Source organism: Triticum aestivum, chromosome 1D, assembly GCF_018294505.1.
Source record: "Triticum aestivum cultivar Chinese Spring chromosome 1D, IWGSC CS RefSeq v2.1, whole genome shotgun sequence".
NCBI lineage: Eukaryota > Viridiplantae > Streptophyta > Magnoliopsida > Poales > Poaceae > Triticum > Triticum aestivum.
Window position 1 is genome coordinate 469600938 of NC_057796.1, and position 72089 is coordinate 469673026.

Here is a 72089-nt window from a genome sequence, read left to right on the forward strand (position 1 = left end):
GCAAGGCTCACTATCAAAGAATGGAGCAAACTAATGAATGCGGGCACTCAACCGATTGGAGAAAACATGCATGTGTGCAAGCCATAAGTTGGCGACAGGTGGATCTCCATTCTCCATTTTGGAGATGGGCCGGTTTACCTGTTTTATGCTATTTTGCCTAAAAAAGAGGAGCAGGTCCTAGGTAGTAAGAACAATTAGCTAGTGTTGATTATGACCATGATGATGAGGAGGAGTTGTTATTATGATCATGATGATGAGTAATGTGCTATGATGTGTTAGAATGATGAGTTGATATATGACTCATAGATGATGATGAGGAGGAGTTGTTATATGACTATTATGATGATGATGTTGATGACGATGATGATGATGAGTTGTTATTAATGATGATGATGATAATAATGATGAGTTGTTATTATGATGATGAGTCATTATAACATTGGATGAAAGAAACGCGGATCTTTCACCCAATGATATAATAACTCGTCATGATCATAATGATATAACAATCTGTAAATTGCTACTATATGAAAACTTGTATAACGGTGTATAGCGGGAGCTTAACCAGCGCTACTGCTAAATGTTAGCTGTAGCACCGTAGCAGTAGCGCTGGCACCCGCGCTACTACTAGGGTTTTCCCTAGTAGTGACGGTTCCATCGGTCGTGGATTGGACGTGAGCACATAAAGGCGTATGTACTGTATCCGCGATGTGCACAATGGTGGCTGCTCCTCCGCCACTTCAACTGTTTTCTCTTAGCGAACTTGGCTACGCACTGACGACGACATCTCTTCAGTAACATAAGGTACAACTCAGCAAATTTGATAATATGGCAATGATTTAATGAGTAGGAAGATGATTTGAGTAGCATAACTAGTTACTCACACTATGAGTAACATCACACAATTCAAGACAAGATGAGTCTACAAGCTAATAAATGAAGTGTTGCATGACATACACATATGTTACTTCCCACTAACATATGCATGTTACTAGTCTAAATTACTCTCCACTATCACTAGTCTTAGGCCAACTCTAACGCACCGATCCATTTCGCCCGCGGGCGTTTGTTTAAGACCGCGCGGACAAAAACCAGCACCTAAACAATGACCCATTTCTTCTTTATATCTGTTCGAATCCATTTTCTCCCAAACTTGAGACGGATTTGGGTCTGAAGCGGACACAAACCACATGTCCATTCTATCTGTTATGTCCGCCTGTGTCTGCTACTGGCCCACATGGCAGCCAAATAAATAAAGCCGGAGCACACACGTCATCGCCATTCTCTCTGTGGCGTCGCTTGCCTCTGCAGAGTCGCCCCGCCATGGCTGCCCCGGAGCTCGGCCACCACCTCGAGCAGCGCCTCCACTACTAGGAAAAGGCCTGCTAATGGCACACCTGTTTTGGCTACTAATGGCGCACTACAGGTGCGCCACTAGCATCACACCATTAGAATTTTTTACTAATGGCACACCACAGGTACGCCATTAGTATCTGGTATATACTAATGGCGCACCAGGGAGTGCGCCACTAGTATATCCCACGGTGCGCCATTACTATCTGACTTAGTAATGGCGCACCACATAGAAGTGCGCCATTACTAACAATTTGTTTCAAAGAAAATTCAGAAATTTTTTTTCAATTTTTTTTAAAAAAAAATCACAAATTTTTTTTCGTTTTTTTCTTAATCTCAGGTCACTATGGCTTTATCTCAAGTCAACTCACACTCCGTGGTCAAACTTCCCAGAAGGTCGCCCATCCTCACACTACTCCAGCCGGAGCACGCTTAACTTCGCAGTTCTATCCAACCCCAGCACCAGCTCACTTCACAGGCACTTGTTAATATATCAATCCTATTAAACCTTGTTGATGTCTAGGACTTTGTTCATGTTCATGAGTGTGATGAAATTTTGAAAAAATATTTCAAACTTCCCGGTCATATTACGTATCATATTTTGAAAAAAAAAATCCAATTTTTTTCTGTTACTAGTGGCGCACCTAGCAAATGGTGCGCCACTAGTAAGTTTGAATATTTTTTCATTTTCCCCCCTCTAGATCTTAAAAGCCTCGTATCTTTCGTTCTGTTAGGTTTTTGGGGATTTTGAAGATGTTGAACGTTCTGTTAGGTTTTCGAGTAGATGATTTTTCATATAAAAAACTTTTTAATCCGAGTTCGTATGCAAAAGTTATGCCCATTTTACAAATTCCAGAGAGATTTTGCAAATAAAGTCGAAATTCATATTTGTAAATTTTCCCAACAACTAGACCACATATCACATGGGAAACTTATTTTATTTTAATTTTTTGACATTTCCATCATTTTCTTTTATTTTTTCTAAAACTGAAAAGGCGGTCCAGGGGGGTGCATTCGGTGAAATTTTTGGGCAAAGTTAGTAATGGCACACCGTGAGTGTGGTGCGCCATTACTAGTAGCGCACCACACTCACGATGCGCCATTACTAACTTTGAAAAAAAATAAAAAAAAATTGTTAGTAGTGGCGCACCGAGGGTGTGGTGCATCATTACTAGTTAAAACTAGTAATGGCGCACTGTCCCCTCGGTGCGACATTACTAGTTTTGAAAAAAAATGTTAGTAGTGGCGCACCGAGGGTGTGGTGCGCCATTACTAGTTACTATCCCTGGTGCGCCATTACTAGTTTTCAAAAAAAAATTGTTAGTAGTGGCGCACCGTGGATATGGTGCGCCATTAGTATTTGGACACTAATGACGTACCAACACATGGTACGCCATTAGTATATAGTAGTGGCGCATCACATGTGTGGTGCGCCATTAATGTCCATATTATCTATAACCCTTTTCCTAATAGTGCTCGGCGTCCCGCCATATCGGTAGAAGCTCAAAAGGCTCGCTCGTGCAGGACGCGAGATCCTCCTTCACCAGCACGCGGAGGCATTGGAGATCTGGGGCGAACGGGCACGACACCCCAACCAGCACGCGGAGTCGTTGGAGATCGTCGGCGTGTCTCTCCTGCACCTCGCGACTGCGTGTTCCTGCTCGACTGCGAGTAGGCGCGCCCCGAGAGGTGGAGTTGGCCTCTGTTGTGTTCTTCAAAGCGTGAGCGAGTCGTCGACGGGAGCATGAGCGGCGCTCTGCCTTGGCCGTTATATGGGCAACAACGTCTCCCACAAGATCAAGCGGCGTGGTACGCTTGATCTGCGTCATGCAGGTTGTACCCACCGACAAGCCTTCTGTGCTCCGCTTCAACAAGAGCCTCATCTTCGAGCCCGTCGGCAGCCCGTGCCCTCCTCCGCGGTGCTCATGACGTCAACTGCATGTGCACAGTGTTCGTGATGACAGCATCTACATCCTCCGTCGGCAACTACATGCTCGTGACACTAGGTTGCGTGCTCATCGCCGACGTCAGCGGCGGCCGCCCCTACTAGGTGCTTGACGAAATGCCGGAGGCGGACATCTTACCAAATGGGGTAGCACCGTTGGGCGCACCGTCCATGTCCACTTATCCGTCCATTTCCGTCTATCCATTTCGAGACTCAAACGGACAAAAGCCAAACAAAATCCACGTCCGTTTGGATATCTCTGTGTTGTGGTTGGCCTTATTGTTTTGTGCCTGACAATGACACTGGCTAGGTTGAAAGGTGAAGAACAAGAACAGAATATACGATGTCACTTTTAATCTTGAATTTGGCATGAAACAGGACGATTAGTGAGAGCATCTACAACTGGACCCCCTATTTCCTCCCTAAATGTTCGCAATGTCCGCCTAATCAGTGCCAGGTTAAAAAAGTTGACCCAACCGGGCCCCTCACTTAGTCCCTAAACACCCGAACTGACTTGCACCCCTCAAATCGGGATCAAATGTAGGAACAATATGAGGGCGATCGGGCATCCCGCTCTAGGTCATAGCAGTCCCACCTGCAGCCACTCGAAGCTCCTTCCTTTCTCATCTCTGCACAATGTGAAAGATGCAACGGCGTGGCGAGCTGGCCTCGCGTACTTCTGCTCCGGCGCGCGTGTCAGAGAGGAGCTTGCGCCTGCATGGAGATGAGCTCCCTCGAGCTGGTTTTTAGTCCCACCTCGTCGCGCGAGGCGGACGCCGACCTACTTAAATAGCCACCCCGGTGGATGGCAGCAAGCTTGTCTCTTGTTGCATAGGTCAATCAATTATCGCTGTGTGAACGAGGTAGTTTGACACTACAGTGCATTTTATAAACTAATGATTGTTCATCGAGTTCATCTCATTTATATATGTTGATAGGCCTACTACAACGGAAGAGATTTTTAAATTGTTCATACACGTTGATAGCCCGTTCGACACATTATGATCCAAAAAGAGCCATGCAAACATCGATATTCCATTTGTGAAGGAGATAGACCATGACTACTAATCTTCTCTGTGATAAGCTGATAAGATTAATAATAATAGTCCATCTTCTTAACAAAGAGTGCAATGATGACTGGAGTTTAGCGCTTCTGGACAATCCGGCTATTTAAATTGGTCGACTAGCTCCTCATGCGGTGTGGTGAGACTAAATAAACATCCGAAACCTGCCGGCCTAATACACCCGGTTCAAGAATCGTCCGATTAACGAGTTAACTTGCCTATTAATCCCCACTCGTAGGGTCACCGAGTAGCCGATAAACCGATAAATCACCTGATTAATTGATTGATTGCCCGATTAACTTGCCGATTAGACTATTAGTCTCCTACTCGCTAGCCAACTGAGCAGCTATCAGTTAATGATTTCATACATAATAATACACATGTGATAATCTTAAGTATGAGGAATTTATTCGTTTTTTTTTAAGTCCAACACGAACAAAACATCCAAAATGATCGACGCGTATTTGTTTGTACGTATTATATATTTGTAAATACTAGAATTTATGGTTGCAAAATACTTCCTCCGTCCCATAATGTAAGACGTTTTTCATGTAGAGTCAAAAAAGTCTCACATTATGGGACGGAGGGAGTAGCAAATTTAAGATCCGTTCACTCACTGTTCGCTGGCAACGTCCGCGGGCATTCGAATGCCCAAATTTATGGGTTGCGGCTGTAGATGCTGTGAGCGAGCGAGTGGATCCCCAGCTCAAATTACCCAAGGACAAGCGCTGCCGGCTTGCGGCAGCTGCTGCCACGGATCCGCCCACGCCGTGGCCGCCCGTCCGTCCACCCATCCTCTTTTCCGGGCAGGTGGTCACCACGCCACGGCACACCCCCGCAGAGCAGAGGCGACAATTATTGCGCGCCTTCGCACGCGGGCCCACCAGCCCGGACCCCACTCTCACCCGCCGCAAACCGCCCCGAGCACCAGCCCTCACTCCAGCAGTCTTCCCTCCCTTCCAGTTTGAACAAAGTTTTTTCTTCTGATCTGAGGGGAATGCACTCCGCTCCAACGATGACCTTGGGTTTGCGAGTGCATCCCCGGGTTAATGCAAGCCCGAGGTGCCGGCGTGCACCTGGAAGCGATCTGTCGCCGCCGTGGCCGTCCGTCCTCTTTTCCGGGAAGGTGGTCACGGGTCGTCCACCACGCCAGTCTCAGTAGAGGGAACCCTGCGCCGGTACGTGCCCGCCCGGTGCCGGTGGTTCCAAGGTCGGCCAGCCGAGCGCGTCGCAGCGCGAGCTCGGTTCGATGTGGACGGACGGACGGCGGGCGTTTGCTTGGAGCTGGCCGCCGGTCGCACGGGGCAGACGTGAAAGCCGGAGCACGCGGTCGCTCGCTCCGACTGACCTCCACGCACGCACGGCAGCGCGCGACCGGAGTAGAGTAGGTATCCGTATTCTCCCACCCACCGGCGCACGGCTCCGTCGATCGTGGACTCGACGCGAGCACGTAAGCACAGACGTACTGTTTCTGCTCGGTCGTTGCTTGAACGGTCTGTTTCTCGGTGAAATCGCGCGCCGACGGCGACGTTGGAAGACGAACAGATAAGCAGATGACGCTGGAATCCAACAACGAGATGATCCGTGAGTGTGTGGGTCCCCAGATTTAATCGAGCCGTCGGTGCGCCGGCCTGCAGCTGCAAGCGATCCGTGAGCTCACCCTTGTCCGATAGAGGCGGCCCTGCGCCGGTACGTGCGCGCCCGGTGGTTCCGAGGGCCGGCCAGCCCGAGCGCGTGACAGCAACAGCATGACCTCACCTGTGGGCTGCGCGCGCGCGCGCGCTCCGACTCGATGTGGACGGACGGCTCGCGTTTCCTCCCCGCTGGCCACCGGTCGGACGAGGCAGACGGAGAGGACCACGCACTACGTGAAAGCCGGAGCGCGCGGTCGCACTGACTCTGACTGACCTTCATGTGGGGTTTATTACGGTTGCACCCACCGGCGCACGGTTCCCATCGATCGTGGATTGGACGCGAGCACGTAACGGCGTACGTACTGTGTGCACGGTGGTGGCCGCTCCTCCGCCACTTCAACCGTATTTTCTCTCAGCCAACTTGGCTACGCACTGACGACCACGTTCCAATTCCAACGCCCGGACCATTTTGTCCACGTGTGTTGTGGAGAAATGCATGGATGAACTCGGGTACATATGAACCCATTTTGAAAATCACATTTCTAAATGCTAAAAAAATCTAAAAAAGACGGCATGGGTACGTATTTATGTCTATGTGAGTGCATAAAGTTTTACGGAAATATAACTTTTTTTGTGTCCTGTGCAAAAAAGACAAAAAAAATGTGTCGTGAAACGCTATTTAGAAGCATAGAAATTTGTCTAAACAAAAACTTTTTTTGCACAAAATTTTGCGTCGCGCACACACATTTGTGAACATGTATGCATGGAATTTTTTTGAGATTTTAAAGCGTACTTAAATTGCATTTTTTTAAAAGTGGGTGCAGATGCCCCTGGGTTCAGATCATGCCCACTCGTGTGTTGTGTCCGTTTAGATCCGCGCGGACAAAAAAAAGCATCCAACACAGTCCGAGTGTGTTCGTTTAGGTTCGCGCAGACAAAAACCAGCACCAAATGATGTGACCCATTTCGTCTTTTATGTCCGTTCACACTCATTTTTCTCCTAACTTTGAGTTAGATTTGGGTCCGAAGCGGACACAAACTGGACGTCCATTCTATCTGTTCTGTCCGTCCGTGTCCGTCGTTGACCCACATGCAACCAAATAAATCACCCATGTCCAACTTTTCTCTCTCACTATCTCTTCCGTGCACTGTCGTCCTGAGCGACCTCCTCCAACCTCACGCCACCGCCGAAACCGAATGCCTCTAACCTCGCGATGCCGTCCACCGCGCCTCCTCGCCGGAGCACACGCACCGCCACCGTTCTCTCTACGCCGTCACTTGCCTCTGCAGAGTCGCCCTGCCATGTCTGCCCTGGAGATCTGCCGCCACCTCGAGTTTTTCTTTTGAAAGAAAAGAAGGGCTTCCCCCTTCCGATTTCCAGTAAGGGAAACCAATAATATGAGCTACAAGCAGAACCACAACCAAACTCCCAAACATCTCACTCCCCTTGCTCTCAGGCAACACACGCGCACAAGAGTAGCAGAGGGGAGTTAACGTATCACAAGTCTTAGCAAAACAAAACAGGAACATAAACCGAACAAAGGCACTCGACGTAACCTAGACCACTACCACTACTAGTAGAGAAGAAGCACGCCGTCTCCCACAGCTAGCATCAGGCGAGGCCTTCCAGATCCTCACCCTCCCAACCTTGGCGCGTTGTACCTCCACCCATGTGAAGCTTTATACACATCACTTGCTACATGCTCTAGTAGCCTTGTTCCCGACCCCAACACCATTTTGTTTTGTTTCTTTGTCTGCAAAATAGACCAAGCCATCATCTGATAGTTCATCAGTTTAATCAATGTCATTGGATCATTTTACACTTTGTTATAAAAAATAATCCCATTTCTACATTTTCAAATAGTTCAAAACATAGCAGCCACCCTAATCAGGACTAACTTTTTGTGCACCTTTCTAAAGGTTTTAATCCATCTCCCAAAGCAATCTTTAATGGAAGAGGGGATAGATCTTAAACCAAAGGTACATTTAAGTAATCTCTAGATCCGTGAAGCAGCAGAACAGGAGAAAAACAAATGATCGACAGTTTCATCTTTGCACATGACACACATTCCTTGTGACCTTTCCAGCCCCTTTTCATCAGTGAATCTTTGGTTAGGATACTTTTCCTTAACCAATCACAAAAGCACTTTGATTTTGGCAGGTATTTTCATCTTCCAAAGGAACTTTTGTGGGAAATTTGTAGTCATCGGTGATCATTTTCCTATATAATGATTTTACTGGAAAATTTTCCATCTCCAGTTAAAACCCACACCACCTTATCCTTACCACTTCCCATTTCAATCTCTTCACATATGTTTTTTGGACTATTCCACAACTCCAGGTTTCCCCCTGCAAAGTTCTTCTAAATCATAAACCTAGCCACCCTTTCTGGATAGCCTCAGCTACTATAATGTCATGATGAAAACAGAAATCATATAGCCTAGGATACTTATCTTTCAATGTCTTATCATCCACCCTGACATCTTCCCAAAATCTAGTGTTTTTCCATCGCCCAGGTTTTTCTTAGCATTCAATAAACTAGACCAAAACTGTGAATCTCCAGTCCTTCTTTAACTCTAGAAATGCAGCCATCGGGTACATATTTCCCTAATAATATTGATTACAAAGCCCTTCCTCAGTTTCCATTTTCCAATACCATTAACTAACAAAGCTTTGGTCATAATATCTAGATTAAGAATTCCCAAACCCCTAAAATCTTTAGGAAGGCAACATTGCTTCCAATTAACTAAATGGTATTTCTTCTTATCTTCATATTCTTGCCAAACCAGCCTAGACCTAAAAAAATCTGTTTTTTTTTCATTATACCCACTGGCATGGGATAGAAAGACATTATAAAGAGAGGTATGTTGGTCAAGCAAGCTTGCACCAAAGTTATCCTCCCATTAATGGATCCCAAAAGTCTCCCCTGCCAGCAGCTACATCTTTTCTCAGTTTTCTCCACCACCCCTTTCTAGTGCTTATTTGTGATCCAAATGTCAGAAACAGGCATACCCAAATCTTTCATGGGCACCTCTCGCATCTTACATGTGAAAATTTTCTAACATATATCCTTTTTCTTAGTAGCCCTCCCAAAAAGACGTAGCTCACTTTTATGAAAATTGATTTTCAGCCCTGACATTTGTTCAAAAGCACATAAAACGAATTTAAGGTTTTTTGCACTCTCACATCATCTTGCAACAAAAACGGTGTCTTCAGCATAATGCAAACATATTAATCCCTTTAGTACTATTGTTTCCCAACATTCCTTTAACTATGTCATTTTCTCTGGAATTGTTCATAATAACAGCAAGAACATCAACTGCCAAATCAAATAGTATGAGGGCATAGCATCTCCAAGTATAATTCCATTATAGGTTTTAAAGTAGGGAAATTTTAACATTCTCCCTCTTATCCCCTCTTTTTACTTATGAGATAAGAAGGTAAGAGTTAATCCGACCACTAATTAATGTGATCAGCAGCTCAAATCTACTTACATACTCTTACCTCTCATGTGAAAAGAGGGGGTAAGAGAGAGCATGCTAAAACTGCTCTTTAAAGTAAGGCCCAATCATATCATTTACTTTGACCCCTACTTGTCAACCTCTCATGGTCATCATCACCCAGTCACACCATTTGTCAGGGAATCCCTTCAGTTTTAACATTTTGATTAGAAAAGGCCACTTAACTTTGTCACATGCCTTCTCAAAGTCTACTTTAAAGATGAGAGCACTATGTTTTTTAACCGAATAGAATTTAAAGCTTCATGCAAAATAACCAATCCCTCCATGATATATCCTCCCTTCACAAAAGCTGTTTGGGTGGGAGAAATCACTAGGGACACACAATTGCTTAATCTATTCATGAGCACCTTAGAAATAATTTTAAGACTAACATTCAGCGAACAAATGAGCCTGAATTTATGTATTTGTTTAGCATCAGTAGTTTTTGGAACCAAAGTAATAATCCCGTAGTTTAATGTAGAACTATCTAGGGTTTCTTTGGCAAAATCATCAATCAAAGACTTCAGGTACCATTTGACCAGATCCCGGAAATCTTGATAAAAATCAATAGGGAAACCATCTAGGCCTGGGCTCTTATTTCTTCTCATTCCTAATACCACTTCCTTAATTTCTTGAAGAGAAAAAGGCTTAGTGAGTTTTTTAACATCCTCTTCAGAAATTTTAGTAAGACTCTACTCAGTCAAAGAAATGTTTGTCACATCAGGAGGACCAAAGAGATTTTTGTAAAAATCAGTGTTGTAGTAATTCATTAATTGTTCCACTCCCTATATAGTCCCATCTTCTTGTTCCAAAGAGGTAATTATATTTTTCTTCTTCTCCTATTTACTTTAGTATGATAATATCTAGTATTCCCATCCCCGTCAGTAATTTCTTTGTCTTTATATCTCTGAAGCCATTTAACTTCTCCTTGTTTCAGGAGCCTATACAATTTTTCTCCAAGATCTTTTTGATCCTGTCTATCACAAGCAGTGAGCCCTTCTCTTTCTGCCATCTTATCAATCCCATCAAGTTTTCAATAATCTCAATCTTAATTTTCTATACCAAGCATCTACATTCTTGTTCCACCCTTTAGTCTTCTTCCTCAAATTGCTAAATCTAAGTTGCCATCTCTCCAAATGACCCCCATTTGTATTGTGCATTCCAAATTTTATAAACAAAATCACTGAAACCTTCTCTCATATTCCAATAGTTTTCATATCTAAAAAAGGGCTCACTTCTACTATGTTCCCCAGAATCAATGAATAGAGGGGTATGATTAGAATTTTCCCTAGCAAAAGCCTGTACAATAATAAGAGGATATTTTTCTTCCCAACCGGGATAACACAACAATCTATCTAATTTCGCATATGTAGGGCCAAGCAAGTTATTTGCCAAAGTAAATTTTCTCCCACTTAGAGGGAATTCCCTAAGCCCAACATTTTCTATAATAGCATTGAACACAAAACTTCAATGTTCATTACTCACATGTTTGTTTTTTCAATCTCTTTTCGAATTATGTTGAAATCACCCCCACCAAAAAAGGATATTATTATCATTATAAACTCTAGCCAATTCTGCTAGCAAACCAGCTTTTCTATCAGATTGGGCATCTCCATGTTCAGCAATCAAATTCCAATGGAACTTAGAATTTTTATCATTGTTGAGGAAATCGTTAACTGGTAGCTACTCGGTTGGCTAGCGAGTAGGGGATTAATCGGCTAAGCGGCAAGTTAATCGGCCATCTAATCAATTAATCAGACGATTTTTCGCTTTATAGGCTACTCGGTGACCCTATGAGTAGGGATTAATCGGCAAGTTAACTGGTTAATCGGATGAATTCTTGAACATGGATTTTTATCAAAAACAACTATTCTATTAAAGTATTACCCATGTTCATTATGTAACACATCAAAATAGTCTTTATTAACCCCAACCAGAATCCCACCAAAGTGACCTCTTGGAAGGTTCCAATACAAAATCAAAATTCTTACCATTACACAAATTGTACAACTCATTCTTAGTGAAATTTTGTTTAATAGACTCCAAAATCCCAATATGATCCATGACCATTTCTCTATTGTATCTTTTCTTGGGATCTTTTCCCATACCTCTAGCATTCCAGAAAACTCCTTTCATTTTGTCACAAAAAACAAAAGAAGTTTTTAGCAGATAAAATAGAAACAAAGAGGGAAGTCTCACTAATTAGGAGATTTTTTTTTCTTTCTCCCCCTTCTTTTCAAAGGACCAAGAGACACAGAGTGCTTCATACAGTTCGGAACTTGTGAGCAATCTCTATCCCCCCCCAAATTCCCCCCTTAATTGCTCAAATTCATCCTCTTCTAATTCAACATCTGAATGCTCCAAATCAGAGCACAGTTCCTCTAAAGTAGCATCTCTAGTATCAATATACGTTGGTGTGCTGGGAACTGTATCAGAAGCTTTAGTTTGTCTGGCTAATTTTTTTAGATAAAACTCTTTTCAGGAAAATCCCATTTCCTGAATAACTTCCAAATTCTTATCGAACATCTAAATAGAACATCCTAAATCAATCCCCACCGGAGAAGTCATGTGAAGCAAAGAACTATTAACTGCATAAGGGTCAACATTCTTATCATAATTATCTCTTTCTTCAGCTCTAGTCCTAGCAAGGTCTTCAACCTTTTGGTATTATTTTCCTTTGTATCAAAAGATTCTTCTAAGTTCTTCCTCTCTGTCTTCTCGTTCCCTTCAATCATTTTCTCTCCATGGATAGTTGTCATCCTTTCTGCAAAGTTTTCTAACTATTGACTAGCATTGTAATCAGTAGGTTCAATGTAGCGTCCTGTCTCAGATCCACTCTTTTTGCTCTCTTTCCTTTTTTTCAATCTCCTCCAACTACATATTAGCCAACTCCAGTTCACACTGTTCTCTATTGGCAACCTACCGAACTAACTGGTGTAATGCACCATATTGTTTGGCTAATTCTTCTTTCAACTGCAACTTATCAGCCTCAATCTCAGCAACCCTTTTTTCTTCTCTGGCCCATAAAGCAGTATGACTACTTTTTTTCCTCCTCAATAGTTTGGTTTTTTCCTGTACATGGATATCCTTCTACATCTTGGGCCTCTCAGTTGTTGCCTCCTTTGCCATAGCTCCCATTGTGTTTTCAACAAAAAATTTAACCAACTCATTTCTCATTGATTTTCAATTTGAGCCAGAGACAAGCTTACCACATATATCTGATTTCTATTATTCTCATCCATTCTACTCCCTCCTTCCATCTATATAGGGCCTAATGCATTTTTCGAGGCTAACTTTGACCAAATATTAGAGCAATAATATATGACATGCAACTTACACAAAGCACACCGTTAAATTCGTGTGTGAAATGAGCTTTCAATGATATAATTTTCACATTGTGCATGTCATGTACTATTAATCTTGTCAATAGTCAAAGGAGGTCTTAAAAAACGCATTAGGCCCTATATAGATGGAAGGAGGGAGTAGCTTTTTTCCTAGCTTCACTCACTTCTTCCTTGTCTTCCAGCTCATTGTTGCTCAACTCCTTTCTTTTATCTTTTTTATACCACCCTAGTTCCACCAGCAGCTCTAACTCAAACTCAATTCTAAACATTTCCCCACATCTATCGCCCGCATCGGTAGAAACTCACGAGGCTTGCGGGTCAGGATGCGAGGTCCTCCTCGACCAGCACGTGGAGCCGTTGGAGATTCGGGGTGGACGCGCACGACAACTCAACCAGCACATGGGGCCGGTGGAGATAATTGACGCATCTCTCGTGCACCTTGCAACTGCTTGTTCCCGCTCGATTGCGAGTAGGTGCGACCAGGAGGTGGAGTTGGCCTCTGTCGTGTTCTTCATAGCATGACTAGGCCGTCACCGGGAGCATGAGCGGCGTTCTGCCTTGGCCACCACATGGGCAGCGTCATCTTCTAAAAGAGAGGACAACAACATGGTACGATCAGTCTGCATTGTGCAGGTCGTGCTCGCCGACAAGTCTTCTGTGCTCCGCTTCAAGAGAGCCTCGCCTTCGAGCCAATGAGCAGGTAGTGCCCTCCTCTGCGGTGCTCATGACGGCAGCTACATGTGCACGGTGCTCATGACGACGTCATCTACATCCGCCCACGGTAACTACATACTCGTGACACCAGGTTGCGTGCTTGTCGTCGACGTCGGCGGCCGCCGCCCCTGCAAGGTGTTTGACGAAATGATGGAGGCAGACATCTCACCAAATGGGCAGCACCGCCCGTGTATACCTATCTGTCCGCGTCCGTCTGTCCGTTCGGAGACCCAAACGGACAAATTTGGGTCTCATCGTAGTTGGCCTCATTGTTTTGAGCCTGACGGCGATGTTGAATGAGTTGAAAGGTGAAGAACAAGAAGAGAACAGACGCCCTGTGTCACTTTTAATCTTGGATTTGGCATGGAACAAGACGATTAGCGAGCGAGTGGATCCCCAGCTCAAATCACCCAAGGACAAGCGTGCCGGCCTGCAGCAGCTGCCGCCGCCGATCCGCCCATGCCGTGGCCGTCCGTCTGTCCATCCGTCCTCTTTTCCGGGCAGGTGGTCATCACGTCACGGCACGCCCCAGCAGAGGCGACAATTACTCCCTTCGTTTCAAAATGCGGTGTGTATAGATTTTTTTAAAAGTCATACTTTACAAATTTTAATCAAGTTTATAGATAAAACTATTAATATGTACATTAAATATATAAAAGATAAAACTACATCTTACTGTGAATCTAATGATATATGTTTGGCATTCTAGATATAAATATATTTATCCACAAACTTGATCAAAGTATCTAATGTTTGATTTGATTTTTCAAAAAATGTACTCCCTCTATTTCTAGACATAAGTCTTAAAGATTTCAATATGAACTACAAATGGATGTATCTAAATATAGTTTAGAGTGTAGATTCACTCATTTTACTTTGTATATATCTCCTCCGTAAATAAATATAAGAGTGTTTAGATCACTAACGCTCTTATATTTATTTACAGAGTGAGTAGTTCATAATAAAATCTCTAAAAAAACTAATATTTAGGATCGGAGGAAGTACTATGCACAACATTATAAAATGGCGGGAGTATTGCGCGCCTCCCATCCCGGGCCCACCACCCCGCACCCCATTTTCACCCACCGCAAACCCGCCCTCATCACTCCAGCAGCGCAGTCTCCCCTCCCCTCCTCGGCGCTCTCAGACAAGCAAGCACGCACCCACTCTCTCCTCCTCACCTCAAAACGCAAGCCGAGCCGACCAACGGCGACCACCTCACCTCACCTCAGATCCCCCTCCCACGCCTGCCGCCCGCCCGCCGCCCCCTCCTGAAATCCCGCCCCTGCCCCTGCCGCCGGGCGCGCTGCCCGAGGGCATCCCGGTAATTTCCCGCCGCCACCGTACCCCGTCCGGTCTCCGGACCGACCCCGGCTGGCTGGCTGGCTGTCGGTCGCCGCGCCTGCCTGGCTGTCATTGTCCACGCAACCTCTCCCCGTCCGTCCGGAACACGGAAGTAATCGCCGGTTACCCGGTCAAACCCATCACGCGGCGGCTCCGATCCGGCCCGGCCATGCCTGCCTATCCCACCTCGCCGTCTGTCACGTGCCGCGCGCGTGGCCCCCCCTCGGCCGGCGCCCCACCCCCGCCCCCGGCGTGCCCTTTTATTCCAACCCCCCGACCCGACCCTCACCGCCCGTTCCCAATTCACCCCACCGTCCGTCCGTCACGCGCACCCCGCGACTTTCTTGTTCCCCTAGGGTTAGGGTTCGTCGCCAGATCTGAGGGGAGGCGATGGAGCTGAGGGAGATGGCCGCGGCGGCGGCGGCGGCTGCGTCGGCGGGAGGAGGAGGAGGAGGCGGCGGTGGGGGAGGGGGCGGGGGCGGCAGGCTGCCGCCGCCCAACCCCAACCTGCCCTACCGCGAGGACTGCTGGAGCGAGGGCGAGACGGCGGCGCTCGTAGGCGCCTGGGGCAGCCGCTACGTCGACCTCAACCGCGGCAACCTGCGCCAGAAGCAGTGGCAGGAGGTCGCCGGCGCCGTCAACTCGCGCCGCGGGGCCGCCGCGCGCCGCCGCCCGCCGCGCACCGACGTCCAGTGCAAGAACCGCGTCGACACGCTCAAGAAGAAGTACAAGGCCGAGCGCGCCCGCGGCGGGCCCTCCGCCTGGAACTTCTACGGCGAGCTCGACCGCCTCGTCGGCCCCACCCTCTCCGCCGCCGCCGCCACCAAGAAGCACCCCTCCTCCGGGCTGCCGGCCCCTCACTTCGCCCTGCCCCTCCACCCTTCCGCCGCCAGGAGGCACCCGTCGCCCTCCTCTTCGCCGTCCCCGCCTCCGCCCATGGCTCTGCCGCTGCCCAACTACCGCCGCGGGGCGCCGCTCCCTGCCGCCGCGTTTATCCAGCAGGCCGCCGCCGCCGCTGCCGCGATTTCTGATTCAGACGACTCCGGTGATCTCGGTGACAACAACAGCAACAACTCGCGGCGGTCACCATCCCGCTCCATTTCATCGCACTCCGGTGGTAACAACAAGCGCCGCCGCCGCAGCGAAAGCAGCAGTGGTGGCGATGGTGGTGTCGGCGAGCTGGCGAGGGCGATCGAGGCATTTGCAGAGATGTACGAGCGCGTCGAGAGTGCCAAGCAGAAGCAGTTCCTGGAGATGGAGCGAGAGCGGATCAACTTCATGAAGCAGCTGGAGGTGAAGCGCATGGAGAACTTCGTCGATGCACATGTGAAGCTCGCAAGAATGAAGCATGCCAAGAAGAACGGAGGTTCTGCAGCCAATGGTACCATTGGAGTGGAGTTGGCTTCCTCCGTCGCTGCGCTGCCTTTCCTCTCCAACCCTGCATACCTCTGATGTTGAGGAAGCCTCTAGGTAAAGTTGATTGGTCATTTCAGTTTAGATGAACATTGCTCTAGGTTATTGTTCGTTTCCTTGATCTGTGGCTACTGCAAAGTTTGTAATATCAGTGTTGGTGTGCTAATCTTAACCAATATGTGGCATGAGGATGCTGTTCGTTAATGTTTAGGAATTTGTATCCTTGAAGTATGTAGAGGCATAATTTTAAATGTGAAACCCATATACAATGATAATTTGGTTTACTCCTGAGTTTTGGCCTTAAGAGTGAGAAAGTTGGTACTTTATTTGTCTTGTGTTCTGAATCTGTTACTTCGTGCTTATATTGTTGTGGATTAGGGGAACTTTCAGTTTGCTTGGAAGTGCTGATGTCCTTATAATGTATTGTGATATACTACCTCTGTTTTCTAGATACAAGACGTTTTAACAGTTAAGATTGAACTGCCAAAACATCTTATATTTAGGAACAGAGTGTACTAGTTTGTCTCACATTTTTCTGTTGGGATACTGATGTCCTGATAATGGCATTGTGATGTACTCCCTCTGTAAAGAAATATAAAAGTGTTTAGAACACTAAAACACTCTTATATTTCTTTACAGAGGGAGTAGTTTTTTCACATTTTTCTGCTGGGATACTGATGCATTAGGTGGTGTAGTGAATCGATTTCTGTTTCTTTTGTCACTAGTCATTGTCTCCCCTGCATTGTACATTTTTTTCTTCGAATTGAAGAGCATAGCTCCCAATTTTCATTCATCATGAAAGCTGATGATACAGCTGCTGCGAGATCGACCTCCAAGGTTCGAAAGTTCCTTACATAGCAAACACTGCATCACTGGTACCGCCTTTGTCTTTATATACCAAAAGCACAACTAACCACGCCCCATGCAATGTCAACGAGCAAAGTGTAAACAAATGTTCAATCGTTCCATCATGATCATAGAACCTGCATTTAACCCCCCCACCCCCCTAACAAGTTGTCCTTGGTTAGATTACTGTTCTTAAACATGAGCCAGAGAAAAAAAATTATTATCCAAAGGAGCTTTTACAAACCATAAGTTCATAAAGGGTCATTTCACCTGAATACAGGGACTTAGCAGAAAACATACTAAAAGATGTTAAAGTCCATATACATCTACCTCTATCATAGTATCATCAGTTAAAACTATCCCAACACACAAATTTGTAATTGTTGACAAGCCACAGCTAAATCTCCTCTCAAGCTCCTTCCGAAATGAATACTGCCCAATCCCTCCTCAAACACTCTTGCTACAGTAATATTAAAACTTACATTTACACTATATAATCTATGGAATTTAATGCACAGAGCAGTACCTCCTAACTTTTGTCCTATCAGAATCTACAATTACCCACTTTTATCTTTATGAACTTGTAAAAAATATTCCAACTCAAAACTCCATGAATGGGACCCCACTGGATTACTTTTAACATGAACCAACATATTTACTACAATATTTTTTTCTAACTAAATCCTGCCATAATCCATACTCAATTTTCAGCTTCCACAACCACTTGCTAATTAAGCAGATATTCATTTACTTTGTGCAAAGGCCCTTTTGGAATAATAAACATAGGCATCATGAGATATAAGGTACATTACTTAAGCAAAAACGTATTCCCATAAGCAATCATCCTTCCTGCCAAGTCCCCAATTTACCTCCATCTTATCCTCTACCTTCTTCTAGTCAACTCGGGCCGCGGGGCCACCGTGCGCCGCCGGCCGCCGCGCACCGACGACTAGTCCAAGAACCGCGTCGACATGCTCAAGAAGAAGTACAAGGCCGAGCGCGCCCGCGGCGAGCCCTCCGCCTGGAACTTCTACGGCGAGCTCGACCGCCTCGTCGGGCCCCACCCTCTCCGCCTCCGCCGCCACCAAGAAGCACCCCTCCTCCGGGCCGCTGGCACCTCACTTCGCCCTGCCCCTCCACCCTTCCGCCGCCAGGAGGCACCCGTCGCCCTCGTCTTCGCCGTCCCCGCCTCCGCCCATGGCTGTGCCGCTGCCCAACTACCGTCGCGGGGTGCCTCTCCCTGCCGCCGCGTTTATCCAGTAGGCCGCCGCTGCCGCGGTTTCTGATTCAGATGACTCTGGTGATCTCGGTGTAACGCCTCGAGACCGACGCTCCAGACGCCTTCCATGTTTTTCGAGTTTCGTCATGTGTATTTATTTGTTTGTTGCATTCATCATCGCATTGCATCTGCAAGTTTTCATAAAACTTGCATCCGCTCGTAGTTGCCGCGTCCCTCCTTGCTTTTGTTGACCGTTCCGAGACCAACCGTGTTTTCGGTTCCCTCTTGTCAAACCAACTAACCTCTCTCGTCAGCCCGCGATCCCCTCGCGCGTGTCCGAAAATTGTCCTGAACCCGACCCGGGTTGTTGTTATCGATGGGTCCGGATCATCCCCAAACATCTATAAAACATCATCGTTTCTTATATAGACTCTTCTAGCCTATTTTCTCGACCGCCCGATTACGATCGGACGGACCGAATACCCCTAATCTAATCCACCCGCATATATAAATGGGGGCAACCCTAAATTTTGGGAGAGTTGTCCCATCCTTCCTCCTCGCCGCCGCCACCCGGTCTCGATCCACCTCGGGATCCCCCTTCTCCTCGTTTTCCTCCACCCACCAACCAGCGCTCTCCACTGCCCCTCCCCGATTTGCTCGCCCGGCCAACCAGAGCAGCTCCTCGATCCACTCCACACCGACCCCCATCGCCCTCCTCCCGTGCTTCCCGCGCGCCGCCGCAAGCAGCAGCACCACCGGAGCTCCCTTCGCCGTCGGGCACCACCAGCAGGTCGCCGTCTCCTCGCGCCCCTTCTTCCCTTTCTCTGGTTCCCCCCTGCTTCTGTTTCTCTCTCTCTCACGCTGCTCTCTCTCTGTTTGTCTTCGCAGCGCCGCCATGGATGGCCTCCCATAGCTCCCGCTCGTTGCGTCGCCGTGAGTTCCGCCCGATCCGCGTCGGAGAGCCTCGGACCTGTCCATCCCCTTCGTCCCTCGACGCCGAGTCCCTCTGCTCGCCCGCGCCAAGACCAGCGAGCAGCTGCCTGCGTTCCACGCCCGATGCCTCCTCTTCGACCCCCTGTGAACCCCGACGCCACCTCATGCTGCCGCCGCCGGTGACCAGCAGGTCATGTCGCCGTGCCCTGCCTCCTCTTCTTCGCGTTCTGCTTCTTCCCGCCGTCTTCTCTCTGCGTCTCTTGCTCAGTTCATCTCTCTCACTTTGTTATTCTGCAGAGACCTCGCCATGGATCCTCGTGGCCGGGCTCTCCCCGTCGCTGGATGCCTCGCCGACCCGCCGGATCCACGCCCGCCGGCCTCCACCGCAAGTTCTAGGCCGCCGCTGCTCTGCTTTCTGTCGGGCAAAGGAACACGCCCTGCTTTCCCTGCCTCGCTCGATCTCCTGGAGGAGAGGACGAGCGCGTTGACCGCGCCTCCAGCGTCCTCCAAGGCCCAGCCCGCACTGCCTCAGCCGCCTCCACCGACTTGGGCCTTGGCCCAGGGTGAGCAGCACCCGCCCCTCTCCTGCGCACTGTTGGCCTAGCCAGATTCGGCCCGAGTCACGTTTTTTTTCGCGGAACGTTTTTCTAAATAACCAGTGCACTGCATATTTACATATTGGACCCTAAACTTCATGCATATAATAACTCATGAACCATGCATCATATTAGAATGATGTAAACATATAAAGTGCTTAGAATTTTATCTAGTTTCATAATATGCTTCTCTCATCCATGTTTAAAATGTTCAAAATGCTGTTTGATTAAATTTACTCAATTGCCATGCTAAAATGTTTTATTTCATAACTAAATAACCGTAGCTCCATTTTAAATAAACTTTATATGTAAATGGGGTAGGAAAATGCATAGATTAACATGGTGCACTTTATTTTGCTGTTTAACAACAATACAATATGGTTTTAGGCAGAACAGTACCAAATCTAAAATATGGACATGAGGATTTTCCGGAATTGTTGTTGATTGTTTCCGGCCTCATTTAACTTGCTTAAATAGTTAGTTTACTTATGCTTCACCCCTTGCCATGTTTAACAACATTTAATATTGTTGGGTACATAAACGAGAGAGAACTAAATAATTGATGTGGTGTTTCGTCAATATGCAACTCGTTGCATATCGAGCTCCATTTAATTAATTTGTAGTATTGTTTGTTGCACTTTGCCATGCCATGCCTCATTAAATCGGACATGCATCATACTTGGTTGTGCATCATGCCATGTTTATGTGATGATTGTTTACTATGTTTTTGTTTCTTTCCGGGTTGCTTCTCTCGTTAGCTTCGGTTTCGTTCCGGAGTTGTGAGGATTCGTTCGACTACGTCCGCTTGTCATCTTCATGGACTCGTTCTTCTTCCTTGCGGGATTTCAGGCAAGATGACCATACCCTCGAAATCACTTCTATCTTTGCTTGCTAGTTGTTCGCTCTATTGCTATGCTGCGCTACCTACCACTTGCTATATCATGCCTCCCATGTTGCCATGTCAAGTCTCTAACCATCCTTTCCTAGCAAACCGTTGTTTGGCTAAGTTACCGCTTTTGCTCAGCCCTTCTTATAGCGTTGATAGTTGCAGGTGAAGTTGAAGGTTGTTCCATGTTGGAACATGGATATGTTGGGATATCACAATATCTCTTATTTAATTAATGCATCTATATACTTGGTAAAGGGTGGAAGGCTCGGCCTTATGCCTGGTGTTTTGTTCCACTCTTGCCGCCCTAGTTTCCGTCATACCGGTGTTATGTTCCTTGATTTTGCGTTCCTTACGCGGTTGGGTGATTTATGGGACCCCCTTGACAACTCGCTTTGAATAAAACTCCTCCAGCAAGGCCCAACCTTGGTTTTACCATTTGCTACCACCTATCCCCTTTTCTCTTGGGTTCTGCAGACTCAAGGGTCATCTTTATTTTAAACCCCCGGGCCAGTGCTCCTCTGAGTGTTGGTCCAACCTATCAGTCGCCGGTGGCCACCAGGGGCAACTCTGGGCTCGCCTATCGGAAGCTTGGACAATCCGGTGTGCCCTGAGAACGAGATATGTGCAGCTCCTATCGGGATTTGTCGGCACATTCGGGCGGTTTTGCTGGTCTTGTTTTACCATTGTCGAAATGTCTTGTAACTAGGATTCCGAGACTGATTGGGTCTTCCCGGGAGAAGGAATATCCTTCGTTGACCGTGAGAGCTTATAATGGGCTAAGTTGGGACACCCCTGCAGGGTATAAACTTTCGAGAGCCGTGCCCGCGGTTATGTGGCAGATGGGAATTTGTTAATATCCGGTTGTAGAGAACTTGACACTTGACTTAATTAAAATGCATCAACCGCGTGTGTAGCCGTGATGGTCTCTTCTTGGCGGAGTCCGGGAAGTGAACACGGTTTTGGGTTATGTTTGACGTAAGTAGGAGTTCAGGATCACTTCTTGATCATTACTAGTTGACGACCGTTCCGTTGCTCCTCTTCTCGCTCTTATTTGCGTATGTTAGCCACCATATATGCTTAGTGCTTGCTGCAGCTCCACCTCACTACCTTCTCCTACCCATAAGCTTAAATAGTCTTGATCTCGCGGGTGTGAGATTGCTGAGTCCTCGTGACTCACAGATACTTCCAAACAGTTGCAGGTGCCGATGATACCAGTGCAGGCGATGCTACCGAGCTCAAGTGGGAGTTCGACGAGGACCTTGGTCGTTACTATGTTTCGTTTCCTGATGATCAGTAGTGGAGCCCAGTTGGGACGATCGGGGATCTAGCATTTGGGGTTGTCTTCTTTTCTTTTGGTTCCGTAGTCGGACCTATGTGTGTACTCTGATTGATGTATGATTTATTTATGTATTGTGTGAAGTGGCGATTGTAAGCCAACTCTTTATCCCATTCTTGTTCATTACATGGGATTGTGTGAAGATGACCCTTCTTGCGACAAAACCACAATGCGGTTATGCCTCTAAGTCGTGCCTCGACACGTGGGAGATATAGCCGCATCGTGGGTGTTACAAGTTGGTAATCAGAGCCATCCCCGACTTAGGAGCCCCCTGCTTGATCGAATCGCTGGCGTTGTTGAGTCTAGAAAAAAATGTTTTGAGTCTTAGGATTATATATATCGGAGAGTAGGATTCTTTTTACTCCTCAGTCCCTTCGTCGCTCTGGTGAGGCCCCCTGACGTAGAAGTTTTGACTTTCTCTCCTCAAATTTCACTAAAATTTTTTAGGATCACGCGGGTATCTTGGAATCGTTCCGATGGTTTTGTGACGAGAACATTGTTCTTGGTGCCTCCTGACATTTAGGGGTTGTGGCAGTGTCCCGGAGAGTTGAGCTTCGAGGTGTTGTCATCACAATTTTATCGTTGCAGTTCTGGAATACCTGAGTTTCGCCAACTTCGAAAATCTCTTTTATGCAGTTGTTGGTGAGATCACCTCGACGCCACCCAGTACTGGGGCGGGAGTTCGGGAGTATTGCCATAACTCGTATAACGGATGCTTTTCGAAGGTTGAGGTACATGATTTCCGGAGTTTTCTTGGTTATGTGTTGACAGATGGATACAGCTGGATCTAGGTATTGTTAGTTTGGGTGAGATATATTGTGTCCCCTGTATCCCCAACACCTGATTGCATAACCAGAAAGTTTCGGGAGTTTATAAGTGGGAATTCAAGTATCTCGTAGGATATCTTTCCAACACACACATGATACGATATGGGATCTATCATATGTTTGTTTCCGGCTTATTCTGCGAGCCAATCCTTTGTTTTGTTTTGATTTGTGGTATTCGAGTTGCTTCATTGTCAAGTGTTGATTCCCTTCCTTTTCTAAGCGGTGTTCTCATACTTCTATGTGAATACCAATCCTTCTTGATCATCGAGATTGTCATCCCAATTCTTTCCAACCGACGTGTTTCTCTTCAAGTGCATCCGATCATTTCAACATTCACAAGATCACCTCTCAGTTTTTCCCAACGTTGTTTGTTTCATCCGTCCCAAGTTGCCTTTGTTTTCCCGCCCTCCCACCCTTTTCCTTCAAGGAATCAGATGTCTTAACCAAGTATCCATTTTATTCATGTGAAGTCCCTTCATTCTTTTCAATCAATGTTCTTACCCGGTGGTTCTCATGAAGATGTTCTTCAAGTTTATCATTCTTCATTATTTTTCTTCTCCGGTGGATTCAATTCAAGCTTTCTCTCAATCATATATTTTCCTCGTTTCAAATGCTTTCTCATGCCGGTGTACCTCTTAATCTTCCACCTCTTGCTATTCATGTTTATCTGGAGTGCTAAAGATATCCCAGAAGATTCAAGTTTCTATTCGTAATCCTTTCAAGCTATCTCGAGGTTGTTATCTCTTTTGAGCCATTTAATTCTACCGGCGCAATCTTTCTTTTAAATCATTCCAACGTTGTTTCTTTTGAGTGGGCCCTAACCCACAGGTCTTTTCCCAGGATCTTACCTGACTCTTCTAATTTTTTTTTGGAGTTATTTTCAAATTCATTTCAAAGTTTGACGTAAGAATGAGTCATCATCAGTCAAATGTCTTTCTCCAAGATCTTTCAAATTCTTTCATCGTTGGTTCATCATTTCTATTATCCATTGTTCCGGAGTGTCTCAATAATTTTGGTGGTATTTCTCGTCATCATTCTCAACATTTGAATACCGAAGAAGAGTTCCTCTTCAATCTTGTCCGTTCTCTTGAAGATTCATGGTTCTAACTTGTTGCCATCCTCTCAACTTGTTGCCAATCGCGCTATTTTTTTCTTACCCATCCGGAGCATTTCAGAGTTGTTTTCATTTTTTGATCATCCAAAGGCCATCTTTTCAGAAGATTTCTTCGTTCTAAGTTTTCAGCCTCGTTCTCCAGTTATTCTAAATTGATGTCTCTTCGTTCATCTCCATATTCTCCCGGTGCATCGTTCAAGTATCCTCTAGTCAGCTCGTGATCTATTCGTTCTCATGTATCTAAATTCCCTCGAGTATTTTCACGCGTTCTTTAATTCTTACGGTGTTTCGTCCTCTTTTCTTCAATTGTTTTCAATTCTCGTGGTGGTTCGTTCAAGATTTCTCTTCCTTCGTTATCATATCAATTTATTCGTTGTTTCAATCCTACCGGTGGTTCGATGAAGACCTTCCCAAGTTTGCGCAATATCTATCTTAATCCTTTCTACGAGAATAAGTAGTATGCCAAATCCGTTGCTTGTCATCAATTTAAATTGGTGAAGGATATGCATAACGTAATTCTTATTATGGTTTCATCCAAGTGATCTAGTTTCTTCTTTCCAGAGTTGTTCATCATGTCACATTTCTCGGTTCGAGAGGCTTCATCCTTTTCTTTTCCGGAGTTCCAAGTTTTCCGCATTATCTCGTCGCGAAGCTACATCTAAATCATCGCAAGGCTTCACCTTATGTTTTCAACTTTCGTTTCGTTTGGTCATTCTTTTATTACCGGAGTTCTTCATGGAGGCTCTACATGGTGGTTCGTCAAGGGTTCCTTTCATTCTTCAAGTGTTCTTCAAGAATTCTCTCGAAGCTAAGATCCGCCAAGCTATACTCTAAAATAAACATGGTGCTCAACCCATGGTTGTCTTGAGGAGTTCAAGCATTCTTCATCTCGCATTCCGAAGTGCAATTCTTTCTCTCTTATCTTTTGAGGTGGTGTTATGTCATTCTTCATAATTTTCTTCATGTTTCATGATTCACAAGTTGTCAAGATTGAGATATTTAAACCCATCATATTTTCTTCGTCCATGAGTTGTTTCAACCCATAATAATCTCTTTGTTGGAATTATCTTGGTATGGATTTCACTTAAAGCCTTCTCGAAGGAATGTTGCTAATTGTGGTGTCTATCAATGATCCAAGTTTTCTCCTATCCTCTCGGCGAGAGAAGTTTTCATCTCTTCGTTGATCTCAAGCAAGCAATTGTTTTTCGTTAGTGGCAGAATTTCACCTCAAGTTTTGAGATGTCTCCATAAGCCCACGAAGATCATATCCTTTCTTTGTTGATTTTTCGACAACTCCGTTCTATCCTTCTTTTAAGGATGCTCTCTCAAATTCACTTAAGGTAGAACATGTTGTTTTCTTCTCCGTTCTTTTCATTGCATTCTTTCATTTCTACCGGAGGCATTGTGATATTGCTCTCTTCGACCCATCATCTTGTTTTGTCAAGATCATGTAATTTTTCCTTTCTTATCCGTTTAGCCGGAGTGTCGTGTTTTCATTCGAGTTCTCTCATCTTATCAAGTTTAGTCTCCTTCCTCAACCGGAGGGCTGTCTGAAATCTTTCTTACCCCTTGTGCCATTCTTTCATTAGTTCCGGAGGCAATGTGTTGCTAATTTCATCGAGTATCCTCTCATCTTGTCAAGATCATGTTCAATTCCTTCCATTTACAGTCGGAGTGCTGTCCAAATTATGTCATTCTTGTTCCTTGTTTCTCTTTTCTACCGGTGTGCTTTCATATTAATTTTGATCCGTTAAGCTCTTGTTTCATGTCCTTCAACCTACAAGGTTCTCGCAATGTCCCTTGTTCCTCTTGCTGAACGGAGTGTTTTAAATTATGTTCACCTCCGTTGTGTCATTTCTTCAAGCTTTGCGACCTCTCAAGGTTCTTTGATTTCACTCGTTTGTCAAATAAGCAACTTTGTTTTACCTCTTCCTCTTCTGTTTCTCTCTGGTGCCATCCTAGATCTCGGGACGAGATCCTCTTGTAGTGGTGGAGTGTTGTAACGCCCCGAGACCGACGCTCCAGACGCCTTCCATGTTTTTCGAGTTTCGTCATGTGTATTTATTTGTTTGTTGCATTCATCATCGCATTGCATCTGCATGTTTTCATAAAACTTGCATCCGCTCGTAGTTGCCGCGTCCCTCCTTGCTTTTGTTGACCGTTCCGAGACCAACCGTGTTTTCGGTTCCCTCTTGTCAAACCAACTAACCTCTCTCGTCAGCCCGCGATCCCCTCGCGCGTGTCCGAAAATTGTCCTGAACCCGACCCGGGTTGTTGTTACCGATGGGTCCGGATCATCCCCAAACATCTATGAAACATCATCGTTTCTTATATAGACTCTTCTAGCCTATTTTCTCGACCGCCCGATTACGATCGGACGGACCGAATACCCCTAATCTAATCCACCCGCATATATAAATGGGGGCAACCCTAAATTCTGGGAGAGTTGTCCCATCCTTCCTCCTCGCCGCCGCCACCCGGTCTCGATCCACCTCGGGATCCCCTTCTCCTCGTTTTCCTCCACCCACCAACCAGCGCTCTCCACTGCCCCTCCCCGATTTGCTCGCCCGGCCAACCAGAGCAGCTCCTCGATCCACTCCACGCCGACCCCCATCGCCCTCCTCCCGTGCTTCCTGCGCGCCGCCGCAAGCAGCAGCACCACCGGAGCTCCCTTCGCCGTCGGGCACCACCAGCAGGTCGCCGTCTCCTCGTGCCCCTTCTTCCCTTTCTATGGTTCCCCCTGCTTCTATTTCTCTCTCTCCCACGCTGCTCTCTCTCTGTTTGTCTTCGCAGCGCCGCCATGGATGGCCTCCCGTAGCTCCCGCTCGTTGCGTCGCCGTGAGTTCCGCCTGATCCGCGTCGAAGAGCCTCGGACCTGTCCATCCCCTTCGTCCCTCGACGCCGAGTCCCTCTGCTCGCCCGCACCAAGACCAGCGAGCAGCCGCCCGTGTTCCACGCCCGATGCCTCCTCTTCGACCCCCGTGTGAACCCCGACGCCACCTCATGCTGCCGCCGCCGGTGACCAGCAGGTCATGTCGCCGTGCCCTGCCTCCTCTTCTTCGCGTTCTGCTTCTTCCCGCCGTCTTCTCTCTGCGTCTCTTGCTCAGTTCATCTCTCTCACTTTGTTATTCTGCAAAGACCTCGCCATGGATCCTCGTGGCCGGGCTCTCCCCGTCGCCGGATGCCTCGCCGACCCGCCGGATCCACGCCCGCCGGCCTCCACCGCAAGTTCTAGGCCGCCGCTGCTCTGCTTTCTGTCGGGCAAAGGAACGCGCCCTGCTTTCCCTGCCTCGCTCAATCTCCTGGAGGAGAGGACGAGCGCGTTGACCGCGCCTCCAGCGTCCTCCAAGGCCCAGCCCGCACTGCCTCAGCCGCCTCCACCGACTTGGGCCTTGGCCCAGGGTGAGCAGCACCTGCCCCTCTCCTGCGCACTGTTGGCCTAGCCAGATTCGGCCCGAGTCACGTTTTTTTTCGCGGAACGTTTTTCTAAATAACCAGTGCACTGCATATTTACATATTGGACCCTAAACTTCATGCATATAATAACTCATGAACCATGCATCATATTAGAATGATGTAAACATATAAAGTGCTTAGAATTTTATCTAGTTTCATAATATGCTTCTCTCATCCATGTTTAAAATGTTCAAAATGCTGTTTGATTAAATTTACTCAAATGCCATGCTAAAATGTTTTATTTCATAACTAAATAACCGTAGCTCCATTTTAAATAAACTTTATATGTAAATGGGGTAGGAAAATGCATAGATTAACATGGTGCACTTTATTTTGCTGTTTAACAACAATAAAATATGGTTTTAGGCAGAACAGTACCAAATCTAAAATATGGACATGAGGATTTTCCGGAATTGTTGTTGATTGTTTCCGGCCTCATTTAACTTGCTTAAATAGTTAGTTTACTTATGCTTCACCCCTTGCCATGTTTAACAACATTTAATATTGTTGGGTACATAAACGAGAGAGAACTAAATAATTGATGTGGTGTTTCGTCAATATGCAACTCGTTGCATATCGAGCTCCATTTAATTTAATTTGTAGTATTGTTTGTTGCACTTTGCCATGCCATGCCTCATTAAATCGGACATGCATCATACTTGGTTGTGCATCATGCCATGTTTATGTGATGATTGTTTACTATGTTTTTTGTTTCTTTCCGGGTTGCTTCTCTTGTTAGCTTCGGTTTTGTTCCGGAGTTGTGAGGATTCGTTCGACTACGTCCGCTTGTCATCTTCATGGACTCGTTCTTCTTCCTTGCGGGATTTCAGGCAAGATGACCATACCCTCGAAATCACTTCTATCTTTGCTTGCTAGTTGTTCGCTCTATTGCTATGCTGCGCTACCTACCACTTGCTATATCATGCCTCCCATGTTGCCATGTCAAGTCTCTAACCATCCTTTCCTAGCAAACCGTTGTTTGGCTAAGTTACCGCTTTTGCTCAGCCCTTCTTATAGCGTTGATAGTTGCAGGTAAAGTTGAAGGTTGTTCCTTGTTGGAACATGGATATGTTGGGATATCACAATATCTCTTATTTAATTAATGCATCTATATACTTGGTAAAGGGTGGAAGGCTCGGCCTTATGCCTGGTGTTTTGTTCCACTCTTGCCGCCCTAGTTTCCGTCATACCGGTGTTATGTTCCTTGATTTTCCGTTCCTTACGCGGTTGGGTGATTTATGGGACCCCCTTGACAACTCGCTTTGAATAAAACTCCTCCAGCAAGGCCCAACCTTGGTTTTACCATTTGCTACCACCTATCCCCTTTTCTCTTGGGTTCTGCAGACTCAAGGGTCATCTTTATTTTAAACCCCCGGGCCAGTGCTCCTCTGAGTGTTGGTCCAACCTATCAGTCGCCGGTGGCCACCAGGGGCAACTCTGGGCTCGCCTATCGGAAGCTTGGACAATCCGGTGTGCCCTGAGAACGAGATATGTGCAGCTCCTATCGGGATTTGTCGGCACATTCGGGCGGTTTTGCTGGTCTTGTTTTACCATTGTCGAAATGTCTTGTAACTAGGATTCCGAGACTGATTGGGTCTTCCCGGGAGAAGGAATATCCTTCGTTGACCGTGAGAGCTTATAATGGGCTAAGTTGGGACACCCCTGCAGGGTATAAACTTTCGAGAGCCGTGCCCGCGGTTATGTGGCAGATGGGAATTTGTTAATATCCGGTTGTAGAGAACTTGACACTTGACTTAATTAAAATGCATCAACCGCGTGTGTAGCCGTGATGGTCTCTTCTTGGCGGAGTCCGGGAAGTGAACACGGTTTTGGGTTATGTTTGACGTAAGTAGGAGTTCAGGATCACTTCTTGATCATTACTAGTTGACGACCGTTCCGTTGCTCCTCTTCTCGCTCTTATTTGCGTATGTTAGCCACCATATATGCTTAGTGCTTGCTGCAGCTCCACCTCACTACCTTCTCCTACCCATAAGCTTAAATAGTCTTGATCTCGCGGGTGTGAGATTGCTGAGTCCTCGTGACTCACAGATACTTCCAAACAGTTGCAGGTGCCGATGATACCAGTGCAGGCGATGCTACCCAGCTCAAGTGGGAGTTCGACGAGGACCTTGGTCGTTACTATGTTTCGTTTCCTGATGATCAGTAGTGGAGCCCAGTTGGGACGATCGGGGATCTAGCATTTGGGGTTGTCTTCTTTTCTTTTGGTTCCGTAGTCGGACCTATGTGTGTACTCTGATTGATGTATGATTTATTTATGTATTGTGTGAAGTGGCGATTGTAAGCCAACTCTTTATCCCATTCTTGTTCATTACATGGGATTGTGTGAAGATGACCTTTTTGCGATAAAACCACAATGCGGTTATGCCTCTAAGTCGTGCCTCGACACATGGGAGATATAGCCGCATCATGGGTGTTACACTCGGTGAGAACAACAGCAACAACTCGCATCGGTCATCGTCCCGCTCCGTTTCATCGCACTCCGGTGGTAACAACAAGCGCCGCCGCCGCAGCGAAAGCAGCGGTGGTGGCGATGGTGGTGTCAGCGAGCTGGCGAGGGCGATCGAGGCATTTGCAGAGATGTACGAGCGCGTCGAGAGTGCTAAGCAGAAGCAATCCCTGGAGATGGAGCGAGAGCGGATCAAGTTCATGAAGCAGCTGGAGGTGAAGCGCATGGAGAACGTCGTCGATGCTCATATGAAGCTCGCAAGAATGAAGCATGCCAGGAAGAACGGAGGTTCTGCAGCCAATGGTACCATTGGAGTGGAGTTGGCTTCCTCCGTGGCTGCGCTGCCTTTCCTCTCCAATCCTGCATACCTCTAATGTTGAGGAAGCCTCTAGGTGAAGTTGATTGGTCATTTCAGTTTAGATGAACATTGCTCTAGGTTATTGTTCGTTCCTTGATCTGTGGCTACTGCAAAGTTTGTAATATCAGTGTTGATGTGCTAATCCTAACCAATATGTGGAATGAGGATGCTGTTCGTTAATGTTTAGGAATTTGTATCCTTGAAGTATGTAGAGGCGTAATTTTAAATGTGAAACCCATATACAATGACATTTTGGTTTACTCCTGAGTTTTGGCCTTAAGAGTGAGAAGGTTGGTACTTTATTTGTCTTGTGTTCTGAATCTGTTACTTAGTGCTTATATTGTTGTGGATTATGGGAATTTTCAATTTTCTTGGAAGTGCTGATGTCCTGATAATGTATTGTGATATACTACCTCTGTTTTGTAAATATAAGACGTTTTGACAATTAAGATTGAACTACCAAAACATCTTATATTTAGGAACATAGGGTGTACTAGTTTGTTTCACATTTTTCTGATTGGATACTAATGTCGTGATAATGCATTGTGATGTACTCCCTCCGTAAAGAAATATAAGAGTGTTTAGAACACTAAATTAAACGCTCTTATATTTTGTGTTCTAAACACTCTTATATTTCTTTACAGAGGGAGTAGTTTTTTTTCACATTTTTCTGCTGGGATACTGATGCATTAGGTGGTGTAGTGAATTGACTTCTGTTTCTTTTGTCACTAGTCATCGTCTCCCCTGCATTATACATTGTTTTCTTTGAATTGAAGAGCATAGTTCCCAATTTTCATTCATCATGAAAGTTGATAATACAGCTGCTGCGAGATCGACCTCCATGGTTCGATCAAGTTCCGTACATAGCAAACAAGAACATAAAACTTCAACTGCAACATCTTCGCTAGACCTCCATCCTATCCTCTACCATCTTCTAGTCACTATTTCTTAGTTTGACATTATCCACTGGTATTCCCTCGTGAGACATAGAAAGAACTCCAGCGGCACAAATAAAAATCTCCCTATAAATTGTTTTTTAGCCGGGACAATGTTCATAATACATAAGACACTCTTAAAGTTTGTAGCATCTTCACCACTAGCTCTTGAATTGAAATTGAAAAGAAATGTAGCCCCGGTTCCTTCGGAAATGATAAGATCTTTTTATCACAAACTTGTGTCATCAACATACTTTCACGTGCGGATTCCACCTTCAACTAAATGTGACACTATGCCTCTAATCAAACCAACTTGTTTAGCTCTTTGTATGAGTTCCTATAGCACATCTACCGCAAAAATGGAAAAGAATGGATAATAATTGAAAAGAATGGGTGAGAGAGGAACCCCTGCCTCAACACCTCCCATGTTTTGGAATATGGACCTATCTGTCCATAAACATTGGTTGCAACATTAACCCCAGAACAATTTTATTAATCCAACATATGTACTTCTCTGGAAAACCTTTCATACTAAGAATAGAGAAAAGAAAATGACAACTTATTTTATCGTGAGGTTTCTCAAAATCTACCTTAAACATCAATGCACTTTATCCCCCCCTATAAACCTCATGTAATGTTTCAAGAACCACTCCATTCAATATGAAAATGTCCTTCAATGAAAGAATTCTGCAATGGAGCTATTATTTTAGATGCCAAGCTAACTGTTCTATTGTTAACCACCCTAGTCAGCCACTTGAACAACACATTAATCAAGCATATGGGCCTCAACATCTGAATTTTGTCAGCTTCTAGGGTTTTACGTAAAAAAGAATCAATAGCATAATTCAACCTACTAACATATAGTCTACCATGAAAAAATGAACTAAACAACTATAAACACAATACTTTGTCAACTCCCATTAATGCTGGTAATTTGCAGGCAACCCATCAGGACCAGAAGCTTTTTTTCAATTGGCACAAAGCACTTTTAATTTCTATGGATTGAAATTATTTATAAGCATCTCTCTATTAGCATCATCTAACGCACTTGGAACCGGCAAATCCCAATAAATTTCAGCAGCTAAAGCAACATGACCAAATAAGTTCTTGTCAAAGTCTGTAGCATGTAACAATAACTCCCTATCACCCTCAGTTACATCTTTATTATGCTTCTGCGAAACAATATAATACGTCTACACCTGACACTAACTTTTTCCATAAAGAATCAAAGCACCTCCAACATCTAATATGTTCTTTTGATCTCTCTATCCATCTAATTTACTCTTCTCTAGGGCTTTTTTGTAGTTTATTATCTATTTTTTATCTATGGAAGAGCTACATTATGTGGGTTTCCACATGGAAAGACATAAACGTTATGGACCTGATGGTTTATTTAGTGAATTCCTAAACTTCTGGGAATTAACTAGATGGGATCTCAAGGCTTTGCTTGATGATTTCCATGAGGGACACATTAGCATTTCAAGAAATAACCATCACATTATCATTTTGGTGCCTAAAACAAAAATGCTAAACAAATACAAAAATGTAGGCCCATCTTTTCTTATAAATGTGAGTTTTAAAATCATTATCAAAGTGTTGATGAATAGGTTGAGCAAGGTGGTTGATCCAATCACTCACCTAGACGAACTTCCTTTATTAGGGTTAGGTATGTTATGGAGGTGGCAGTAGTGCTGCATGTGGTAGTTAATATGATTCATCATACAAAAACAGAATGCTCTCCCTTTCAGGGTAGATTTTGAAAAAAAAGTCTATTGTAAAATATATTGGCCCTTTGTAGACCAAATGTTAAAACTAAAAGGATTCCTTGCTAAATGATATGATTGGGTCATTAGTACTACGAGAGATGGTCATGTAGGGGTGATGGTAAATGATGATATTTTCCCTTATTGCGAAGCTCACAAAGGGTTGAGACAGGGAGACTCCTTGTCTCCTCTCCTTTTTGATTTAGAAAGAAATGCTTTAGCAATTATAATGGATAAAAATCAAAGAAATCCCATCTTTGCTGCTATTGATAGGTTTTTCTCATCCATTGCTTGTGATGCGCACTTTCCTTTGACCACCTTACATGAGTGGGGAGTGATCATGCCCCCCTTTTGTTGGATTCTGGGTGCAATAATAACAAGTTAAATAGACCTTTTGATTTGAAAAGTGGTGGTTGTCCCAATGAGGTTTTAGTGAGTTGGTTGCTCAAATTTCGACAAGTCCCTCCCCTTTTTCTATAGCTACTGATACCTAGATTTTCAAAACCAATCTGTTTAGAAAGAAAGTTAAAGGATGCAGTAGCAATATTGATGCAGCTATCAAGAAAAAGAAAAAAGACTTGCTTACTAAATTTGATATTCTTGATGTGTTTTTTGAACAAAATTTGTCTCAAAAGTCAAAATAGGATCTTAACAGAATGAAAGAAATTCGGGATGAACTAAGGGATATTTGGAGACTGCCATGTGGCAGAGATCTAGTGATAGAAAAATCCTCGAAGGAGATCAAAATACAACCTATTTTCGTGCTGTTCCAAATCAATGACAGAGAAAAAACCATCTTGCCTTGTTAATGGGTGAAGATGGTCCTGTAACAACTGATACTGATATGCTACAAGTAGCTACCAGCTTTTATAAAAAAACTTTTTGATTTTGAACGTAAACGTGGCATACATTCGGGGGAGGCCTTTTGGTCCGAGGAAGATAAAATTAATTCCGAGGAGTTGGAAAAACCTTTTACTAAGGATGAAATTAAAAGTGCTATAATGGGTTCCTATGCTTGTGGGGCACTAGGGCCAGATGGTTTATCTTATTCTACCAAAACTTTTGGATATTATCAACTATGATTTCATGGCTGTTGTGAGGAATTTTGAAAATGGTTGCTTAGACTTGGTTCGCCCGAATTATGTCATTGTCACCTTAATTCCTAAGGAAGTACATGCAAAAGAGATGAATTTTTTAGACCAATTAGCTTGAGTAATTTCTCCATTAAGATTTTAAGCAAAGCTTTGACTAATAGGGTTTTTTCACTAGTAGGGTTTCCCCAATTAGTGATAGAGAACTATCTTCCTGCCAACATTCTTTTGTCAAAGGGAGATATATTCTTGAAAGTGTTGTTACTGCCCATGAAACAATTCATGAACTACAATAGTCTAAACTTTCTGGGATTGTCCTCAAATTATACCATGAAAAAGCCTATGACAGAGTAAATTGGGGCTTCTTAGTAGAGATGCTTTCTTCAAGGGTTTTGGGAACAAAGTGATTAGTTGGGTGACCAGTACTATTTAGAATTGTTCTTGTTGTGTTAGAGTGAATATTCAAGTTGGCTCTCTTTTTGTTAGTGGTATAGGCCTTAAACAAGGTGATCATCTTCCCCCCATTATTTTCAATTTGGTAGCTCATGTTTTTTTCCATAATGTTACTAAAAGCCTATTTGAATAACATTAATTCTAGGGTTATCCCACATGTTGTTTCTAGTGGGATCATTAGCCTACAAGCTGATGAAACCTTGTTATTTTTCGACCCTAGTATTTAAAATGCTAGAAATGTTAAATGGTTGCTATCTTGCTTTGAGGGTTTATCTGGGATGAAGATTAATTTTTAAAAGTGATTTGTTGACTATCAACGTGGAAAAGGAGGTATCCTCTGGTCTAGAGAGGGTGTTGGGTCCCCCTCTTGGAAAGGTTTTTCTTGGGCCTTAGCTGGAGTTAGACCTTTTTATAAATGGAAACTGGGAAATGGGAGTAAAATTTCCTTTTGGCATGATGTATGGGTTGGAGACATTTCCTTGAAAACCCAATTCTAGAATGTTTTTTATTTGTGCCAACAACAAATCTATACTGTGTAACAGGTGTGGGATTGGCATACTTTGAAAATGACTTTTAGGAGTGTGTTAATGTTTTCTTTTTGGAACAGTGGAATGCCTACTTTCCATCCTTCACTATACTCACCTCTCTGGTGAGTTGGATGAACCTGTTTGGAGTCGAGAAGTTTCTGGCAATTATTCTACTAAGTCTTTTTATAAACAAATCAATTGGGATGGATTTACTACTCCCATTTGGGACAAGTTTTGGAAAATCGAAGTGCGTCATAGATATTTGGTCTTTGCATGGTTAGTAATACATAACAAAATTTTAACCAGGGACAACCTGAGTAAAAGGCAAAATGTAGAGGATGCCTCTTGCTTATTTTGTAATGAATCAGAAACTGTTAACCATTTGATATGTGAGTGCATTGTAGCAAAAACATCTGGCAAACTGTATCTGAAGTATTTGATTTTACGGTTCCTATCCATGTTACTGAATTTCCTCCCCTATGGGACTATAATAATAATAAGAGTATTATTGGCATTATAGTTATGACTACCATGTGGAGCTTATGGACAACTCATAGTGATATCTATTTTCAGGGAGCTGTCTGGTGGGGTACCCGGATTATTCTGGGGGAAATCAGCAAGCTACTACTTCGCTGGTTCATTCTGTGCCCGGAGGAACAAACATAGGTGATGAAGCAATGTCTGGACAGAAAAAGAGGTGAGCTCCTAAGGATTGCCTGGCGAGGGGAAATAAATGTGATGCGGGACATGACAAGCTAGGCTTCTATATGAGGGCTCATTCTCACTAGGGGGTGTGCGTCTTATGGTAGTCTTCTAGTCTTGTTGAACCTCCTGCCTAACTATTCCGGCACCTATGCTAGCTCTCTTAGCACTTTCGTTGAACTTGTAGCTATGTTTGGTTCAACTACTCTAGCTGTTGGTTGAGCGCTGTGAACAAGATCTGGTCGTTGTTTTGCCTCGTTTTAATAAAATGATGAGGGGGAAAACCCCTTTTCGTAAAATAAAATAAAATGGATAGAGCCAGCAACATAGGATAGTTGAAGGGGTTCTATAACTAACTGTGGAATATGTTGTAACATTATAATATGTAGATGATAGAATTTTTTTGCCTCGAGATGATGAATTGAATGCAAAAAGATGAAATTTATCTTATGTGCCTTTGAACAAATGACATGGCCTACAATAAGTTTCCAGACAAGTAAGGTTTACCTATTTGCAGAAGCCACTAATAAGTTGAAATCTACCAGGATATATTTACTTGCAAATTGGTTGAGGTGCCTTTGAAATATCCGGGCATTCCTACCTCTGATGTGTGGATAAGCAACAAACACCGGAAAGAGGTAGGAAATAAAATAGAGAAGATATTGTGCCCGTTTGCAAGGGGAAATTGTTCAGTATTGTTGGGAGGCTGGTGTTGGTGCAAGCTAGCTTGAGTAATATACCATTATACATGATGTCCTTCTATCCCATTCTTGTTGGGGTATGAAGAGAGCTTATTTCTTTAGAGATAGATTTGTTTGACAAGGAGATGCGGATAAGAAGAAATATCACCTGGTTAATTGGAAATATGTTTGTAGACCAAAAGAATAGGGAGGTTTGGGGGTTCCGAATTTGGAGTTTATGAGCAAAGCTTTGATGGCAAAGTGGTTTTGGAAGCTAGAGACTGAAGAAGGTTTATAGCAATATGTGAAATACATATGTAAAAATAAGTGCTTGTTTGGAATCAAAGCCAAGGGGGGGATTCTCAATTTTGATCTAATTTGGTGAAATTTTTTGTTGGTATTGCTGCCATCTTATCTGTGAGCCGCCCTCACTGGCATACGATGGCGTCATTAGTGACCTTGTAATGGCTTGAGGTTACCCACCTCGAAGCTGGACGAGACAGAGTAGCGCTGCTCCTAGGATCTTATATTCGGGATTTGGCCATCATCTTTCACGGTTGGACCAGTCTGTGGTGGAGGACAAAGTTGTCATGGGAAAAGTAGGATGGGGATACCACACATACCCAAGTAGCCATTCCCCATGCGAGTCCATTCCCACCCGCCACCCGCAAGAAGGCAAAGATTTGGTGGATGACATATGTAAAGTTAAAAGCTAGAAATGTTTACATCCCAGATTTTGTTTTGCCGTCAAAAGGCCGGAGGGGCTAGGAGTGTCTCGGAAGTGTGTTTAAACATTTTTTTTGCGGTTAAGAAAAGTGCAAACTACATTACGCAAAATGTAGTATGATGTTGTTTCCACTTCCCACTACCAGAATAAAGGGTGGGAAAAAATCATTGTGGCTTGCTTAGAGCATCTACAACCGAACCCCATATCCGCCCAAATGCCCGCCTGCCTAGTCACTGTATAGACGAGAAATTGTCACACAACCAGACGCCCCATATTCGGCCCAAATGTCCGGACTGACGGGCAACCCCATATTCAGCCCATATGGGGGTGGATATAGGGACGCCCGGACGCGTCCACCATGTCGGATTTGACCCACTCTGGCCCACCCGACCCCACATAAATTGGATCCTATCCACACTCCGGATGAACCCTAGCCGCATTCCACTCCCCTCCCCTACCCTCCAATCCACTCCCCTCTGGCCACATGCTCCTGTCCGGTGATCTCCCACCTTCTCTAGCATCGCGGGTAGTGGAGGCGAGTCCTACAACTCCAGATCCGTTGACCCGAAACTCGTCCCACGCGGACCCGAGGAGGAGATTGCCTTCCGCCTTGCTCCGCACCGCTCCCGGGAGGAGGCTTGCCGACGGTAGCAGTCAGACTACTTCGCCAGGAATCCATTGCGTCCACCCAAATGGCGCATGGATCTGGCGCGAGGTGTGCCGCCGCTGCCTCACCGGAGGCAGTGCAGTCCGTCTGGTGTCCAAACGTGGTGGCGGATGCGCAACCGCTTTATTGGCACGCCGAGGCAAGTATGTCACATCGTGGCGCCGTGCAAGGCAGCGGGTGCGGGAGGTGCCGGCAGCCCTCACGGCGGACATTGGCAAGGCGGAGCCGCACTCTTTTTTTTTTGCGGGGCCGCACTCTCTGACGCCACGTATGATGCACAGACTAATAGTATATGTAATCTCAAATAATAAAGTAATAGCATCCTCACTTTGTTTGTGAGGTTAATAGTATCCTCATCTAACACAGACTTAAAAGAAGATCTCTCCAGTTCCACTTCCTTTTAATCGAAGGCCGCTCCGCCTGTCGCACTATCCTTGGGAGATGCGCAGATCCATCGTACTCCCTCCAAATCATATATTAGTCAGACACGTTAGGTCTTTAATTTGACTAATAAAACCTTTATAATATGCCACACAAATTATATGATCCGAAACTATATTTGGCAATGAATCTAAAGATATATTTTATTCATAAAATATAATACATGTTTTCCTAGTTAGATCGAAGAACTCTAAACCTGTGCCCGACTTATAAACCGAACCAGAGGGAGCAGTTGTTTTTAGGTGGATGACATATGTAAGATTAATGACTAGAAATGCTTAATCCCAACTTTCATTTTGCCGCGAAAGGGCCATAGGAGCTAGGAACGTCTCGAAAATGTAGTACACACATTTTTTGCGGTTATGAAAAGTGTTAAGTACATTACCCAAAATGTAGTATAATGTTGTTTCCACTTTACACTACTATAATAAAGGGTGAAAAAAAATCATTGTGGCTTGCTTAGAGCATCTACAACCAGACCCCATATCCGCCCCAAACGCCGGTTCCCTAGTCACTGTCTAGACGAGAGATTGTCACCCAACCGGGCGTCCCATATTCGGCCCAAACTTTCGAACTACCTGGAGCTTGTCCTACACGGCCTCAAAGAGGAGATTGCCTTCCGCCTTACTCTGGCCGCTCCTGGGAGGAGGCTGGCCGACGGTAGCGGTCAGACTACTTCTGCCAGGAATTCATTGCATTCGTCCAAATGGCGCATGGATCTGGCGCGAGGCGTGCCGCCACTGCCTCATCGAAGGCATTGCAGTCCGTCTGTCGTGCAAATGCGGTGGCGAATGCGCAACCGCTTCATTGGCGCGTGTAGGCAAGTATGGCACGTCGTGCCCGCCATGCAAGGCAACGGATGCGGCAGGCGCCGGCAGCCCTCTCGACTTACGTTGGCAAGGCAGAGACACACTCTCCGACTCCGCATATGGTGCACAGACTAATGGTACAAGTAGTCTCAAATAATTAACTAATAGCACCCTCATCTTTTTTCCGAGGTTAATAGTATCCTCATCTAACACGGACTTAAAAGAAGAGGTCTCCAGTTCCACTTCCTTTTAATCGAAGGCCGTTCCGCCTGTCGCACTATCTTTGGGAGTTGCGCGGATCCATCGTATTCCCTACAGATCGTATATTAGTCAGACATGGATTTTTAGGTCTTCAATTTGACTAATAAAACCTGTATACTATGCTACACAGATTATATGATCCGAAACTATGGCCCAGTTCTTTTGAGCAGATTATGAAGAATCTCGGTCCCGAAAATCCCGGGCGAAAGAAGAACTTCCAAAATCGCAACCGGATTCTGCAGAAGCCTAGTGCAATCCAAAATCCCAAAATACCCGGTTTCTCCCACAATCTCAGAATTCTGGCTAGTCCTATAAAAAAAACGTTTCCAAGTATAGCTGTACCCCTATTGTATCACATATCTACGGTCGAAATGCCACCCCGCAGTCCAGCCCAGGACCCCGAAAACGAGCGGACGCACCCGACCGCTCGCTCATCTCCCAGTTCCCGCACCGCATCGGGGCAGCGGACCTTCGAGCCGCCCCCACCCCCACCGGCCAGCCTCCCTTGCCCGGTCCGCCCCGCCCTCCCCGCCCGGCAGTTCGCCCCGCCCCGTCAGCTTCGGGGCAGCGGCTAGGGTTGCCGCGCCGCCGCCGGCCAGGCCAAGCCGTCTCCGCCCCCGCCGGCCAGCTTCCATCCTCAGCTCCTCGCCCCTCAGTCCGCCCTGGCCCTCAGCCCCGTCCCGCAAAGTTCGACGCCGACGCTCACGGTGAGCCCTCCTTTTTGCATCTCTTTGTTTCTTCATGCTTGAATTGATGCTAGCTATTGTTGATAGATAAAATACATTTCATCAAACAAATTCTGTCTAAGGGTAGTACAGACATTTCAACACACAAAACTTTCTAGAATCTCAAACTACAATCTTTGAAAAGAACTCGATGACAGATTCTGAAAGAATTTTCCAGAATCCTGATTCTGTAGAATCTTGCCTGAAAAGAACTGGCCCATTTGACAATGAATCTAAAGATATATTTTCTTCATAAAATATAATACATGTTTTCCTAGTTAGATCGGAGAACTCTAAACCTGTGCTTGACTTATAAACCAAACCGGTGGGAGGAGTAGTTTTTAGGTGGATGACATATGTAAGATTAAAGACCAGAAATGCTTAGATCCCATTTTTGTTTTGGCGTGAAGAGACCGGAGGAGCTAGGAGCGTCTCGGAAATGTAGTTTACGCATTCTTTTGCGGTTAAGAAAAGTGTAAACTACATTACCTAAAATGTAGTATAATACCGTTTCCACTTTCCACTACCATAATAAAGGGTGGGATTTTTTTTATTGTGGCTTGCTTAGAGCATCTACAACCGGACCCCATATCCGCCACAAACGCCCCTGCCTAGTCACTATCTAGACGAGAAATTGTCACCCAACCGCGCCCCATATTCAGTCCAAACGTCCGGACTGACCTACAACCCCATATTCAGCCAATATGTGGGGCGGATATAGGGACGCCCGGACGCACCCATCATGTCGGATCCGACCCACTCTGGCCCATCCGACCTCACATAAATTGGTTCCTATCCGCACTCCGGACGAACCCTAGCCACATTCCACTCCACTCCCCTCCAATCCACTCCCCTCCGGCCACAAATTCTCGTCCGACGATCTCCCACCTTCTTTGGCATGGGGGTCAGCGGATGCGAGTCCTACACCTCCAGATCCGTTGACCCGGAGCTCGTCCCACGTGGCCCCGAGGAGGAGATTGCCTTCTGCCTTGCTCTACCCCGCTCCCGGGAGGAGGCTGGCCGACGGCAGCGGTCGGACTCCTTCCGCCAGGAATCAATTGCGTCCGTCCAAATGGCGCATGGATCTGGCGCGAGGCGTGCCGCCGCTACCTCACCGGAGGCAGTGCAGTCCGTTTAGCGTTCGAACGCGGTGGCGGATCTACAACCACTTCATTGGCGCGCCGAGGCAAGTATGGCACGCCGTGCCCGCCGTGCAAGGCACCAAGCGCGGGAGGCGCTGGCAGCCCTCCCAGCGGACATTGGCGAGGCGGAGTCACACTCTCCGACGCCGCGTATGGTGCACGTCCGCCATAGGCGCCGCAACTGCATTGTGATGGACGTGGTCGGCTCCGACCTCATGGCTCCAGAATAGAACCCGTAAACCACCCCAACCCGTAAACAATTTTAAGGGGCACCGCAAACATCGCGGCCGAACCCGTGAAAATAAGGATTTCGGAGATGACCCGAGGACGACCTGTATACGTGAAAGACCGTTGGTGGGAGTCCAACTGCCAGCGGAAACTTCATGGCTCGCTCCCTTCCGCCCGTCCCCAGCCGCAACGCCGGCCCTCACTGCCGCGCCCGCCAGCCATCCGGCCCGTCCGCCAAGCCCGCCGGCCGTCCGCCGCTCTGGCCCGCGGTTCTCTCGACGAGGAGCTAGCTAGCTAGCTAGCCAGCCGAATCGATTCGAATGGATCAGCTAGCTAGCTAGCTAGCAGCTCAATGGATGCGCGTGTAGCTAGCGAATGGAGGAGTTCGGCCGCCGCCCGCGCTGCCCGGCGGCCTTGGCCTCCGCCCGCGCGCTGCGGCCGTCTGCTGCTGCAGTCGGCATTGCTGCTGGCCCCGGCCCGGTCGCGCTCGCTGGCGAGCACGAGGAGACGGTCGCGGAGGCAGGAGGCGCACACGGCGAGAGGACGAAGGTCGAGGTGGGAAGGGCGTGAGGAAGAAGATGGTATATTTAGAGAATATTCTCTTTTACGGGTTGATTATACGGGTTCTGTTCGGCCGCAGTTAAAATCAACCCTTATAATCCGTTTTCCTCAGCCCGTAAAACACTTATGCGGGCCATGGTTTTGCGGGGTCTGCTAGAGTTGCTCTAACAAAGTCGGTTTTTTAGGGAAGACCATTATGGCTAGCTTTATTAATAACCTTATCATTAAGCAATGCTTTACATGGTTTGCGAGGGTACCTAGTAAAAACTTGGAAGGATCATGGTCGCAGGTACAGGACGGTTTATAATTATAAAAAAACAGTTTGCACATTCGTTTCCATTTTTGCAAGGCTCTACAACATGTCTCTGAACCCGTGGTTCCCATCGGCCCATGTCGACGCAGCAAAGGCAGGCAGGCAGGCAAGGAAGAAGAATGTAAACCTTCTCCTTTCCGTCAAAGTTCGTCAGCTAGCGTAGGAGTGAAGCTGCGAGGAATCCCGGCGCGTCGCCCGCTTTTGCCCCCAGGTTGGTTGCCCGAGTTGGGCAGACAAACCCAATTCTGTTCCGCACGCACAGTCCTCCCTGCGTTCCCTGCGTTCCTCAGCAGCGTTGAGGCGTAAATTTGAACCGCAAATGCGCCGACCCAAACGGGCGCAGGCGGACAAAATGGGTCGGCCCTTTGCAGTTGCTCTTCCGCACGCACAGTCCGCCCTGCGTTCCCTAGCAGTACTAGTACTGTTTTTTTTTCTTCTTCAGATTTTTTCATTTCCATGCACGGAGAAAATATCAGGAGCGAGCGAGCGTCAGCTGGTGGGCCGCAGCGTGGGGCCGCTGCCACGAACGGGTTGCGTTATATATAAGCGGAGGGGAACAGTACAACCATCGACCATCTCCGGCTCGCTCGTCGCCCACCCCACCCTCTCTCATCCTCCCTCCCCCCGGACCGAATTTGACGACTCCTTTGACCTCTCGCGCTGTCCCTCCCCGCCCCGCCCCGCCTGCGTCGCCGCACCAAGCTCCAGGCGCCCCCCGGTCGGATTCCATGGCCAACAGCAACCTCCCCCGCCGGATCATCAAGGTGCGTGCGATTCCGATCGCCCCCTCCCGCCCGCCAGATCTGTCCTCCGTTTCGCTTGTAATCCGTCCGCGCCGCGCGCCTAACCCTTTCCGAATTTGGATCTGCCCCTGCAGGAGACGCAGCGGCTGCTCAGCGAGCCAGGTTTGTTCTTCTTCTCGCACAGAGAGAATTCCGGTCGATTTCGGCGCCCCCCCCCGGTGTCTGTTGTTCTGATTCGTGTGTGTGTGTGTCGATCCGTGCAGCGCCGGGGATCAGCGCCTCACCGTCGGAGGAGAACATGCGCTACTTCAATGTCATGGTCCTTGGCCCCGCGCAGTCTCCCTACGAAGGCATGATACATATGCCTTTTTTTCTTCCATATAATATATCGTTTGTTTCCCCTGCTGAAATAGCGTGTCTACCAGTATCTATGTGCTCTCCATCCTGCAATGCTATGGGGCTACGGATGTATAGTGTCTGGTCTTCCTGGACTGCAATTGTTGTTGCTGTACTCTGATTACTTGTATTATTATGCATCTGTTTGTGGCCTTTATATGTGCTATCTTCCGCTTGTAAAAATTTCTGCAGATGTGTTGTAAAACAGCATGGATGGTAATGCTACCAGTATGATCACCTAGGGGCGTTGCTCTAGTGCCACGGCTGCTGTACGCCTGTAAACTTATCTTGTCTGAGTACCGAATAGCTTATAGCACTAGTGTCGCCATCATGTGCTGGTTCAATTCCATTTTGTTTTGATTCATCCTGGTGCTTTCCATTCTTCCAGTGTCCTTGTAAGAAAAGCTTACATATCCGTTGTAAGAAAGGTTACACATCCATGTTGAGCTTGCACTTTATTGGTTATACGCCAAAGTAGCTTTACATAACCATTGGGGTTGTAGATGGTTGGCACATAGGACTGCATGAACCTGCTTTCTATCTGCACTACAAGTTATGCCACATAGGAAGACCACCCTTTGCATTTACGCCTGCTATATGTGTACTCATGATATGTGTGACAAGTTTTGACTCCTTCATGCTAGATCTATGACATTGACATATTAATCTTAGATACTAAATGTTGCGTGTAACTAATAAATGGCAGAAATAACACCTTGTTTTCTATTGTCGGATGGTTGGAGAGTACCATTTGTCACTTTACTGCTTAAGCTTATGATGTGCTCTAATTTTAATGGCCTCACTTTTATGGCAAGCCACAAGTTGTCTAAAGCTTAGCTGTGGCATAACTTGTAATGCTATGGGGGTACACGGATGTAATAGTGTTGGTGTTCCTTCCTTGACCGCAATTTTCGTTGCTGTATTCTGATTACCTGTATTATCTAGTATCTGTTTGTGGCCTTTCTATGTGCTATATTCTGCTTGTAAAATTTTCTGCAGATGTGTTGTAAACCAGCATAGATGGTAATACTAGCAGTATGATCACCTAGAGGCGTTGCTCTAGTGATGCCGCAGCTGTACACCTGTAAACTTATCTTGTCTGAGTAGTGGATGGAGCAGCAGGGTCACCATCATGTGCCTGGGTTAACTCCATTTTTCTTTGGTTCATCCTGGTGGTTGTTGTGCTCGTAGTGTGCTTATAAGAAAAGTTTACATATCCATTGTAAGAAGATGACGTATACATATTGCGCTTTGTTTTTTATGCACCAAAATAGATTTACATATCCAGTCTGGACGGTTGTCACATAGGACTGCATGAGCTCTATTGAACCTGCTTTCTACTTGTACAAGTCATGCCACATCGGAAGATTGCCTTTTGCATTTACGCTTGCTATAAGTGTAGTTGTGATATGTGAGACAAGTTTTGACTCTTTCATGCTAGATCTATGACAATGTTATATTAATCAATTAGCCCGTGGAAATTGACCATATCGGTATTATGAATGTTACATGTGTAATTAATGAATGGCAGAAATAACATCTTGCTTTCTATTGTTGGATGGAGAGTACCATTTGTCACTTAACTGCTTAAGCTTATGGCGCGCTCTAATTTTAATGGTGACACTCTTATGGCAAGCCACAAATTGTCTAAGCTTAGCTGTGGCAAAACTAGCCTTGAAAACATGTCCTTAGTTCACTTGTCTTGCCACTTGGTACGTTATATCTGATTATGTTAGGCATTTTTATTGGGGCAAACATTCTTTTCCTTATTTGTCTATATCTGGTGTCCTGATTTTGTTTCTTCTGCCATGTCTTGGACAGGTGGAGTCTTCAAGCTTGAACTTTTCTTACCCGAGGAATATCCGATGGCTGCTCCTAAAGTAAACTTTTATTTATCGAGAATAAGTTAGTTTTGGTTTAAAGAGCTATTAGTTGAAACTTAATAGTACTGTGATGGATCATGGATGTGCTTGTCTTGGTGAAGTCCTTGATGTAAATTTCGGTTGTTCCATAGTCGTCATTGCGAATCACTATTTTCAAAATCTATCACGGTGATCTTGGCAAAGTTTGTATGGCACTAAAATTTGATAATAGGAATGGGCTGCCATCTCGTTGTCCTTTCCCTGGTCTCCTTCTTATTTATGCCTGTGGCTAATTGAACTGAGCACATTGTTTCTGTCGTAGTAAAGAACTCTGAGCACATTATTTCTGTTGTAGTAAAGAACTATGCTGCATAGTTATTCCAACAACCATAATACACAATGAAGTTGGAATGTAACATCACTATGCGAATCTTCCTGCTATGTTTCTACCTTGTTTCATTCATGTATGTTATTTACATCTGTTGCGTGGTGCCATTGTTTGTTCTTGAGATGTTCTATTCTTTGACTTGCACACCATCATGGTGACCAGGAATACGGCGATAGTCAGTAGTAGCATCCTGCTAATTCTTGTAATATCAATACCAGTAAATTTGTCTTTCTGTTCACTTCGTTCATCCTCTGTACAGTGTTCAACACTTTACTTATTTGGCAGTGTTATATGGAACTCTCTGTACATGTGAATCATAATATAACGAGTAACATCCCAGAATGCCAGTTGCTATCATGTTAAATAAGAGGTACCCGTGTAGCTGAGAATCTAGTTGTGGTTTGCGAAGTATGTCTCTTTTCTGCAATACTTTTCTATTTGTTGTCACTGTTGTGTGAGGCTTTCTGATGGACATCGTTCTTTGGTTGTTCCTGATGCAGGTTAGGTTTCTCACAAAAATATACCATCCCAACATTGACAAGGTATGCAACTGATATTATTAGCGGAACATCATTTTGAAAAAGAGCGTCTCATTTCTGATGGATGTAAACTGCAGCTTGGTAGAATATGCCTCGACATCCTAAAGGACAAGTGGAGTCCAGCTCTTCAGATACGCACTGTTCTTCTGAGGTAACCACTGCTGACTTCCATTGCACCTTTGCCAAGTACTCCATCCGTCCCATAATGTATGACGTTTTTTGACATTATGGGACGGAGGGAGTAGTTTTGTGGTAGTTGACATATCATGCCTTCATGGTAAATATCATACTATCGTATTTCCAGAGGGATGTTTCTGGTATTTCTATTGTCGACGATGTTAGTGTACTACTTCACTGCCACTTGACAATATTTCGTCTGCAGCATTCAGGCACTGCTGAGCGCCCCAAACCCAGATGATCCTCTCTCAGAAAACGTCGCAAAACACTGGAAATCCAATGAAGCTGAAGCTGTTGAGACAGGTACGTGGAGACGCTGTCAACAAAGTTACACGCTGAAACTGTGTTTTATGCTCCACTATCCATTTTCTGGATACCCACCTGACATGCCGTTTTCCTCCATTTCTGATTTTCGTGATATCTTACCATATCATTTCTGCACTTTGCAGCGAAGGAATGGACTCGTATGTATGCCAGTGGCGCATGACAAGCTAACGCTGTTATGGATGTAATAACACTGTGTCATAGTTGGGCCTAATCGAAAACCATTTGCTTGATAAAAACACACTTGAAATGATTTGCGATGGACGAATGTATCCAGAGCGGCATCATTTCTTGTTGGTGGTTGTATTTGTGGTGCGTGTTCTGGCACGCTTCATAACTTGCTGCTTATAGAACACGCTCTGTTTCTCGTTCATCCTCAATTGTTTCTCCAATTAAAAATATCTGTTGTGATCCGGTATGTAAGCTCTCCAAATGAAATAGTGGCTCTCTGTATTTCTCCCCCAAACACCTCTGATGATTTGGTTTTCTTTTGGATTTTTTTAGTAATGTTCAATTTTTTTTTCAATCTCCAGCTGCTTTGGTTACTTTTTTTTCCCCTTTTTGGTAAGTTGAACTGAACATACTTATGATTTTCCAAATCAAATGGTTAATGTATGAATCTTGATGAGTAAGATTGGTTCTGAGTGAGGTAAGGTGGGGAGTGGGGGAGCTCCTATGCAGCGCTGCTACCATGGGCCGATCCACTAGCGTGCTGCCCCAGTTTTATTTGATTTTTTTGTTACGAAAATAAAAATATGAAATCAAAAAAGGTTTACAGATTTAAAGAAAAAAGGTTCTCCATTTGAAAAAAAGTTCATATCTTTAAAAAAGGTTCATCAATTTTGAAACAAGTTTGTCAATTTGGAAAAAAGATCATTCAAATTGAAAAAAAAGTTCATCCAATTTAGCAAAAGTTCATTAGATTTGAAAAATGTTCATAGAAATTCAAAAAAAGTTCATGTATTTTTAGAAAAAGGTCATTGAACTGAAAAAAAGTTCATAAATAAAAAAAAGTTCATGCATTTTCAAAAAGATGTTCATCAAATTTCAAAAAAGTTCATCGATATTCGAAAAAGTTCATCAATCTGAAAGAAACCTGTTGAAATTTTTAAGAAGTTCATAGAATTTTCAAAAAAGAAAATGTCAACCCGCGCCTAGATGGGCCGGCCCATTTACGGACGCCACATGCGCCAGTTAACGAAAATGCTTGGATTTTATCAATAAATATTCATAAATTTAAAACAAGTCCGGTTTTCTTAGAAAAATTGATTTCTGAAAAAACTATTTGGACTTCATACCAAAATGTTCAGATTATTTTAAATAATCATAATAGGTTTAAATAGCGTTCACAGTTTTAGAAAATGTTCTTTTTAAAAATATTTCACAAATAGTTCTCAATTTTTGAAAAAACTTTTTTGAAAGAAAATAATACAGAGAAAAAAAGGAAAAAAAACTTGCTATTGTAAGGGCCAGCCCAGTCGGACGCACCCTGTTTGATTGGCATATGTATAGATTGGGTTTAATATTATTGAATATGTAGTCATTGCTAGTGAACGTTCGGCAAACAAGGATGCAAGTCTCAAGGAAAAACAAATGCATCTTCAAATGGAGACCGCCGGGGTTTGACTAAATGGTGGCCGCACATATAAGGGCGCTCCATATGGGTCGACCCCATTGAGTGTGTCGCACGGTTCGCCTTACCCAACGAAACCTAGGGTCTTTTCACGATTTTCTCTTCGGTTTTAGGTTTTTAGCCAGTTCTAGTTAGTTTTCTGTGTCTATTTTTTAAATGTGTTCTGAAAAGAAAATCACAAATGAAAAAAGAGATAGGAAGGGTGATGCCCGAGCATCAAAGAAGAGTTGAAATGCACGCTAGAAACCTCTATCTGTTTTGCATCTCAACTTTGGTGATGTTTATATATATATATGCAACAAACCTAACTAGCACTAAGTTATATGCAAAGAAATGTTATTCTATTTATTATTATTTTATTCTCTAGAGACACTGAATATACCTCTCCCACCCCCACCAATGCAAAGAGGCAATATCTAAAAAACAACTAACATGTTTTTGGTTTGCAATAATATTTTTCTGTTTAGCATTTATTTTTAGTATGTTACTTTTTTTTTTTCATAGTTTCCTGCATTTATTATATTCTAACCTTTTAGTCTAACAAGAACTTCTAATAGTTTAAAGCGCATGTTGAGTGATTGGGTCATAAAAAGTAAATAAAATAAAATAAAATAATGCAAATACATGATAGTCGTTTGTTAATTCAGTATCTAACATGTTATTTGAGAAACTCAATCGATTACCACGGAGTAGAGTATCTAAACCTAGTGGCAGAGTTAGTTATAAAGTCTTGAGTCATTACATCTTCCCATTACATGCACATGTATGATTTAAGACTTTATAACCCCGCCATTTATAACTAACTCTGCCACTAGCTTTAGATACTCTTTACACAAGAAAGACTATGACCCATATTATTATTTTTTACTATCTGAGGTGGTACTATGCGCACTCCTTCAAATTAATTAGATGGGCCTTGCATGCACGGTTATTTCATACGTACGTACGTCCCAGCCCATGAGGGAGCAGGCAGAAGAGAAAACAATCCCAAATTAATTTGATGGCCCTCGATTTCCTACGTACGTCCATCCTGGCCCACGAGAGACCAGTCAACCCGAACTCGGGTTCTTCCTCTGTAATAGCGAAATCACTAGTTGAGGAATACTCATTGCAAAGATCACTCCAACTCCACATGTTGCGACAAGTGGCGCACATGCAGCGCGCCACTTGTTGCAACCTGGAAGTTTCCTTTTTTTCATAGATCCGTTTATTCAAAACGTTTTATCTCTCAAACCGTGCGTCCAAATCTCAAACAGCTTTCACCGTTGGTTTCCTCGCGTCGAGATCTTCAAAACTAGAACCCATGTTGATAGGTTTTGACGAACTTTTTTCCACGAAAAAACCCGGATCGGGAGCACGAGTTTTTTCCCTTCCGAAAGAGGCACGCCCGTGCCTCTCACAAAATCACAACCGTGCCTCTCGCGGAAGCAAAACCGTGACTCTCGCAGAAGGAAAAAAGAAGAAGAAAAAACGCGTTTTTTTCCGTTTTCGAGGAGGCACGGCCGTGACTCTCGCGAAAGCACACTCGTGCCTCTCGCGGAAGCAAAACCGTGACTCTCGCGAAAGTAAAATAAAACAGAAAACGTGTTTTTTTTCGTTTCCGAGAGGCACGGCCGTGCCTCTCGCACAAGCAAAACCGTGACTCTCGCGAAAGGAAAAAAATGTGTTTCGGTTTCTGAGAGGCACGGCCATGACTCTCGCGAAAGCACAAACATGCCTCTCGCGGAAGCAAAACCGTGACTCTCGTGAAAGAAAAAAAAACAAAAAAAGCGTTTTTTCCCGTTTCCGAGAGGTTTTTCGCGCAAACATTTTTTTTGGGTCGAAAAGCTAAGGATGACCGGTGGAAAACCAAAACGTCGAAAAAACCCGTTTAAATAGCCGAAAACGCGTGCGAAAAAAAAATCCGGAGGGAGCGCCCAGAGCGCGACACGTGGCGAATGGCTGAGAGCGCGCCAAGTGACGCTGGTCGTTGCGAGGCTCCTGAAGGAGCGCTCGTTAACTAGTGGCTCCCCTAGAATAGGCGCGCAACAACCACTAAAGCCGGTAAGTGTTCTTGTTTGTTAAGCAGCGCTACAGTTTAAAACTATCTATATTCGTCGCCCTGTTTTTTTCCTTTTTTATTTTCCTTCCTTTATTTTTCTTTTCAATTTATTCATTTACACTCTTTATTTTTTTGCCTTTTTAAGTTTTTTTTATTTTCAAAAAAAATGCTCACGCTTTTCAAATTTTGTTCAAAACTTCAGAAAAGTTCTATTTTTCAGAATTCCTTCATAAATTTTCAAAATATTCGGATTCCAAAAATGGTATGAGAATTTCTAAAAAAAGTTCATCTCTTTGCAAAATTGTTCAGAATGTCAAAACTCAATTATTTTTTAAAATCATGAATAACATTTTGAAAACTAATTTTTTGAACATTGTTTAGAAGACCAAAATTGGAATTTCAAACATTTTTCAAAAAGGTGAAAATAATTTGAAACCAGAAAAGTTGTTGAATTTGCCTGAACATTTTTTATTTGTGATTTTTTAATACATGCAATTTTCTGAAAATTCCTATAATTATTTGAAATAGTGAACATGATTTGAAATTGCCGCTTTTTGAATTTATAATTCTTTTGGACAAGGGAACTTTTTGAGTTTGTGAAAAAAAATTGTGAAGACTATAATATTTTTGATATTATGAAAAGAATTTTGAAATCGTAAACATTTTTGAAATTCCTGAACATTTTTGAAGCGCAAATATTTTTTAAATTTGTGAACAAATTTTGAAAATCAAGAAATTAAAGGCATGGTTGCACGCTCCAATCAAGGAGGATCATGCAAAACGGATGCTGAAAGGAGGGAGGAGGGACACTAGCATGAGAAAACCCATGAGTGATTGTGTTTTCTCATGCCAATAAGGGGGAATCTAAATAGCACACTTAACTAAAAGGAGGGACTCAGCCAATAAGGGGCCATCTGAAGAGCACGCGCATCGCTTGCTCGATACAAAAATAAATGCACTTTAGTTGATTATTTCAGTTATGAAGTTTGAAAATTATTCTAACTTTAATAGTGAGCTATGCAAATCCTTTTTTCTGGTAAATTCAATAAAAAATATATGGATAAACCACATTGCATTACACAAATAAACCGCATTGACAGAGTAATACACTAATGTGCTATTTATCAATTACCGTTCCTCATCATCTCAGAAAGAATTCGACCATGATACAATGCAAGATGCTCACATGCACGGACGCACACCCTACTTCTATGCGTTCCTCTGAGATAGTGAGTCACAACATCTTAAGATTTGACTCCACCACATCTGGATTCTTGCGCTTTGTTTGTTGTGTTTTTTTAGAAGAACGCATGGATAACTTTCTCTCCCCTTTGCAACGCACGGGCAATTTTGCTAGTTTTTTCTTAAATGTGCACACCTCCCTTTTTTTTACAGAACTTGTCCTCCTTTATTCACTTAGCAAAATAGTGGCATCGTTTACAAGTAATGAAAGCAGTACATCCGGTGCCGAATCCACCCAGATAGAAGGATGAGAACTTAACTATCCTAGCGAGTTCATGAGCTACTTTATTACTCTCTCTATTACAATGATCATAAATTACATGATTAAAATCTGACGACATGAAATAACAATCATGAATAATTGCACTTGCCACCGAAGAGGAGTTGCCTGCTCTCAAAGCTTCCACAACCTCCATGCTATCCGAGTTGATCACGATCTTGCTCCATCCAATGGTTCTGGCTAGATTCAAGCCAAATCTGACCGCCAATGCTTGTGCAGTGAACGAATTCTTGCGTCCGCAACTGCATGTGAGTCACGTGCCCAGGAGCGTGAACTAGCTCGATCCATTGGCTCGATCCATCTTATGTGCACCGCACGCTACATGCACGAGGCTGGTGGAATGGATAAGCTGCCGCTCGACTTGTCCAGTCCGGCCGGCACTCGATCGCGGCCGTGCCAACTACACCTGGCGCGCGCGCGCGGGAGACGGAGATTCTCCGCAATCCCTCCTGGATGCGCGCACGCACAGCACAGCCCGGTGCATGCATGGTGTAATCCGAGCCGACCGGCCCGGGTGGCAGAGAAGAGGCGCTGCCCATTCGGCGAGCGGTCAGCTCCCCGACGGGAGGCAGCAAGCAGAGGCGGTGCATCCATCCTGATCCTGCCCCGCCGATTCACCAAGGGCCGTCCTTCCCCTTGCCCCCGGCGGCCGGCGTCGATCCTTCCCCTTGCACAACGGAAACCAGCAAAGCAAACACAACGTCCGGACTCTGCCGTGCTCTCCTCGATCGATTCGCCTTGGGACGTGACGCATGCATGCATGCACCAGCTGCATGTTGTTTTCCTTTCTTTTTGAACTGGAAGGGGGATAGGCAGGAGGTCCCTGCCCCGGCTCTCCCAGTGATAGATCTGCCACAGCGTTCGGGGGCATGGACATCTTTTCAGAGAAAAGGACAGAGCTCGACTTTATAAATAAAGCCACGAGGAGAGTAACAACAAGCCACATAAACGAACCACCAAAACAACCACAAAGTATCGGTGCCACACCAATCAGACTGAAGTTTAACGTACACGGCTCCCAGGCCAGTACACGGCACGCAGGCCAGTACACGGCACGCAGGCCGGAGACTCAAGAACAACGATAGCAGGGCCAACAACTCCTAACTGCCGGCCTGAGCTCGAGGAAGGGAGGTAGCAGTAGCCCGAATCTTGGTAGCCATATCATCAAAAGCATCCCGATCCTCCTCCTTAGTCAATAATCTCCACTGCTGCAGGAATATGCAAGTTTTAAATAAGCAATCAACAGGTTTAGCAGGAAAAACATGTTCAATGGTAAACTTGTTCCTAGTCGTCCAGAGGGTCCAGCACATCGCTGCATATCCCACCCAGAACATTCTTCTCTGGGCCCCAACCAGGTTACGGGCCAGAAGACGAAGATCTGAGAAGGAAGCCGGTCTCCAAGAGACATGAAGCAACGATCTGATACAACATCAAAAGAGTTTAGCCAAGACACAATTGAAGAAGATATGAGGTGTCCTCTCTCTGGCCACAAAGAGCACATCAATCAGATCCTGGACCATTACGCTTGCGAACCTGGTCAGCAGCCGGCAGACACCCACGGGAGGCCTGCCATAAGAAGACCTTAACCTTCGGAGGGATGCGGGCCCTCCAGATCCACTTAAATTTGGAAGTGATCGAGCTAGAAATCAGCTTGCCATACAACGACTTAACAGAGAACCACCCAGACGCAGAGTGGGGCCAGGCCACCGAGTCCTCCTCCTCCGAGAGCACAGGGAAGTGGGCAACAAGACGCTGCCAATCGACCAACTCTTCAGGAGACAAAGAACGCCGCAACTGAAGGTCCCAGTTGTTGTCAGAGAGCTTAGAGATCGAGATCATGGGATTAGGGCAGTAAGAAAAAAGAACTGGGAAAGAAACATCAAGAGTGGTAGTACCGCACCACCAATCGAGCCAAAACCTAGTAGATCTACTATTATGAACCACAAACTTGACTAGGCCTTGAAACACCGGCCTAAGCTTTACAAGATCTTTCCTGAACTGAGAAGCGCCTGCAGTGGGGGCAAACATAGGGCTGGAGGAAGAGAAGTATTTGGCTTTGAGGATGTTATACCAAAGGGGTTTATCCGGGGTAGACATGATCTTCCACCACCATTTAATGATCAGGCATTTGTTCATGACTAAAGTATTTCCATGATTAAAATAAATTCATGGATGTGTTGTCAAAGAAGACATAACGAGTGCTTCAAAATGCTTTAAAAAATAGCTGGTTAGGAACATTGATCTTTTATTGCCCAGACCTCGACGAATTTCATTCCATCATGAACATTTGCATGCATTTGAAACATTCATCAATGTTTATCATAACAACAGATACATAATTTTTTGATATTTTTTATTTTTATTAACACTTTACTGTTCATCCAAGTGCATGTGCACCCGAGAGCAGAAACTCCATGTTCATGTGAAGTTTACTAGGTCATAAACTTCATGTAACAAACAAAATAAATAATAATGATTTTGTAGCACTTAAAAACACAAAACGACAACTACACAATGTCAAGAGATTCTTAACTCCTAATTCATGAATTGTCAGTCAACCCCAACTGCCATTTCACCCATAATTTGGTGTTGTTTTAGTCATTATAGCACTTAACCCCTCTCTGGAGCGATTTTGTGTGTGTGTGTGTGTGTGTGTGTGTGTGTGTGTGTGTGTTGTGTTTGTGCACGTGTTTAATGTGTGCGCTGCCCATGAGTAAAAGAAAAATCCACGTTTCATTTTTTTTTTTCAAAAAACATGCACATATAATTTAGCTGAAACTAACCCATGCATATTCTTTTGGAAAATAATATGATCATTTGGTCAAAATGAGAACGAAAGCACTATAATTAAAAACTTTCACGCGTAAGGTTCTAACCAATACTACCTTTAACCTGTTTTCTTCGTAATTTTTCAAAACCTATCAACAAGGATATCTTTTTTGCTAAGTTTTTGGAACTGAGTTCCGGTGGTAATCAACCGATGGTCCAAAAATCCGCCCTCGTTTACGCCCATCTTTGTTTTTGCCAAGTTTGATGATATAGACTAGTACTTAATTCGTAGTATCGTGGATACTTTCGGGCACCTCGATATTTGATCTTTTCCGGAAACAAGACAGGGCGTGGTGCACTGAGCCCATACCATTCCAAGAGTTCAATTAGGCCGACCGACGACGTGAGCTCCACCTCTTTTCCCTTGCTCGAAATCGAAAGGGGGCACGTAGAGTACGTCCACATGGCGGCAACTTTTCAAAGGCAGAATCCTCCTGCATCTGCATGGCATCCATGCATGTCGACTAAACCAACAGGCAACAGCTCTATTAATGGGTCGGCCCATCGGAGCGGCGGTGCAAGATCATCGGAGCGGCATGTCGCATCACACGTACGACACGCAGGCTAGCTAGATTGGCCGGCGTGACCCCATTCGATCTCTCCCTGATTCTTTGCCCTTTCCTGCTCCGGCTCCGGCTCCGGCTCCAGGTGGGTGTGGGTGCTCCATCATCTGTCAGTAATGACGGACGGACGGCCCTGTCAATAATCGAGCAAGGACAAGGGTTTTATTCCGCGTGTGACTCATTGCCCGTACGTGCCAACGGCCTGATTTACGAGCAAGTTGGCCACAGGGTTCGTTTGCCTACTCGACACCTAGGGTTGAAGAAGGCGAAATCGCTGCTTCTGCTAACCCAGAAACGTCTCCACACTAGGCTACACAAGTGTACGTACGCGTCCGTCCATGCATTGCACGCTGGTGCAACGGCCGGGGGAAGTTGATCGGGGCAGACACTCGCAGCGGGTGCGGAAAGAAGCCCACCTGGGACGCACGGATTTGCGTCGGGCAATGCAATGCAAAGCTCGCTCCATCCGGCGCTAGCCGTCGTGCTCGAGGAAAAAGCTGTTCGGTAGGATTCCAACTCAGGCGACCGTAGGCGCAATCGGTCGCCCGTCCGTACGCCTGAGTGCCCGTCACCGTCGATCGACCTCACTCGACTTATAACCAGCTCATCGATCGAACTAACTGTCGATGCAGATGGGCCGTCGCGAGTCGAGGAGAGGCCCGTGCATGCGGGCCACGAACGGACGTCTTGTCCTGCTCGATCATGGTTGGGCCGTCTTCCCGTCCGATCATCGGCACGTGACAGCTAGCGGGGGAGATCGATCGATCGATCGCACTGCCTGAGCGCGCGCGCCTCCTATACGCACGTACAGTACGTACGACGCGCAGATCCAGATCGATCGTCGATGTTCCATCGCCGATCCGGCACGGAAACCGCCTGATCGGCGTGCGTGCGTACTACGCCCGCGTTCGTGGTGTGTTCCCCGTCCGGCCGGCTGCTGCCGGATCAATGCCGATGCGACGGCCAGCGGTCCCGGCGCAGGATGCCTGGGCGCTGGTACTGTGCGCCTGGGCAATTGGCATGTGAGCTTTTTTTTTTAGCAGAAATTGGCATGTGAGATCGAGTCTGGAGTAGCCGGTGGTCGACCGGGCCGGAGCCACAAGTCCAACGAGCGATCCACATGTAGATCGAGCAACATCCTGTGCTGTGCGAGCCTATCGATTTGGCCAGCGATCGATCGGCATCCCTAGACAGCAACCCCAAATATAGCCATGTTTTCATCACGTTTACCCGTGTGGGATATCTACCCCACGTACCCACCCGGCCACTCCTGTCTCGAGTCACTGTGTACAGTACTAGCGAGATGCACCATTCGTAAAATTCTTTTCACCAACTCCATTGCGTTGCATTTGTTCCTATCCACTCAAGCTCAAGACCAAGAGCGTCTCTATCCGATCTCCAATAATTTAAAGGAGGATATGGCCCAGAATCCTTGCTCCTTTAAATAATACTCCCTCCATCCCGTAATACAATATAAAAGTGTTTTTGATACCGCACTATGTTAGGTTGATCTCTTTCCGTGTGGGCCCAACGGCCCACCGGGCCCCTGATCCGCGCCCTGATCGGGGGCGCCCAACCACAATATGGTTGACGGGCCCCTGTCACGCAGCGCTACATAAAGAGGTGGGGGCCGGCGGCACGCAGTACGAGGTTCACCGCGTTGCCAGTCTCCCCACCGAAAACCCCGACCCGATCTAGGTCTAGCGCTGACAGTGACGGGAAGCTCCGCCGCCGCCACTGCCTACACATCGCCGTCACCTCCACCTTGCCCACTCTCCACCATCGCCGTGCGCCCCAGCACCACAATGGCCTCCTCGAGTTCATCCTCCGCTGCACAAGGTAGGTTGTTTACCGGATCTAATCTAGCCTAGTGATCCAGAGGGTCTATCAATGGTATCAGGCCATCTTGGCTAGATGATTTTCGGTAAAAGATAAAACAGAGAAAGAAAAAGAACTCCCTCTTCCCCAAAGAACCCTAGAAGGGCAAAGAAGAAAAGAGCGCCGCCGTAAGGCCGCGCCGTTCCTCTCGATCCCGAATCGCATCGGCAAGCCGAGGATTCGGGAAGAAGAACCACCCCACAGGGGCAAAGAGCACCACCACCGATCCATTCGACGGCGGCGCGCTCACCGCAATGGGAACGCGCGACCGGCGAAGGGGTCGGCAGGGGCGCAACCGCTCCATCCATCTAGGTCGCCGTTGGGCGTCAGCTGCCTCTCTCTCTCTCTCTCTCTCTCTGGGGAGGTGGTGGTTGGAGAGGAATGAAACAAAAAAAAAATGGAAAGAAGAGGACGAGCGCGCGGCGCGCTGGCTTCCGCCGCCGCCGCCGGCGGCCTGACAGGGCGGTCGGGGCACAGCCCCGCGCTCACGCCGCGGGAGCAAGTCCAGAAGAAAGAAACAGAAAGGGGGAAGGGAAAGGAGAGGCTCGCGTGGCGCGGTGGCCCGACGCGGTCGCCGGCGGCCGGCGTGGTTTTTTCCGCGCGGCCGGCGAAGTCCCGTGCGGGACAGAGGCTCAGCGCTGCGGACCGGAGAAAAGAAAGGGAAAAGGGGAAGGGAGAGCAGGTGCGCGCGGCGCGGCGGCCTCCGCGGCCGCCGCCGGCGGCCGGACCGGGCAGCCGGGGCGCACCCCGTGCTTCCGCCGTCGAGAGAGAGAGCGGCGAGAGAGAGAGATCGAAGAGAGAACAGAGAATGGGGTGCTAGGGTTTTCGGTCGGGGGCGCTGCTCGGTTTTGATCGAGCGATCTGCGCGCGTGGCCGTCGAATCTTACTGGACGGTCTAGATCGAAACCCTAGCCCCGCCCTGGGCCACTGGGCCGAAAGAAAGGGAGGCCGCAGCCGCAGCTCTGCGCTGGGCCAGACCGAGGCCGCAACCGCGCACTGGGCTGGACCGAGGCCGCAGCCGGGCGCTGCGCTTCTGTTTTTTTTCCTCGCTTTAATTTTTTGTCCTATTTCTTGGGCAAATTACAGTACAATTTTTCTGTTCAAAATAATCCAACGAAAATTTGTTCAGAAAATAGAATAGTAAACAGAAAATGTTTCTGAAAATGATAAAAGAAAATTTTCAGAAAAAGAAATGTTCATGAATTTTGTACAAGGTTCATGAATTTTTCTTTAGTAAAAGAAAAAGTTTCTGTAAAGAGTAAAAAGTTCGTGAATTTTTATTCATGATTTTCCGCTGCGTAAATAATTAATGCTCTTTTACAAAGAAAATAAAAGTTTCCATAGTATTAAGTTTTTTAAGAGCATGTTAAAGTGATTATTAAAAGTGAATATGATTATGTTATTTTTATGACCAACGTTGTTAATAACATGATCATGTTTTATTTAAAGGTGCATTTATTTCTAATTTTTGCCCAACGGTAATATAGATTTAATCGCATAGACAGTTATATGTTTAATTTGACCAACGTTAGATTAATACATATGATTGTTATATTGATGTCATTTAAATTGTAATTTCAGGAGGCTTTCATTTGATGAGTTGCCTAAAAGAAGTTCCAACACTCAGAGGTGACAACCACACTGAGTGGAGGAAGAAAGTTGAACTGGCGTTTGTTTGTGCTGATCTTGACTGGGTTGTGGAGAAACCACAACCGGTCAGACCCACAGAGCCAGTAAGAGAGGCTACTGTCGATGATGCTGCATGGGCTAAAAAGAGAGGGGACTATGCTCCTTTGGAGCAGTCCTACCTCATAGATAATCAAAAGTGGGTCAATGCAAATAAAAAATGCATGGCCTTTATAAAGAACACCATTGAGAGCGCCATTGTGGGCTCCATTGCAGAGTGCACTTCCGCAGGGGAGTTGCTCTCAAAGATAAAGAGCCAGTTCACTGGCTCTTCAAAGATATATGCCACCCAGGTGTTAGAGCAACTGGTGACAGAAAAATACAGAGGTGGCAGTCATGGCATAAGAGAGCACATCCTCAGGATGAGCAATATGGCTGCAAAGCTCAAACCAATGGATGCGGATCTGGAGATCAAACCAGCGCTCCTGGTCCACCTTGTCATGGCTTCATTGCCACAGGAGTTTGAAGCTTTTGTAGTGAACTATAATATGTCACCTGGAACATGGGACGTAGAAAAGACAATAGCAATGTGTGTTCAAGAAGAGGAGAGACTAAAAGCCGCACATGGTGGTACACTCAACTATGTGCATGGTCACAAAAGAAAGAATTATAATCTAAACAACAAAAGTTCTCCTTCAAAGCCACAAGGAAAAGTTTCCTATCAGCATCAGCGTCAGCAACAGCCTTTCTCAGTGGACAAAGACACTTGTCTCCACTGTAAGAAGACCGGGCATTACAAGAAAGACTATCCCGTTTGGCTAAAGTCGATCATGGCAAAAAGAGGTAACAGTATAGTTTCATTTGTAAATGAATCCCTGTATTCACAGTTTTCAAAATCCACTTGGTGGATTGACTCTGGAGCAACTGTTCATGTTGCAAATTCTTTACAGGGATTCCATTCGACGCGGACTACGCTAAGAAGCGAAAGACGCATTGAAGTGGCGAACGGAGTTGAAGCAGAAGTTGAAGCTGTCGGTGATATCTCCTTGGAGTTAGCTGATGGATTCAATCTTCTACTTAGAGATGTTTTATTCGTTCCATCATGTAATAGAAACTTAATAAGTGTTTCTTGCTTGGACAAAGATAATTATGAGTGTTATTTTGGACATGGCAAGTGTGCCATTTGGTTAAATAATGCTTATGTGGGTGATGCTTTACTACATGATGAGCTTTATTTGTTATCACTTCGTGAAAAAGTCTATCCCGTTTGCAATGTGAAAGAACATGTTTCTGCGTCGAATAAAGTACAAAAGAAAAGAAAAAGAACATTTGACTCATCGAAACTATGGCACTGTCGCTTGGGCCATATTTCGAAGGGGAGAATAGAAATATTAGTCAAAAGTGAAATTCTTCCTCCGTTAGAATTTTCAGACTTAGAACAATGCATAGATTGCATTAAAGGAAAGTACGTAAAACAAATCAAAAAAGGTGCAATCCATAGCACAGGCACACTAGAAATCATTCACACTGATATTTGTGGACCATTTCCGGTGAAAAGTGTGGATGGATATGACTTGTTCATAACATTCACAGATGATTACTCTCGCTATGGTTACATTTATGCAATCAAAGAAAGATCGGAAGCGTTGGATAAATTTAAAATATTCAAAGCTGAAGTTGAAAATCAGCACGATAAAAGAATAAAGATAGTAAGGTCCGACCGTGGGGGAGAGTACTACGGTCGACACACTCCATATGGCCAAGTCCCTGGACCTTTTGCGAAGTTCTTGCAGGAGACTGGCATAGTAGCCCAGTATTCAATGCCGGGCGAGCCTCAGCAAAATGGAGTAGTTGAAAGGCGCAACCGTACCCTTATGGATATGGTGCGCAGCATGATGAGTTATTCCAACTTGCCATTGGGATTATGGATGGAGGCGCTTAAAACCGCCATTCACATTCTCAATAGAGTACCAAGCAAGTCAGTGCCCAAAACACCGTACGAGCTATGGACAGGAAGGATGCCCTCCCTACAACACTTCAGGGTGTGGGGGTGCCCTGCTGAGGCCAAAATGTTTAATCCAAACATTGCAAAGTTAGATCCCAAAACAGTAAGTTGCCACTTTATTGGCTATCCAGACAGATCAAAAGGTTTTCGTTTCTACTGCCCTGACAGATATACCAAGTTTGTAGAAACGAGACATGCAGTCTTCTTAGAGGACGAAATGATGAGGGGGAGCTTGGTAGCTCGGAAAATTGATCTTGAGGAGAAGAGGGTGCATGCACCTAATCTGATGACTCAGGAGCCATTTTTCTCACTACCAGTTGCAACTCCACCCATGACAGCTGTGGGGAAAGACCTGGAACCTGTCCGTCAGGAGCCGACTGAACCCGTTGTTGAGCATGAAAGGGAGGTGCAACAGCAAAATTTAGAAGAAGTGCCAGAAGTTGAGGCACAAAATGTGCCAGAAACTGAGGCCCTTAGAAGGTCTACAAGACCAAGAAAGTCAGCTATTTCTACTGACTTTAAAGTTTATAACACAGAAATGGTTCATATGGAAAAAGATCCCACCTCATATGAAGAAGCCATGAGAAGCCCTCATTCATCGAAGTGGATGAAGGCAATGGAAGATGAGATGAAATCGATGAGTTCCAAAGATGTTTGGGACTTAGAGGAAATTCCCAAAGGAGCCAAAACAGTAGGCTGTAAATGGGTCTACAAAATTAAGTATGACTCTAAAGGGAATATAGAAAAGTATAAAGCACGACTCGTGGCAAAAGGATTTACACAAAGAGAAGGGATAGATTACAATGAGACATTTTCTCCAGTCTCATGTAAGGATTCCTTCAGAATCATAATGGCATTAGTTGCTCATTTTGATTTAGAGTTACATCAAATGGATGTTAAGACGGCATTTCTGAATGGTGATTTAAAAGAAAAGGTCTACATGAAACAACCCAAGGGTTTTATCATGGAAGGCAAGGAAAATATGGGGTGCCGCCTGAAGAAATCCATTTATGGATTAAGACAAGCCTCTCGGCAGTGGTATCTAAAGTTTAATCAAACGATTAAAAGTTTTGGATTTAAAGAAAATATTGAGGATAATTGCATTTATGCAATGTTTAAAAGTGGGAAATATATTTTCCTAATCTTGTATGTGGATGATATCCTGCTTGCTAGTAGTGATGTTAGTCTACTACAAGAAACAAAGAAATACTTATCCTCAAATTTTGACATAACAGATCTTGGTGAAGCATCATATGTTTTGGGCATAGAAATTCACCGAGATAGGAACAATGGAGTCTTAGGACTATCTCAGCAAGCATATTTAGAAAAGGTTCTTAAAAAGTATAATATGCATGCGAGTAAAGCCACACCTGCTCCAATAGTTAAGGGCGATAGTTTTGGGAAATTTCAATGTCCCAAGAACCAGTATGAGATCGATCAAATGAAAGCAGTACCATATGCTTCGGCAGTTGGCAGCTTACAGTATGCACAAGTGTGCACTCGCCCTGACTTAGCTTTTATCACCGGGGTACTCGGTAGATATCAAGAGAATCCAGGCCTAGAGCACTGGAAGATGGTAAAGAAAGCATTGCGTTATGCGCAAGGCACGAAGGACTACATGCTAATATACAGGAGAAGTGATTCCCTAGAGATAAAAGGGTATTCAGACGCAGATTTTGCGGGGGACAGAGATGATAGAAAATCCACGTCAGGATACATATTCACCCTCGCTGGGGGAGCTATTTCGTGGAAAAGCTCCAAACAGTCGATAGTTGCATCATCCACGATGTATGCAGAATTCATAGCATGCTTCGAAGCCACGGGGCAGGCGATATGGCTAAAGAAATTTGTACCCGACTTGAAAGTGGTAGATTGTATTCACAAACCACTAAAGATGTACTGTGACAACCAGCCCGCAGTATTTTACGCTCACAACAACAAGTCGAGTAATGCTGCCAAAACAATAGAGATAAGGTATTATGTTGTGAAAGATAAAATCCAGGATCAAACTATAAGTCTCGAGCATATAAGGACAAAAGATATGCTTGCGGATCCGCTAACGAAAGGCTTACCACCCAATGTGTTCAAGGAACACTTAGCCGGCATGGGTTTAAGGGAAAGCCTTATGATTCCTGGATAGGCCCAAAAGGAACAGAATTTGTTTCTGAACATAAAGTATGTTGTAGCTGTATGATTCTAACGGCAATTAAGCCGTGACGATGAAACATGCTCTATGTACCAATATGTGATGAAACAGATAAACTAGAAAGTGTAAAGTTAAAAGTAAAGTTGAGATCAGGGGGGAGAATGTTAGGTTGATCTCTTTCCGTGTGGGCCCAACGGCCCATCGGGCCCCTGATCCGCGCCCTGATTGGGGGCGCCCAACCACAATATGGTTGACGGGCCCCTGTCACACAGCGCTACATAAAGAGGTGGGGGCCGGCGGCACGTAGTATGAGGTTCACCGCGTTGCCAGTCTCCCCACCGAAAACCCCGACCCGATCTAGGTCTAGCGCTGACAGTGACGGGAAGCTCCGCCGCCGCCACTGCCTACACATCACCGTCACCTCCACCTTGCCCACTCTCCGCCATCGCCGTGCGCCCCAGCACCACGATGGCCTCCTCGAGTTCATCCTCTGCTGCACAAGGTAGGTTGTTTACCGGATCTAATCTAGCCTAGTGATCCAGAGGGTCTATCACACTAGTGTCAGAAACACTCTTATATTACCGGACTAAGGGAGTACCGTTTCTAACCGATTCCAAATACTTCACGGAGTAAAAGAAAACCAGTGACACACCAACACAAATTTGAGGCAAATTTGGTTCAAACTTAAAACTACTACATCAAACTTGATTCACAATATTTTACATAAATATTTTAGGTGACTTGAACGATATTTAGACGATTGCATAAAAACTACTTGTTATCGCTCTCGTCCTCCAACCTCTCCCGGTCCGATTCGGTAAACCCCCCGATAATACCGCCATGGCCCGCTCCATTGCCATCGCCATCGCCGTCGGAGTCGCTGGAGGAGAAGTCGATGACCTCCGTTGCCCCAGTCGCGCACTGCTCGTACAACCGACGCTCTGCCTCGATGCGCTCCGGGTATAGGCGGTGGACCTCCCCCATGTAGGCCTCGCTGGCTTGCTCCGTCTCAAGGCGCTCGAGGGCCTCCCGGTCTTCCTGCATCTCCCGTGCAGTGGCCACCCAAGGGTCGATGGGCTCCAACCATTGCAGGCCGTCGAGAAAGTTGTGGCGGACGGCGGTGACGTGGAGACAGACCGACATTAGCCGTACTTGCATGCAGACCACGGAGTGGAAGTATCCGATCCATATCTGCTCATGCGTGTAGCGGTCGGTGATCTCTGCGACCCATGTTCCCCGCCGGTGCTGCCGCACGCCAAGGTATTGCCTCTGTGGCGGTGGCAGTGGTGGGAGGTCGGGGAAAACGGGCAAGAGGGAACCACTGACATGGGGAGAGGAAGAAGCACCAGTGTGGGAGGAGGATGTGTCATCGCAACCATGGGTTCGGGACCTCTCGTGGCGGCGTGGATCTGCGCTGTGATGGGCGGCAGGGAGAGGCGGTGGCTGGATCCGACCATTATCGGTGGCGGGGCTGGTGCTGGAGTGCGCGAGGGTCAGGGTGAGGGAGCACTGGTGGGGCTTGGGAGTGTTGGAAATATGAGCAAATTACTTCGAGATTTAATCCGAATGAACAAAAGATAAATCATGAAAACAATAGCAGAGATTAAACTAATCATGCGAACTAGCATAGTAGATGAACAGGTCGCATCTAGGGCATATACTAGAAACATGAATTCTACCACGATCTTGAACAGGAAGGATAGAATCACATACGGTGCAGCGGCAGCAGCACCGCCGGCGTTGATGTTGTCGCCCATGTCGTCGAGGATGAGGTTGCCGAGGTTGGGAAAGAAGTCATCGTTCGCGAAGTCGTCGCTGCCAGCAGTCGCGTGAGTGCGCTCCCCAAAAACTTGATCGCCCCTCTCCTGTACAGGATCACGAGAGGCGGGGTTCCGAAGGCCTGCTTTCCCTTCTCCAGGTGCACGCCGAAAGGAGGGATGGAGAAGACTTGCTTGGCTGCGCAATGATCTGGAACGGTGGTAAGAAACCATACGAAGCGGCGGCGGCTAGGGTAGACATCTGCCTGACTATATAGTGCGGGCCGGGTAGGTCATGGGAGTAAACTCCACGTTTGAGTCGTCACGATCCAAAAGAATCGGAAACGGTTCAGTAATTAACGCACCCGTTAATTATTAATTAATGACTCATTAATTTTTCCGAGCAGCAAAAATATAGACAACGTGCATAGCTCTGTCCTCGGCTCAATCCAGTAACCCGCGGCACGGCACGGCGCATCATGACGAGGCGTGGCGAGGCGAGCGAGGAGGAGGAGCGCGCGTGTAGGTATGCTCTTCTCATGCTCATACAAGTGGTAGAAGAACTCACCTTATAAAGAGGTGCAACTCTCTCTCAACTTCCGGGGTGGGACTAAACTTTAGTCTCACTCACTCCACTCACATGTGTGCATGAATGGGCCAAGAGAATTTCAAAATTTTAGTTGGGCTTTGGGCCAAAGGCCTACTAGCAAAATTCCAACAATCCCCCACAAAGTCTCATTGGCACATCTCATCATTTACTTCCAAAACATTGTTTATATACCGGTGCTTAGTGGAGACTATGAAGTTGAACTTCCACTTAGAGTTTTATGCTACACTAGATCACAACTTGAATAGTGGACTATGCCTTGAACTACAAGTTTTCCGCGAAACTAGTTTCACATAAATTCTTGACCGATACTGGGCTGCCGCAAGGCTTCCCTGCGGGTGGAGCGTATACGTCATACTCCAGGGCCTTTCATGAATTTATTAGAGAACACCCAATTCTCACAGACTGCGACGTTAACAGTCAAATTCATATAGGTGTGTTCCTCAGGAGATGCTCTGCAGGACAACATCTCTGCTTACTCAAATAAGCCACTTGGAACACATTAAGATAAATATCAACCTGCCATGCAGATCAGGAGAGTATTGAATCCTCACAGAGTGGGATAATTAAAATAGGGATACTCTCCTCTCAGCTGACCAACAGCTTGTCTCCCACTTCTACTTCACGGGATCTCCGATCAGATAGAGTGGGTTACCACTATGGACAACTCACGCGGTGGGTCTCAAACCCATCTCCATCGATGCATTATCTATCACATTATGTGATAAAGCCTTTGCGAAGGGATCTGCCAAGTTTTTCGTTGTTTGGATATAATCCAACGTAATAACTCCGGAGTTCCTCAATTTTCTGACAGATTTTAGTCTCCTCTTCACATGCCTTGAGGACTTCATATTGTCCTTAGAACTGTTTATCTTGACGATCACAGTTTGATTATCACTGTTCATCAGGATAGGGGGTATCGGTTTTCAACCATAGGTAAGTCCATCAAGAGCTCATGAAGCCACTCTGCTTCAACAGTGGCAGTGTCTAATGCTGTGAGTTCTGCTTCCATAGTTGACCTCGTTAAGATGGTCTGCTTGCAAGACTTCCAGGAAACAGCGCCACCACCAAGTGTAAAAACATAACCACTTGTGGCCTTAATCTCATCAGCATCAGATATCCAGTTTGAGTCATTATAACCCTCCAGTACCCTTGGATACCCGGTGTAGTGAATCCCATAGCTCGCGGTGCCTTTCAAATAGCGCATAACTCTCTCAAGCGCATGCCAATGATCATCTCCCGGTTTTGACACAAACCGACTTAGCTTGCTCACAACAAAAGAGATGTCAGGCCTCGTGGCACTCGCCAAATACATAAGCGAGCCAATAATCTGAGAATACCTCAGTTGATCTCTAGCAATTCGTCGATTCTTTCGAAGCAACACACTAGCATCATATGGAGTTGGAGAAGGCATGCAGTCGCTATACCCAAAATGACTCAAGATCTTTTCCACATAGTGAGATTGAAGCAGTGTGATCCCACCATTCTCATCTCTCAACAGCTTGATGTTTAAGATAACATCAACTACTCCTAGATCCTTCATCTCAAGGCAGCGAGATAAGAAATCCTTAACCTCCTTGATTAAATCAAGTTTGGTTCCAAAGATCAGTATGTCGTCGACATACAGACAAAGAATAACTCCTTCGCCCCCACCATGGCGATAGTACACACACTTGTCACCATCGTTTACTACAAAGCCTGCATCAGTTAATGTTCTTTCGAACTTCTCATGCCACTCCTTAGGAGCTTGTTTAAGGCCATATAAAGACTTTAATAACTTGCACACCTTTCCTTCCTGACCAGGTACTACAAAACCATCTGGCTGATCCCTGTAAATTTCCTCCTTCAATTCTCCATTGAGGAAAGCCGTCTTATCGTCCATTTGATGAACGAGAAGACCATGTGAGGCAGCTAGTGATAGTAGCACCCGAATTGTGGCCAGTCTAGCCACGGGCGAGTAAGTATCAAAGAAGTCTTCACCTTCTTTCTGGGTATAACCCTTAGCCACAAGCCGTGCCTTGTACTTTTCAATCGTACCATCAGGTCTAAGCTTCTTCTTGAACACCCACTTACATCCTACAGGTTTGCACCCATAAGGACGGTCAGTGATCTCCCAGGTTCCGTTAGCTAAGATGGAATCCATCTCGCTATGTACAGCTTCCTTCCAGTAGTCAGCATCAGGAGATGCATAGGCTTCTGAAATAGTCCTGGGTGTGTCATCCACGAGGTACACAAATCATCACCAAAGGACTTTGTAGTCCTCTGTCTCTTACTCCTCACAGTAGTTCCATTGTCACCCTCAACAGGATTCTCGACGTGTTCCATCGCAATGGTGGGTTCAGGAATTACAACGAATTCCTCACTAGATGGAGTAGGTATCTCCTGATTTGATGAACTCAACATATCCTTCATAGGAAATATGTCTGAAAGAACAAGTGCTCCCCAGGTGGTTTTGGTAATTAATGTCAACATATCTCTTGTTGGACTGATGTTTTTCATCTAGTATATTTCATTTAAGTTCAACAGTGAAGTGGCATGGACAAGATGATCTGGAACCCTTCAAGTTGCTAAGGACAAGGGATTGGCTCAAGCTCAAAAGCTCAAGACTCTACATTTTAGTTTCAGTGATCCAAGATCACATTGAGTCCATAGGAAAGCCAATACTATTAAAAGGGGATGAGGTGTTGCTTAATGGCTTGCTTGCTCAAAGTGCTTAGTGATATGCTCCAAAGCCCTCAACCACTTTCTCATATCCACATACTCCCTCCGTCCGCGAATAAGTGTACATCTAGCTTTTGTCTTAAGTCAAAGTTTCAAAACTTTGACCACCTTTCTAGGAAAAAGTAAAAGCATTTATGTCACCAAATTAGTAGCACTAGATTCGTCTTGAAATGTACTTTGATAATATGTCGATTTGATGTCATATATGTTACTACAATTTTCTATAAAGTTGGTCAAAAATTTAAAACTTTGACTTAGAACAAAAGCTAGATGTACACTTATTCGCGAACGGAGGGAGTATGTCCCAAACCAAAAGTCAAACTCGGCCCCACCGAAACTTTCTATTCGGCGCCACCGAGTTCAGTTGACATAGCCACTGCCAGAAACCCTAATCAATTCGGTCTTACCGATGGGATCCCGGTCTCACCGAGTTGGGCTTGCAAACTCTCTGGATCCTGTTGCATTAAATTCGGTCTTACCGAGTTGTGTAATCGGTCCCACCGAGTTTGCCTGACCAACTCTCTGTTTTGCTTATTATCCAAATCGGTCCCACCGAGTTTGTGTAATCGGTCAAACCGAGATGAGGCTTTTCCCTAACCCTAGCACATCGGTCCCACCGAGTTGATCATGTCGGTCCCACCGAAATGCCTAACGGTCACATTATGAACTGAATCGGTCTGACCGAGTTTCATTATTCGGTCCCACCGAGTTTGGTGATTTGTGTGCAACGGTTAGATTTTGTGTGGAGGCTATATATACCCCTCCACCCACTCTTCATTCGTGGAGAGAGCCATCAGAACATGCCTACACTTCCAACATACATTTTCTAAGAGAGAACCACCTACACTTGTGTTGAGGTCAAGATATTCCATTCCAACCACATAAATCTTGATGTCTAGCCTTCCCCAAGTTGCTTTCCACTCAAATCATCTTTCCACCAAATCCAATCCTATGAGAGAGAGTTGAGTGTCGGGGAGACTATCATTTGAAGCACAAGAGCAAGGAGTTCATCATCAACACACCATCTATTACCTTTTGGGGAGTGGTGTCTCCTAGATTGGTTAGGTGTCACTTGGGAGCCTCCGTCAAGATTGTGGAGTTGAACCAAGGAGTTTGTACGGGCAAGGAGATCGCCTACTTCGTGAAGATCTACCCTAGTGAGGCAAGTCCTTCGTGGGCGATGGCCATGGTGGGATAGACAAGGTTGCTTCTTCGTGGACCCTTCGTGGGTGGAGCCCTCCGTGGACTCGCGCAGCCGTTACCCTTCGTGGGTTGAAGTCTCCATCAACATGAATGTACGATAGCACCACCTATCGGAACCACGGATAAAAAATCTCCGTGTCTTCAATTGCGTTTGCACACTCCAATCCCTTCCCTTTACATTCTTGCAAATTGCATGCTTTACTTTCCGCTACTCATATACTCTTGTCATGCTTGCTTGATATGTATTGTGAATGTTTAATCATGTGCTAAAACTCCACCTCAACTTGAAGAAATTAAAAACTGCCACTTTTCTTGCTAAGAGTCTATTCACCCCCCTCTAGACACCTCTTCTCGATCCTTTCAATTGGTATCAGAGCTTTGGTCTCCATTGCTTTGGTTTAATCACCATTGGAGGAAGATGGATGAGTTTATGTTGGGGAGTCTTAGACATAGAGTGCCTATACTTGATGGAGAGTACTTTTATGAGTGGAAAAATGAGATGCTTGAGATTTTCAATGAATATCACTTGAACAAGTACATTACTAGTCCTTGAATTTCCCCTAGTGATCCTTTGCATCCCACTCCCGATGAGGATCTTGACATGATTCACAATCTTAGAACCATCAATCGTATCATTAGAGGATTGCCCAAAAATTTGATTGCTAGCTTACCTACTCTTGATTGTGCCTACACTATATGGAGATTTCTGACGCTTTCCAAACTATTCCTTGAAAAATCTAGATGAGATTCTCCATAAGTCTATTGCCTTGAATAGGATGAGTACTAGTGATCCTAAGTTTGATGATTGTCTACTTGAGCTTCGTGATCTCATGTGTGCCAAAGGAGATGTTGGAATTATTACCAATATCATTTCTGAAGTCATTAGAATCCATAGAGATGAACATTGTTACGGTCATACTTCTAGTGAATCACCTTTTCTAGGAAACGATCAATCACAAGATGATGTTGAACATGGATACTATGATGAGGATGATGATAGTGACTTTGATCTCGATGAGTCTGTGAGACATTTTGGTCTTATGGCTAATCTTCGCGGCTACATGGCTGGAGGAAAGGAATGGGGTCCTTGACAGTGGATGTACTGATCATATGACCAGAGATAAGGATATGTTTCGTGAGCTTGCTGAAAACGACGGCCCTCGAAAGTATGTCTCCTTTGGTGATAACTCAAAGGGTAAGGTGGTTGGCCTTGGTAAGGTGGCCATCTCACATGATAGCTCCATACAAATTGTTATGCTCGTTGAATCTCTTGGCTACAATTTACTTTCCGTATCTAGACTTGCTGACTTTGGTTTCAATGTCCTATTTACTGAAGTAGATTGCCAAGTGTTTTGCAGAGATAATCATAAAATGGTCTTTAGCGGTATACGCAGAGGTGATCTATATATTGTTGATTTCACTAAAAAGGCTCAACCTAGAACTTGCTTAATTGCTAAATCCTCTAAAGGCTGGTTGTGGCATAGAAGGTTAGGTCATGTGGGCATGCGAAATCTTGATAAGCTTATTAAAGGTGATCATATCCTTGGAGTGAAAGATGTTATATTTGACAAGGATAGACTTTGTAGTGCTTGTCAAGCAGGAAAACAAGTTGGAGGGAGTCACCCCGTGAAGAACATCATGACCACGAAAAGACCACTCGAGCTACTTCATATGGATCTCTTTGGTCCCAACGCCTACAAAAGTCTCGGTGGAAGCTCATTTGGTCTAGTTATAGTTGATGATTTTTCAAGATTTACGTGGGTGTTCTTTCTTGATGATAAATCGCAGGTCCAAAAGATCTTCAAGAACTTCGCTAGGAAGGCCCAAGACCAATTTGAAGTGAAGATCAAGAAGGTTCGCAGCGACAATGGAACGGAGTTCAAGAACGCAAATGTGGATACCTTTCTTGACGAAGAGGGGATTTCACATGAGTTCTCGGCTACGTACGCGCCTCAACAAAATGGAGTTGTTGAGAGGAAGAACCAGAATCTTATTGAGATGGCAAGAACGATGCTTGATGAGTAAAAGACTCCAAAACACTTTTGGGCGGAAGCGGTTGAGACAGCTTGTCATGCAACAAATCGCTTGTATCTTCATAAGCTACTCGGCAAGACGGCGTACGAGCTCCTCACCGGTAACAAACCCCAAGTTGGATACTTTTGAATATTTGGCTCAAAGTGTTGCATTCTCGATAAGCATCGTCGTTCTAAATTTGCTCCTAAATCTCATGAAGGTTTCCTACTTGGTTATGGCTCAAACTCTCACACTTACTGTGTCTACAACAATTTCACCCAAAATGTTCAAGAGACGGTAGATGTGAAGTTTGATGAATCTAACGGCTCACAAGTAGAGCAATTGCCAATTGATGTAGGAGATAAAGATCCTTCGGAAGCAATCCAAGACTTGTCTATTGGCAAGATTCGTCCAACGGAGGTGAAGGAGAGTACCTCGTCCATCCAAGTGGAAGCTTCTACCTCACGACAAGGTGAACCAAGAGTTGATACGGAAGCATCCACAAGTGGGACACACCAAGAAGAACCTCATCAACCACCTTCTCCACCACGACAAGAGAACGACAACGTCAACAATGAAGAAGGCCAAGAAGAAGAACAAGAGGATGAACAAGATGTTCCACCCCGATCAAAACAAAAGCTCTCACGAGTTAGAGCAAGAGTCGTCAGAGACCATCCCGTCAAGCAAATCTACAATGACATTCAAACCGGGAGAATCACTCGCTCTAAATCTCGTTTGG

General features: G+C 45.4%; 2 protein-coding genes and 1 pseudogene across 2 annotated transcripts; all 3 read left to right on the plus strand.

The window, feature by feature from the left end:
* The first annotated feature begins 14668 nt into the window (after positions 1 to 14668).
* On the plus strand, positions 14669 to 16595 carry LOC123183069 (trihelix transcription factor ASIL2). Its single transcript, XM_044595803.1, has one exon. It carries the CDS (start codon positions 15289 to 15291, stop codon positions 16348 to 16350), a length of 1062 nt encoding a protein of 353 aa, XP_044451738.1. The 5' UTR covers positions 14669 to 15288; the 3' UTR covers positions 16351 to 16595.
* Positions 16596 to 17582: 987 nt separating this feature from the next.
* LOC123160891 (trihelix transcription factor ASIL2-like) lies at positions 17583 to 30555 on the plus strand (annotated as a pseudogene).
* A 12375-nt stretch (positions 30556 to 42930) lies between these two features.
* LOC123183070 (ubiquitin-conjugating enzyme E2 36) lies at positions 42931 to 47272 on the plus strand. Its single transcript, XM_044595805.1, has 8 exons — positions 42931 to 43141; positions 43255 to 43282; positions 43384 to 43470; positions 45338 to 45396; positions 46267 to 46308; positions 46383 to 46456; positions 46688 to 46785; positions 46932 to 47272. The coding sequence occupies exons 1-8, from the start codon at positions 43106 to 43108 to the stop codon at positions 46967 to 46969; spliced, it is 462 nt and encodes a 153-aa protein (XP_044451740.1). The 5' UTR covers positions 42931 to 43105; the 3' UTR covers positions 46970 to 47272.
* The last annotated feature ends 24817 nt before the right edge of the window (positions 47273 to 72089 follow it).

Bases quoted from the DNA above. Each gene is read 5' to 3' on its own strand.
- LOC123183069 (XM_044595803.1), top strand. From the start codon at position 15,289: ATGGAGCTGAGGGAGATGGCCGCGGCGGCGGCGGCGGCTGCGTCGGCG.
- LOC123183070 (XM_044595805.1), top strand. From the start codon at position 43,106: ATGGCCAACAGCAACCTCCCCCGCCGGATCATCAAG. The intron at 43,142-43,254 runs GTGCGTGCGATT...CTGCCCCTGCAG, and splicing joins TCCCCCGCCGGATCATCAAG to GAGACGCAGCGGCTGCTCAG. The intron at 46,457-46,687 runs GTAACCACTGCT...TTTCGTCTGCAG, and splicing joins ATACGCACTGTTCTTCTGAG to CATTCAGGCACTGCTGAGCG.